This window comes from Centroberyx gerrardi, chromosome 15, assembly GCF_048128805.1.
Source record: "Centroberyx gerrardi isolate f3 chromosome 15, fCenGer3.hap1.cur.20231027, whole genome shotgun sequence".
In the NCBI taxonomy this organism is placed as follows: Eukaryota; Metazoa; Chordata; class Actinopteri; order Beryciformes; family Berycidae; genus Centroberyx; species Centroberyx gerrardi.
Genome location: NC_136011.1, coordinates 7,686,602 through 7,739,794, shown reverse-complemented (window position 1 = coordinate 7,739,794; position 53,193 = coordinate 7,686,602). Strand labels below are relative to the sequence as shown.

General features: G+C 42.9%; 3 protein-coding genes across 4 annotated transcripts; 2 read left to right on the top strand and 1 right to left on the bottom strand.

Moving 5' to 3' along the window:
• Positions 1-6,322: 6,322 nt before the first annotated feature.
• On the bottom strand, positions 6,323-11,965 carry mocos (molybdenum cofactor sulfurase). The gene is made up of 15 exons (XM_071913313.2): positions 11,679-11,965; positions 11,502-11,591; positions 10,983-11,049; positions 10,211-10,855; positions 10,002-10,078; positions 9,676-9,875; positions 9,450-9,566; positions 8,967-9,359; positions 8,714-8,876; positions 8,502-8,589; positions 7,946-8,070; positions 7,368-7,464; positions 7,093-7,234; positions 6,889-6,993; positions 6,323-6,755 (listed from the first exon to the last, which is right to left on the bottom strand). Exons 1-15 carry the CDS (start codon positions 11,788-11,790, stop codon positions 6,651-6,653), a joined length of 2,526 nt encoding a protein of 841 aa, XP_071769414.2. The 5' UTR covers positions 11,791-11,965; the 3' UTR covers positions 6,323-6,650.
• Positions 11,966-14,633: 2,668 nt separating this feature from the next.
• Positions 14,634-25,417, top strand: LOC139922679 (poly(rC)-binding protein 3). Of its 2 annotated transcripts, none has more exons than XM_071913226.2 (13): positions 14,634-14,664; positions 17,740-17,847; positions 18,150-18,173; positions 18,293-18,325; positions 18,431-18,547; positions 18,733-18,864; positions 19,302-19,430; positions 20,097-20,186; positions 20,914-20,955; positions 21,384-21,459; positions 22,368-22,420; positions 23,633-23,802; positions 25,128-25,417. In XM_071913226.2, exons 2-13 carry the CDS (start codon positions 17,770-17,772, stop codon positions 25,162-25,164), a joined length of 981 nt encoding a protein of 326 aa, XP_071769327.1. In that variant the 5' UTR covers positions 14,634-14,664; positions 17,740-17,769; the 3' UTR covers positions 25,165-25,417. The 2 variants fall into 2 exon arrangements, with proteins under 2 accessions (XP_071769327.1, XP_071769326.1); XM_071913225.2 differs by having other exon boundaries at positions 24,166-25,417.
• Positions 25,418-35,361: 9,944 nt separating this feature from the next.
• On the top strand, positions 35,362-48,665 carry vwc2 (von Willebrand factor C domain containing 2). Its single transcript, XM_071913321.2, has 3 exons — positions 35,362-36,030; positions 37,586-37,715; positions 47,723-48,665. Exons 1-3 carry the CDS (start codon positions 35,362-35,364, stop codon positions 47,872-47,874), a joined length of 951 nt encoding a protein of 316 aa, XP_071769422.1. The 3' UTR covers positions 47,875-48,665.
• Positions 48,666-53,193: the final 4,528 nt, after the last annotated feature.

The following is a 53,193-nucleotide window of genomic DNA, read 5'->3' as shown; positions in this document are numbered from 1 at the left end:
TTTATGTACCCTATAGAAACATAGCGCTGTTATTTCAGAACTATGGATGGTTTGTTGTGCGTTGGTTGTCAAGAGATTTATTTATTAGATTTGAACCTCACGGCACACTGTACGCGATGTGATAAAAAAGAAAAAGAAAACCGCTAGTATGCTTGCTAAATAGTTCAACTTTCGCACCATCGCGTTACGTAGCTTGTTTGCTTAGCCAAAAAGCAGAATAAGGATGGATATCAGAACGTGGCTTTGTAAGAAAAAAACCCACCGTAGAGACCCCAGCCGAGTCCAGTAGCCCCAGCAGCAGCAATGATATCGAGGCCGAGCCCGAACTTAATCTGCTAGCTCCACCAGCCGCAGAAGATGTTACCTCGGCGGCAAGCAAGGTCAGAATGGGCCCACAGCCCCCCGCAGCTCTGACTGCTCCTGCTGATCTTGGGACAGAGGAGCCAGCCCAGGTGCACCTACAACCCTACCCTACTCGGATATTTAATAATACCCAAAAACGCTCGTTTAGCAGAAGCTGGTTTAATGGAAGGGAGTGACTGGAATATTCAGTAGTTGCTGATGCTGCCTTTTTCTTTCCATGTCGGAAGTTTAGTATTGGGTCTAGTGCTAATGCCGACAAAGCCTTCACCGAAACCGGCTTCTCTAACTGGAAATCTGCGACGGAAAGCACCAAAGGTTTTGCAAGACATGCATCCAGCAAGGAACATTTGAAATGCAGTGCTCTCTGGAAGGAATACTATGCTCGTAGTGCCACAGGAGCTGAGGTCTCCACACTTGTCAATGAGGGGCAACTGGTAAGGAATCGCTTATATCTGAGTGCGATCGTGGATGTCATTGAGTTCCTTGTGTCACACCAGCAACCGCTGAGGGGGCGTTGGACGCTTTGGAGTCAAGAGAGAGGGGGGAAGTGGACTATTTTTGTCTATGATGGAATACACGCTGAGGAAAGACAACGCCCTAGCCCAGGTATTTAGCACCATCCCCAAAAATGTCACCTACACGTCACACGAAATTCAGAACAAAATAATAGCGCTCATGAGTGAAATAGTGACCAGTGAAATAGTTGAAGAAATAGGGGATAGCTGGTACACGTTGAAGGTGGACGGGACAAAGGATCCAACTGGTTGCGAGAATGTGTCAATTGTGCTCCGTTATCTAGACATGGATAATGAGAATCAATGAATTTCATTAAACCTACCACCAGACCAATTTTAGGTGGTGACCTGGCAATCTGCCCCAAATATTCCTATTTCATATTATGGCCATGATGCACAAACACATGGAAAAGGTAAGGTAGGGAATTGTTCGCATCTAGTCAAAACGCCACTATACTGCCACCCGCAGGATGAAAAAAATGCAGAAATAGGCATAGCAGGACGATAACCTACTGTTTTACTATATAAAAAGATTTGCCCCCTCGCCATTTTTAAGTGTCCCCTCAGTCGCTTCATCCTGGCGCCGGCCGGGCCTGATCCATGGTTCTGCCTCCCCAGCAGGTGCTCCCTTCAAAACAGTCCCACCGTCTGCGTTGCACTGCTTATCAGAATGGCGATGACGTGGCAAAAAGGCCAATAAATCGACATTTTCAGTGGTTGCTTTTTCTGTGTTCCAATAATTTTTGTGAAATGTATATGGTGTAAATAATTTGACGTTACCTTTTCATGACTGTCAAACAACAGCAAGATCATTAAAATGTTTTTCTTGAAGTCTCAAAATGCTAGTATGAACCCTCTCTTGAACGGAAGTTTGCACGGAAGTTTGCTAGCTTGTTAGCATTTTGTGACTTCCAGAAAATAAACATTTTAATGATGATGCAGGTCTTTGATAACCGTGAAAAGGTAACGACTGTCACGGCTCCAGCCTTGTGTTTCCCTGTGTTCCCTTCCTCCCTTGTGTCTCCACCTCCCCGGTCTGTCTCTCTGTGTAAGTCTGTGTCTGTTAGTGTGTGTGTGTGGCGTGGGTGTGGCTCCCTCTCTCCCCTAGCTCCTGCTTCACCTACACACCTGTACCTCATCACTCATCACCACCAGTATATCAACCCCGGCTCTCCATCCACTCACCGCCAGATTGTTCCGCCTTGCTCGTGGTAGTCACTCTCTCGGTCGCGCAGTATCAAGTATACCTGAGTTAATTCCTGTGTTTCCTCGTGCCTGGTTGCTAACAGTGTTCCTCCTGTGTTCAGGATTCCTTGTGCCCTCTCCTCAGTGTATCAACTTGCCTGCCCGCGCCATTCCAACCAGCCAGTCTGTTTGTCTGCCTGCCTGCCAGCTCAGCCCCGCTGCCTTCTGCCTTAACCCATCTCTCCGTTCCATTCCCAAATCAACCATCAGCCTTACAATAAACCTTTTTTCCATCTCCATCCATCGTTGTCTGTGTCTGCATTTGGGTCCAAGAAACTAACCGTAACAACGACACATTATTTACACTGTATACATTTCACATAAATTATCAGAATACAGAAAAAGCAGCCACAGAAAATGTCGATGTTGTACCGCACGTTGTGGGCGTGGCCTGTTTGAAACATCACGGGGCAGATAGACCTACTTGGGCGCTGGGTGAGCAACTTTGATTGAAATGAATGGGCCGCCATCTTTGAATGCCTCATCCATAGTTTAATACATCCATGGCGGGCCCGTCCCGAACACATTTTTGGGGGGCTTGGCCGTGGATCATCGGCTACATTCCATTCCAAATCCCGTCAATCTGCCGTACAAAGTGTGTGAACATTTCTGCTTCCTGAAATTCCCAGGTATCTAAACTGAGAGCTGGGGCACGGGAGTAAACTGACCTGGAAATGTCCGTATACCCACAATGGAATAATTGGAAGTATCTGGGACCTGAAATCCCTGGGTATTTTAAGTGGACGGGCGTGTGCTGGGATATGCAGCTGTTGACACGCTGAAGTAGAATATTTCCGTAAATTAGAAATTTCACGGCAATACACTGTCACGTGTGTGGAGAAACTCAGGGACTGGACCCAAATGCAATGACCGACAGAGAGAGAACTTGGTAGAAGCAAGAGCTTTAATGAAAAACTAAGGCAGAGTCCAGAACTAAAACAGGCAATCCAAAAAGGCAGGTAACAGAAAACAGGACGAAAGGCAAGGAGAACAGAAAGTCCAAACCTGGCAGGATCGTGTCTTAGAAGACTAGGACAGGGTAACTGTCGGGTTCAAGCAACCTGAACATTATTAAAACACACACAAAGAGAGAAGACACAGAGTTAGAGTTTTCTTCCTTGCAAGGGAGAACGGACGGAAACGTGCTCAGTTACACTTTCCAACCCGCTCTGAACCCGTCCCGCCGTCTCCTCTCTTTTTATTTCCTTAAGGTGGTTCCTAGTTACAAAAGGACTGCAGCCCCTAAAGGGTGGGGGACACACGGGCTGAAATTCTCTACGTATCTTTTTCTAAACATGGTTACAAAGAAGTCCTCGTTTGTAGCAGGTGTCTTCATTCAGATCAAAGGCATAGTTGCGGCCTCCGCCTTCTTGTAGGAGTGTTTCTTATCGGCCTCCTCAATGCGGTCACCTCGTCCTTGAGCCTGCCCATGAGGCTTCGTGATATCTCTGAAAAACAGTTAACACATCCTCTCGCACAGACACACACACACACACACACACACACACACACACACACACACACACACACACACACACACACACACACACACACACACACACACACACCCACACACACACACATAGCTCTCAAACAGTATAAGCAAATGTAGGAGTAACACACGCATGAACACTGAACAACAAACAAAGGAAACAAGACTAGATATACACACACAGACAGATTACAAATGAGGGACAGCTGGCTGGCAGGGGAGAGTCCGGGAGGTGATAGGCAGAGGCAGGCAGGAGAAGAGGGAACAAGGTAACTTGGCTAATAGGTGATGGAGTACAGGTGTGTGGGAGCAGGAGGGGGGAACAGCTGATGAGGGGAAGTCAGAGGACATCTGGTGGTTGGCAGAAGGAAGGCAGGACTGGGGAGTGAAAGGAAGTGATGGACCGGACAACAGGAGCAGACAGGGGCAGACAATGACAGGACACAAGGGCTAGGGCTGAGATCGTGACATATACAGAATGTGATTTTTCCCAGAAATGTGTATTTTCATCCAGTGTCAAGAGCCGGGGGTAGTACCCGATTATTACAGTTACATGTAGTTTGATGAAAGACATGCACGAATCGTGTTTCCCACGACCCCACCTTAAAGATTGAGGGTTTGAGTTGCAACATAGGCTAGGCAATTACACAGTACACTAGAACCAGTTACATTGTCAGTTACAAATCTGTGTGCTTGTGTCCGTTTTCAGAATTCATTAGTTTAAATGTCTTCAATGTTATTTGGAGCTTAAGCAATTTATCTGTTAGCCAAAAGTTCTGTAGTTATCAATACACTGAACAATAGGTAATAATGTTTTAAAAAGTAGTAGTAGTATTTTGACTAACAGTAGGGGAGACCGGGGATGATTGTAACTCATTTTGTCTCAGTCCCTATAACTCAAGAATTTTGGTGTTAGATCTCTCAAATGTTGACACAAAGTGCCCACATTTGTTTGCTACAAATAACAATCACTTTAACCTCTATTATAATATCACAGACTTATTGAATTGAAGTCAAATACAAGGAGTTCCATTGTGTCAACCTACCCCAATACCGCTGTAAGTTGTAACACTAGCTGTAAGTTGTAACAACAAGAGGAAAGAAGCAAAATTGAGCCCACACTATGCAATTTCCATTAGGACAGCTCTAATGAAGAATGTATGACATTAAAGAACAACATGACTGTCAGTCACTGTGTGTGTGTGTGTGTGTGTGTGTGTGTGTGTCTTTGACTACACTGATCCTTTTGAACATTTTAACATCTCTTAACTGTGCATGCATGTATGGGTTGTCTTTTTAACAAAATTAACAAATCTCAAACTTAAACTTAAATCTCAACTCAATTAAAACTTAATTGACTTGAAATGTGGTGTTCCATCACATATCTGTTTAATAAATTAGTCACAGTAACACTTTTTTCGATAGTGTTACAACCCACCCCTGTCAGCCATTATATTTCTAGCTGTTGTAGAGCGGTGGTTTGAGATTAGCATGGATGGACTACTGTTTAATCTAATACAAGTTCTATCATTTTAACTTCAACAATATCAGTGCTAATCAAAATATAAACTTGATTCAAAAAATGACTTTCTTGCCTCAAAATCAGTTTTTTGGCTACAAAATCTGCAGCTTTGCTTCCACAGCCATGAAACTGCACATGTAAGATGAGGAAGGAAGTGTGTGCAGTAGTGATCATATGACTCATCCCTGATTGCTGGAAATGGTGCTGTTACAACTAACCCCATGTTACAACCATCCGCGGTCTCCCCTATTAGTAATAATAGAAGTAGGATGGTAGTAGTAGTAGCAGTAGTAGTAGGTGTAAAACCAGCACCGGCAGCAGCAGTAGTGCAGTAGGCTACCAGCAGTAGTAGGCCTAGTAGTAGTAGCAGTAGTTGTAGTAGTAGTAAGTGTATAACACTAGTAGCAGTAGCAGTATTAGTAACAATAGCAGTAATAGCACAGGTAGCACTTTAGTAGTAGGTAGGTGTAGTCATAGTGTGATATACAGTGGTTGCTAGGGTGTACTAGGTGGTTGCTAGGGTGTAATAGGTGGTTGCTAGGGTGTAATAGGTGGTTGCTAGGGTGTTTCAAGAAGGTTGGGTTAGGGTTAGTTAGTAGTAGCAGTATAAAGAGTAAATGATTGAAAGCCAGTGCAAGTCTATGAAACAGCTAGAGTGGTGTAGAGACTGTTCAAACTGCTAGAATGACATCACCCACTGCAGAGCTAGTGCAAAGTAGTTATAACTTTTGAACCATTTAAGCTAACAACATTTTTCAAACTTTAAAATGTTCAGCATATTCAGGAATGGTGTGCTTATATTCATCTAAGAGATCCAATATTTATAGTTTTTGTAGCTTTTGCACAATTTAAGTTTAAACAATTTTTGGCCTTTACAGATGAATGACAAAATGTTCAGCTCTGCAGAGAGTGATGTCACAATTCATTAGGCCTATACATTTTGTTTATATTATTTGCATTATGTTCAAAGCCCAACAAAACAAACATTAAAACTAATATTTTATTCTGTTTTATTATTTTATTTTATGAAATGCAGTAAACATTTACATTAAATGATGAAACAATCTACTGATTTAAATTAGATACATTCGATTATGTTTAATGAAAAAAAAAAACTGTGCCTCAGTTCTCCTTTCAGACAATAATGCACATATACTGCAATTTAAATAAATTAAAATTAGACCTTAGATAACAGATAATTGATATAACACTACAGTGATTCAACCTATAGCCAGTTCATGAAAGCTTTTACATTTGTTTTACATTTCTGGCAGCAGCAATAGCATGTAATAGCATAGCATAGATTGTTTGTCTGGAATAAATAGAAGAAAACTGGGTAGTTAGCATGAGCAGTGATGGCTGAACAGACAAAGAAAAGAAACTCAAACTTCATCAACAGAAAATCAGAGGAAAAAGACGTCACAGTACTGGACACACTGTTTGATTGGCAGGTGATCTCTGGGAAGTGCAGTGCAGAAACACCACAGCATGGAGGATTTTGCAGATTACCACTTCAAGAAATATGTGGCTCTGGCAGTATCAGGGAACCAGCAGACAGGGTCTTGGCTGTAGATGAGTCGTCTGGTAGCTGCCGGCTCAGGTACACACCGAAAGTCACCTAGAAATTCACAAAATAACAGGCAAAGTGATTGTTCTTTTCAGACATCCACTTCACCCGCCCACCACTACCACTGCACACACTGCACACACACAGCGCGTAACTGGGCACAGCAGTAATTGTTTTGACTGACCTTCCCAGCGTGGCAGGCGGAGAGAGACAGTAGCGGCTCTTTTGTTTTGGTCCCTGTGTCCTGCTCAACACCAATCATCTGGCATCTTGCACATCGACCTGCAACCTTTGGGTTAATCACACAGGGAACACATTCCCTTTTTTTTTTAATCCACTTTGTAATGCATTCGGAGTTGTCATCATTTATCTCAAAGTGTCAGCTCACCAGGAATCGAGTGTTGCCAATAATCAGGTGTGACCAATTATCCTCCTCAAATGGCTCCACTCCAGCGATGACTAAATTGGCTCGAAAGCGACTAATGAGATTCTGCGTGTCAAGAAGCGGATGGTCCTCAGAATACCCCCGTCTGAGAAAGAGGATGTGGACAGTGCATGTTGTTTGGCTGTGCTATGTAAATTACCCCCTGTAATGCTTATGTACAGGCAATTACTGCGTCCTGATGTTTTCACATCTTGAGTAACGTCATTATGTGCTCAAACCTGCCGCTCATATGCTTCTGAATGAGCTCCACACTGGCGCGGTTGATCATGAGGTACTGCGCTTCGTTCACCAGGGAGAGGGAAGTGGAGGTGGCCACTAGTAGGGAGAGAGTTTATATTATCCCAGTTTTTTAAATGTTTCACCATACTGAACAACCTGCATCCTCAAAGACTCTGAATAAGTGAGGCTCTTACCGTAATACAGAAGGTGGAAATATCACCATCATATATATATATATATATATATATGTGCAAATTTAATATGTCTGTGAACATTAAATAAAATGTGCAATCACCTGCAACAAACAAAGAAAAAATAGAAGAAAGTCTGAATTTCACATTTGCTTTTTGGGTCATGAGCTGATGCTTCTTATGCAGAGTGACTTGCAAAAGCAGAAAAAGCTGAAATTCCTAGATCGCCAGCATTGCAAGCATGCAACACTAGGGAGTGCAAGGGTCAAAGCCACAGCACCCAAACAGTAACTACACCAAATATGTATTCCTGCGATCCTACAGACAAGTCCCATAAGTAAAGAAATAAGAGCCAGGGAGAAAAGGTAAAATAAATGTTCATATACCTCCGTCAGGCCTCTTTTTCATGTCTCGGGTAAAATCAGGACTTTGTCTTATCAGGCGGCATGGCTGTCCGAGGAAGTCTGAAAGCCATGACGCGGCTTCATCCCCGCAGTCGACAGTCTCCACCCTGGGGAAGGAAGAGGAATGTATTCGGGGAGCCCCAGGGAAATCTATGGGCTTTGATACAACTTTCTTGGTTTGCTATTTGGTCCTACATCTAATCCCAGAACCACTGGATGAATAGCTTTTTTTAACTTGTGACTCGTCATGCGGGTATCTGTCAGGGGAGATTAATATCATCTCTTGCTCATTGTTTGTTGTTCCACAAAATGGTAAATAATATGGATTTTATGTGAATTTGAGAGAGAGAGAGAGAGAGAGAGAGAGAGAGAGGCCTTATAATGCCGCACACTGTAGCGAAGGAAAGTTTCCAGCGATGGAACAATTCAGAATACATCGATACAAGTAAAAATAAATATGTTACAAATTATATCTGCCACGGTGTATCCCGCAGTGTTTCAGCTGTTCCTTTGAGATTTTTTGAAAATGCCAACTCACCTGTCACCACAAACTTTACTTTGACACACCCGCTGGCTGCTGTGTAGTTCAGTCTTGTTTTTCAGGGGAACAGAAATGGTATCCATCCCTGTAGGGAGATATAAAAAAAATATACATCCAAGATTATTTATGGCAGAAAATCCATATGATTGAAAATTCCTTTGCTTATGGAATGCATTTATTTCCAATGAAATATTAACACAGTTTCTGACCCGATGCCTGCAGAAGCAATTTGTCGGATGGCAGGTGGACTTGTGGGCGAATGAGGCATAAGCGTGGCTCTCTCTTCTGAGTCAGACTCACGCCGTTTCCATTCACCACCATCCAGCCTCTGTCATAGAGCAAACCCAGAGCTCCCACTGGCCAGTCATGGACCTGCATGAACAATAGCACAGAGTAATATAAAAACACAGAGAGAGGTAAAGAAGCAGACAGAGAGAGAAAGAGAGAGAGGGATGCTCAAACCTCATACGCTCCACATGATTTGATGGGATATATGTAGATGTTGGTCAGAGTGTAAGCCTCCCCATGGCTGTTTGCATCTGTACTGATTTCTCTGCCTCCACATCCGTTCATTGGTGGTTCTGCAGGGTTATGTCTCCCATCTGCTTGATGAATTGTGCCATTAGTCATTTGGATTGGAACATCTTGATTCGAGCCTTGGGAGGCTGCGGCTGTTTTGAGTTTCTCTAGTCTAGCTTCGTCCACTCTCGCTGGTTTCTCCACAAAGCAGTCAACGACAAAGTTCAGGAAGTTCTGACAGTCTTCAAAGGTTGACATGTAGCCAAAGGACACCCGAACAGACCCCGTCGGCTGGCCTTCCACCAGGTCTATGCTGTCTCCGCACACGTGGCCAGCCTCGAAGAGAACAGACATTACATTCATACCCAAACTCTCCTTTATCACACTTAGAATACTGCATATTTTTCCTATTCCTCCTTTTCTCACCTGTAGATTGCGCTTCACTTCCTGATTGCTGATCCCAAGGAAGAGCTGGCAGGCCCCGGTGTTGCAGAAGCAACCTGTGCGCACATGAATATTATAAAGACTAGCCAGCCTGTCCACCTGAGGAGAATAGAATAATTGAGTTGTTGCAATATTCACCGGTGCTGCAGATAAATGCAGTAATTACACTGTATTGAAACAGAATATGAATCCTGTTTGCTGAATGTACCTGAGAGTAGCCAATCATCTGTCCAAGACAATCCATCAGGTTGAAGTTAAGGATTGCGCCCTGTGTGCTTGGACTCTCAAACTGGCCTTCGGTGTATATCTGAGCCACTGGTCGCCCGTTGCCATGGCAAAGACTTGACAGCAGCATGTAAGTGTAGCGTGCTAAGCCAAACGTGTGCAGCTGGATGTTGTCTATGCCCCCTGAAGCCAAAAAGGGGATAAAGACAGGGCTGCTGTTGATGCATCCTTGAAGCTGATTGTCAGGACACTGCAAGTAAATGAGGTTTTCTGTGTTTCCCTATAAACCATCATCCTCTTTCACCGTACCTGTGATCTTGTGCAGAGCGTCGAAACTGTGATTTAGAGCGATGATGTCCAAGAAAGAAACGGTGCCATCTTCAAATCTTTATCGGGAAAAAGAAATATGTTATTACCAAAGGAAGCGAGCGCTATGAATCAACTGTGAACTTATTACTTATTACTTGACGACTCCCAGAAAAATATTTTGGCTCGTGTAAGCTCGTGCAGTATTTCACCTGTCAGAAATGTTTGCTGTTTGCACGTAATAATCTTCTCCGGAAAGGTAAGCCGCCGCTGTGCCCCCTCCAAAATAAGTCTTTTTTAGTATGCCTGCTGTGTCGTTGCGGACAAGAAGGGCCCCTAGACCTGTAGGGAAGCCAAACATCTTGTAAAAGGAGATGGGAATGAAATCAGCAGGGCACTCCTGTAGGTTTAGAGGGGAGCAGCTGACATGAGAGGCTGCATCTAGCAGCACAAACCAGCGGCCCTGGTGGTCACACGCTGGGTAGAGGCGTCTCGCCTGGATGCCTTTCACATGGCTCAGGGGATACTTTCTTCCAGAGAAGTTGCTCTGCGCCGGGTAGCAGAAGAGGTGTGGCGTCTGGCAGGTTCTGTCTTCACCCGGAGCCGCATCCTTTGCCCTGTTTTCCACCTCATGCGGGGAGAGCGGCAGGGTAACGACCCCCTGCCCGCGCGTCAGTCCTCTGATGCCGACCGCTGAGGTATGGCTGTCAGTGAGGTAGCAGAAGTGACTCCCAGCTTCGGTTGAAGTGCGCGGCCTCCAAGGAAAGCTCTCAGCCACTAATTTGAGCGCCGCAGTACAACCAGATATGAAAATCACGGAGTACTCCTCAGGGGTGGTGTTGAAATGCTGCAATACCCTGTAAGAAAAGGTTCCTTTTTTTTTTTTTTCACTCCTCACTCATTTGATCCAGCAAACTACCATTGAAAGCATAAAGTCACATGGGCTGATTACTGCTTGCTTCTGATGGAAGAGAAAGGCTTTACCTATATCTGACCCGCTCCACGGTGTCATGGGTCAATCGGCTGCTGGGGTTATGGCTGTGGGGGTTTCCTATGGGTTAAACATAACACTAGGGATTTGAATAAAGAACATGCAAAACTCAAAGGCTATACAGTTTGTTGTTGAATTAAATTAGGAGTGAAAGGCCCAGGTCAGGGATTTCCTCCTACTCCTCCTCCCCCACATATATAATAGTAGTTATAGTTATAGTAGCTTTTGTATGTATATATATATATATATATATATATACATATATATACATATATTTGTAATTCTGTGTTCTGACTTCTACCTACCTCATTGTGTGTGTTTTTATAAGTTATGTGTGTTTTTTGTCATTTATGTAAATTGCTGCTGCAACACTGGAATTTCCCTTCGGGGATAAATAAAGTACTCTATCTATCTATCTATCTATCTATCTATCTATCTATCTATCTATCTATCTAAAAAATGAAAGTTATACAAATAAATCTTGGTATAAGATAATATATGACTTCTCTCACCATACACATTCCTTGAAATGTCCTGGCAGAAGTCTCTCACCAGTGACTCCGGGTACAGAGTTGCTGCTGCATGATCCAGATAGGTTATGCCTGTTTACAACAGAAGTGCAGCCTTGTAAACAGTCCGCCGGCGGCGACTACAGCCAGCTATTCACATCTCACGGACAACACAGTTACCTTTAATCCTCGCGAACTCCTGGTCAATCACGTCCCGTAAGTTTCTCCCATAACCATAGTGACCCCAAACTTGCTGGAAAGTTTCAAAGGTGCAAAGTTTTTGGAAATCCATCGATCGCTTTTCCGCCGAAGAGAGAGAGAGAGAGCTACAGAGCAAAGCGCAGTGTTTTGTCAGACATTTCAGCACAGAGACTCCGTCTTTCTCATTGACATTTAAGGTCTAAAGTCCACGATCACAAGCCGACTCTCTTGGTCCTCATTCTAGAGTTCATATCGGGTCGAAACGATTTCCTTCGCATTCCTCTTCTGATCAGACACAGGAAGTCTGGACAGCACTTGTAAGAACACTTGTAAAAAGTTGAATTCATGTCGACGGACGAGGAAAAAACACCATAGAGCAGACTGGAGTTCCGCATTTTTTATTCCCTCACCTATAAATGAATCTCAGCTATTTTCAGTTAGTTTTTTGCGTTTTTCCCTCAGGAACAGGCGGCCATGGCGAACAAACAACAGCCAGCATGGAAGCAGGAAAATTGAATTGAAGTTATTTTCAAATTATGAACCATTACAGATGATTGATTAGTTCAGATTATTCTCCTGTAGTATTGATTACTTTGTGTCAGACTGCTATTAGGCCTAGGCTACTTCCTCCAAAAATCTGTGGCCATTTTATTCCAACAGTCACTTGAATAGTGTTATCGGCTTTGATGATGATGGTTATAATATAGTAATAATAATATTAATAATGATAATAATAAGGTAAAAGGACGTTTGCAGCTATAATCTCACAATACAAATGGCCTTTACATTTTTTCCAAGTGACCCACCTCTATTCTCAAATGTATTTTAAATCTGATTGCTACTGTGCTTTCAGTAACTGTAACAGATTACAATTACAAGTCTTTGTCATCAATTTACAGTAATCCCATTACATGTAATCCCTGACTCCCCAATCTGGTTTATACACATGGTACATGGAGGATGAAGGATGAAAAGAGGAAATTAGTCACAGGCAATTGCCATGAAATGATAATATGCAGCCTAAATCATTTCACAGCCTACGTCTGGATAGAAATAAGTTACTGTCAAATATTTTGTTAGATGTCATGGATGACAAAAGCCCTTGATAGCTTTGTTCTGGTTTGTCATTCTGATTGCAGTTTCAGTATTGGCTCTAGCGTGGATGCACGCACACACACACACACACACACACACACACACGCGCTACTATACAATTATTACTATACTTGTGAGGACCTTCATTGATTACATTCATTCTGTAAACCCTAACCTTAACCCTCAACACTACATGCCTAACCTTAACCTAAACCCAAGTCCTAGTCTTAAACTAAAGGCCCATTCACATCTATGATGGTAACTACTTTATAAAGTTAACTATAAAAATATTTAAATTGCTCTAAGTAAGTAAAATGTCTGTGTTCCCACTACAACGATAACTATAAAAACATCCAAAACGATAACTATAACTATATTCTTGGTTTGATTTTTTGGATGCAAATCAACAAATGGATGCAATCAACAATAAAACATTTCCAACCAATCAAATTATAGCTCCAAGTAAGAAGGTCGCTCACCGCTGTGACGGCTTCATTTGCTATGGAACTGATCACAAGACAGCTCCCATAAATGAGCATTTCATGCTCCAGGCTGCTCTTGCCTTTGCAGCAATTCATGAACCCAAATCCTACTTAACCCTAAACCCGAGTCCTAACCCTAGACTAACCCTTTAAAGGAGTGAGTAACGGAAAAATGTCCTCACTTTGGAGGATCGTCCTCATCTTTCTATCCTTGTGAGGACATTTGGTCCCCATAATTACAAATATAAGAACACAAACACACACACACACAGGATTTTTTGCAACTTTTTAACTCTATCAAGTGTATCATGCACTGAATATAGGAACACTCCGTAGTAGAGAAGTGGCTGTTTGCGGCCTGCTGTTTTTAGATGCGGAGAGACCAGTACTGCTCTGACTGTCGGCCATGAGGCTCACAGCAGCCATCATTGTCTCCGTGCGACGCAGTGAAAAGTAATTAAATATGCCACTTATGCTTCGCTGATTCATTTCCCTCACAATTTCGAAGCTCAGCTGAATACATTTTTCTGCGCAGAAGGGCCGTATTGTATCCACTATGGCCTCATTACGAGGGCAGAAGGGCTTTGGCGTGGGGGGAGGGGCAGAGGCTGAGAGAGAGAGAGAGAGACAGAGACGGGGGGGGGGGGGGAGAGGGGGGGGATGGGGGGGGGATGGGGGGGTGAAGCGCCCCGCGAAGACATTGTGCTTAACATTACTGAACACCTCAAACGCCACATTGTCCTTCCCCGTCCTCAATTAGTCGGGCGTTATGTGGCGCGGCTGCCTCGCACAAAGCACCGATTTCATACAGAGGAGATTTATTTTTAGAGAAAATCCGGCCTTGTGCAAGCAGGAAGCTCTCTGAGAGTCTAATGATGAACACAGCAGTCATGCCGAGTTGTTAGTCACAGAGCTACATCAGTTAACAAAGCTTCTCTTTTTTTTGGTCCTCCCCGCTCAAAGCTGTGCCTCCGCGTTGGACCCAGACCTTCCCAGTTCTGTTGTGGTGTCTGTAACTGTAACCCCGCTCTATCTGCGCTGGACAGCGTCCAGCCGGAGAGCCTCTTTGCCCTGCCCTCAGGCCTCCTCGGCGAGCGGATCTCGGCGCTGAGGAACGCCTCTTTCGTGGCTCTGACAGGGAGAATTAGGCGAGAGATGCGGGCTCACTTGCCCTGCATAGGGGCTTATCTTGGGCTAAGCTGAGGGACTAATAGCAAAGCCAGCCTCCACTCCAGCCGGTCTGAGGGCACGGGGAGCCATCTGTCCACTCTCTGTGCAATAACTGACAACAAAGGGGGCAAACATTTAACACGGAGTGGAAACCAAAGGGCCATTCATTCAGAAGATACCAGGGGTAAAGAAGAGGAGCGAGCATTCTGAAATACAAGGTCAGTGCTTTATACTAGTCAGTCTTGTTGGCCTCGCAGGCCTCTTGGCCACAGAGAGAACTGAAAGGGTCAGGCTCTTTAAGTTTCCATTGGTAATAATGTTACAGAGTGGAATAATATCGGGGTCTACCAAGCCAGGCGCATGGTTGGACTTTTCAGTATTGTTTTTGCTGCTGTACTTTTAATGGGAGCTGAAGAATGCGTAGCTTCATCTTGAGGTAATGTACAAAACTGACTTCCATCCGGTTGAGTTGAAGATCTGAACTGGTTGTTTTTCTGTAGGCTGCAATATTGTTTATCGTTGTTGAAATGCTTGTAGTTGAACACTTGAATATACAGCAGAGAGAGAGTATTCAGCCTGAATACATTCAATCAAATGTTGTAGATTTGAAGTAAATTCAATGCCACAGGAATCCAGACATGTGATGAATCTCCAATCTTGAGTGGTGTAACCTCTATGCTGTGGGTAGAATGCCCTGCTGTAAGGCCCCGTGCTTAGGCTGAAGTGTGTAGGCTCACAAATAGTTATAAATAGAATATTAATGCAGATATCTAAGAAGCAGTTACTAATGGGTTAATAAAAATGCCTCATGTTATAAACAAAGATGCATAATTTGACACATTCTTACAAATTTGATTGAATATTGTTCAAATCATTGGCTATCTGAAGACCTTTGTGCGCATTGTTGAGGATGTAATCATCTTTATTTTCAATTCCTTTCTTGGTCCGTGCTCCAAATGGAAATATATTTTCAATTGAAACCCTTCAAGTAATCCTCTTTCATATTGTTCTCCATAATAAACCTAAGGAAGTGTTCTTTCGCACAAGGATTAATGCCCGGTTTATTGTCTGCTGCACATTTCTGCCTGTCAGTGTTGGAGTTGAGGTAGTTTATCTGTATATCATGTATGCTTTGTGGGTGCCGCTCTGCACGAGCGTTTTGTTCTGAAGTCTTGAGTGGGCGCTGACATGCTAGAGGTGACAGAAATAGGTCAAAAGGGTCTTAGCATTAACTAAACAAATCCTGGCCTATAGGATTAGACTGTGATGTTGCTGTTTATTTGATGCGTTTACTGTAACTTTATAATGACACACTGAAAGGGGAATAGCTGAGACTCTTGTTAGCAGCCCATACCCTCCTCTTCAGCATGATATCGCCCCGATTAAGTGGTTTAGCTCAGTCTGCTATTATCAACACAGAAATGTACTAGGACAATGTTTTGCTGTTTGCTGCTAAGCTAATCATTTGCCCGTTTACGCATCAAAATCCTCTCTTTTTATTGGATCACGACATAGATTTGTTGACCATTGTAAGGATAATGTATTCCATGATAAATCTCATTGTGTTATTAGCAAGTCTAATTTAATCACCATGCTTGAGTCACAACCACACTCATTTCTGGTCTTTTTTTAGGTGTGGAATGGCGGCAGAGCGTTCTTTATTTATTGGTTTGTGTGAGTATCTGGGGAGAGGGGGGGGAGGGGTTAAAGGTCATGTATTACAAATGCCATTGTACATACTGTAAAACCCTGCAGCGGGATTGAATTGTATGCTGGATTAACTGGGAACACCTCATGCGCATTCACCAATAGAGAGCGAGGTCCCTCCCCTTTTTACATCACCGAGGCCTCAGCGAGTAAATTCCCCGTTTGCGTTTGGCCTACAGATTTTCGGTGGGTTTCACGTGTTTCCGCACACTTAGTATGCCCAAAATCCCAATAGCCCAGAATATCACACAGTGTGCAACTGTTGTAAAAAGGAAATATCAGTCTCCCTGGACCCTAACGTCTCTTTTCATCTTTTCTTGAATTCTTCCTCCTCTCAGCTCCAGCCCAGTGTTGAAAATAAATGGTTAAAAACACTTCCTGGAAGCATGGTGATCTAATAAGTGACGCGGCCTCTGTCCTCCATAGACTTGAAGGCTCCTCTCTGTGTGTCATGGTGCCCGCTGCGCTCCCTGCACTACATCCAGACATTCTTTTATCGCTCCTCAAATATGACGAATTGGATATGCGGCCAGAACAGAACGGAACAGAACGGACATTGTGTTTGTGTCAGTGCGATGTAAGGAGACGGTCACACAGACGTCACTTGATCCTCGGGCCCGTCCAACACAAGCGGCTTCCTTTGTGTCTTATCTAATCAAAGGGAGTCACACTAGTTGTATTTAGCCGGAACTAAAGGCACGGGTCCCATGTGAAGATCACACCTAGAGATAGGCTTATCTTCCTCCAGTCACAACTGCAGGATCACAACACAAACACCAGTGGTCTGCTACTCATCAGAGAGCTTTATTGTAGAGAAGTGAATGAATGTAGTCTCAATCCGTTCATGCTGACACAAGTAACTGTATTGTAACTGTAACCTTTTAAGTGGTCATGTATAGAATAGATATAGTAAAACTCAAATGCAAAGGCACTCACTGCTGGGAAAACCCCATCTTCAAATGAATAGTTTACTCCCTGATAAATTCTTCAATCCTTATCTAAGAGAACTCAATTGCCTGACTTTTACTGTCAAAATTAATAAGCGCTTATCTCATCTTGGGATGATTTTTCTGCTACATTTCCCATAGTTAAAGTAAAATCTGCAACATTTTCATATAAATAAATGTCCGTTTTGCTACTCTCTATCGCCGACTGATAACACAACAGTGATTCAACCTATATCCAGTTCATGAAAGCTTTTACATTTGCTGTTCTAAACACTCTGTGTCTGGTAAAGTCCTCTGCCGCACAGGAAGTGACACGTTTTATGTTCCCAATTTGTTTGGAATCATTAGAAGAAGAACTGGGTAGTTAGCATGAGCAGTGATAGCCACCATGGCTGAAAAGACAAAGAAAATAGAAACTCAAACTGCATCAACAGAAAACCCAAGGAGAAGCCACAGTACTGGACACACTGTTTGATTGATAGGTGATCTCTGGGAAGTGCAGTGCAGAAACACAACTAAAGATGTCACCAAATTAAAAAAACAACACTTTAATTTCACAGAATAATTCACTGAACCACCTGGAATACTTGTTATATTTACTGCAGATGTCACAATCCATTTTTTCTTCTGTTTGCAGAGTGTTTACTTTGAAGCTCGGAAACATTGAAAATGTCTGACAGGGAGGAAATGGCTTCAGATGGCGGTCTGAATGTTACTCTCACACTAAGGCTGCTGATGCATGGAAAGGTAACCAGCTACAACCAGACCTGGGCCAAAACATATGTGGAAATAGTTTATATGGTTTTGTTTTAGCCTACTTAGGTTCCAGATGGGTGGGGTTTGCTATGTAAGATGCTATTTGACTATAGATTTCCCTAAAAATACCATGGATTTTAATATCATTTTTGCTTTTAAGGCAAACATTTAGTAATAGCATCTCACTGCCATTACGATTTCCAGATCCTATTCTGAATGTGATATGTGAGCAGAAAAGCTTTTTACAATACAATGTGCATTGCCATTAAGCTTTGTCATCTCTTTATTCACAGGAGGTGGGCAGTATCATTGGGAAGGTACATTTATTTTTCAATCCATCAGCATTTATTGTTTTCCTATCTGCTTTCTTTCTGGTTTCCTTCCATCTGTAACACTCATCATGTCTTCTATTTGAAATCTTCTTACATGATTCTAGAAAGGGGAAACAGTAAAGAAGATGAGAGAGGAGGTGAGTATCGGCTCTGACAACCGTTAATGGGAAAACGCTTTTATTTGTTTTCTGGTAGATCAGTTACGACAAATCAAAGCTGGGAATTTCAATGTGTGTTTCCAGAGTGGCGCTCGCATCAACATATCAGAGGGATCGTCTCCTGAGAGAATAGTCACCATCACAGGACCCACAGAGGGCATCTTCAGAGCTTTCTCTATGATCGCGGAGAAGTTTGAGGAGGTACATGGCAAAAACAAATGTGAAGCAAACTCCACTGTAACTTTAAACACAAATCTTCCATGAATTTAAACAGATTTTGTCTTTATTTCAGTCTGGATGCAGCTTTTTGTCAATCAAAAAGACTCAAATAAAGCTGGAGTTCTTACAGTCTAAAAAATACAGCGTATTATTGATCTCTCCCCCAGGATATCACTGCAGCGATGACAAACAGCAACGTGACAAGCAAGCCACCTGTGACACTTCGCCTGGTTTTCCCAGGGAGCCAGTGCGGCTCACTGATTGGCAAAGGAGGCTCTAAGATCAAAGAGATCAGAGAGGTAGGAGTCCTCTCTCTTCTATCATCTAGAAAGTTGCTTTCTGCGCCCAAATGGGGGCATCACAACAGAAACTTCCCCCTCTGGTGCTTCGACACCTCGAGTATCAAACATCCCAGTCAAATTTCCTTGTTTTTCAGATGCATTTTCTTCAGTTGCTGCACTGAAATAACCCATAGGAAACTCACTGATTATGCCTGTAAAGAAGATCGGAGGAGGCTGAATACTCGTAGTGAATGGACAATATTTGTATATGCCTCTTCAGATATTGGAGCAGACATTGCTATTTGGCATGCAGCTGCTGCCTGCATGTCGAAACTTGTTCAGAGTAATTTGGGGACGCTTGAGAACAGCAGTTGAATTTGGGCGATGATGGGATCTTTTCAGCAATAAATAGCCTTTTGTCCCCCCCCCCACCCCTGCGGTTCGCCGATGCGAAGACCACAGGCGCCCAGGTTCAGGTGGCGGGAGACATGCTGCCGGACTCTACGGAGAGAGCTGTCACCATCTCCGGCACTCCACAGGCGATCACTCAGTGTGTGAGGCACATCTGCTCTGTCATGCTGGAGGTAAGCACTGTCAGAGAGGCGGACGCGTCGTCGCATTCGAGAGCTCCGTCGAGGCGTCAAGGGTGTCACATTTGTTTAAGACGCGGCGGGAGGTGTTTAGTGGCACATTCAGAACATTTCCAGTGAGGTTAAGGCCTCGTGTCCAGTGATGTAGTGGCAGGGAAAGAGGCGGGAAGTGATAACCTCCAGTCGGTGCAAACTACCAACAATATGAATAAAAAAAACATTTGTGATTCCAGGAAAGTATCAATTTAGGTTTTTGGCCCTTTAAATGACCCTATCCTCATGTAACTTAGATCATTTTGGTCCTGCTTACTATCATGCATATGATGATTTTACATCATAAAGATTTATATCAGCTTAAACATTTGGGTAAACTATTCTGCAAATAAAAAGTGAGTTTAGATCGGTTCTTGTAACTTCAAAAACTCAACTCAACTTTTCAGGAATTTAGAAAACTAGCCTTATCTTCCAGTTTTATCGACCATACATTCTTGAAATTGTATCAAAGGTTTCTTGGGTCCTAACTTTCATTAATCTTGCTCAACCGATGAATAAAACAAAAACATAAAGCATCAGCTCTAGTAACAACTAAAGAGATTTTTCCTCAGTTGCAGCATCACATAACATTTTCTTCTTCTTTGGTATGCATGATTGTGTCTCCAGTCACCGCCAAAAGGAGCAACTATTCCCTACCGTCCCAAGGCCATACCTGGAGGAGCCCATTCAGTATTAGCACCACAGCACCCTGCACAAGTAAGTTGCCCTATGAGGTCATCTGGGCTGTACTTTTAGCCATTTTGTGAAAACATCAACAAGTCATTGGATTTATGAGTTGCCTGGTGTTTCCATTAACTTCATAAAGGTAAAAAAATGGGTTCTTTGGGATTTCAAACATACAGTGGGTCCATCATTAACCATATTTCCACCACTAGAGGGACACATCTGTGTAATTATGCAGCAATAAGCTCTTCATACTGTAAGGTGGCAAGGTGAAAATATGTCTTCAGCCCAAGCTCTACTTTCACAGATATGATCCACAACCATTTTACATAAAAATGAATATTCCCCACTGTGAAACGCTGATAGTCATCGAAGTTACAAAAGACAAATACAGTGACTGAACCTCTTGTTTTACACGGGCTGGTTCCCCTCTCCTGAATTTGGCACAATCCGTCACGGCCTATCGCACATCTGTTTATGCTATTGGATTTCTAGGCACGGTCAAAGAGGAGAAGGAAAAAACTCAGATGACATTTAGATTAAATTCCATCACATACATAGGCATTAGAGCTGTGGAAGAAGGGAAGGGCATTACCGAAAGGATTTTCAGGATGCAATGCACTGGTGAGGATTACGGAAGCTGCACCGGGTTCATTCTTCATGCATTTCTGACAAATTGAAATTTTGAACAACACGATAGACCGAGCATGTCCGCAGCTGCCAGTGACATAACCGCACCTCCTCTCTTGTTCGTTTGCAGGCCTTTGCCATCCCGGGGCAGTACGCTTTTGCACATCAAGATGTAAGTGTGTCCGTCTGAGCCCCCGATCACCTACTCCTGCCCACTCCTTCCAAGCCACCACTACGCCCTCTGTACCCCACTTCAGCACAGACAACAACTTCGACAAACCCCACCCCGATCTGTCGACGTTACTAACACTAACACACAGTAGCAGCATGCTTTGTCTTGAAATGAAACAGCGGAGATCATAAGAGTCACCCTTAATGATCAGCTTGTAGCTAGAGATACCACTGTACGGTTAACTGAGACGAGAAGCCAGCATGCTTTTCTCTTTTGTTTTTTTTTGTTTTTTGGAACAAATCTCTCCACACTGACACACTGATCTGTGATGTTTGTGAACTTCAGATTTGGCTCTGTATTGTAGTTGTCAGCTCCTCTGAAATAATCCGGTTTGATTGGTTAGTTCTAACTTCCTTCCTACCCTGCAGTTGACCAAGCTTCACCAGTTGGCTATGCAGCATATCCCCCTCCCCTCCCTTGGGCAGAGCAACCCTACCTTCCCTGGTACGTACCCAAGGCTCCCCGGGGAAGTCCATCTCTCCCTCTGTCTGTTCGCTCCTCTTCCAATCACACCATCAGAACACCCCTGTCGCCTCACAGAGGATCAAGTCTGTCTCCATTTCCTCAGTTAAAACTGTTGTCTCTATAGAGATATACATATATTAAGTTATTTCTCACATTGGTATTCTCATCTTTTTTTCCCCCTACCAGAAATAAGATTGGGGTAAAAAAGAAAGAATAGCTGCAGGTTATCCTCATCCGCTATCTTTAAATTTACTCCCTGAAATATTTATCATCCAAGAGAATAGTATGTGACAGATTTTAAGCACAAAAGAAAAAAGCAAAGTACAGTTCTTTGAGAGGGAAATGTGAAAAATGACAGAAATATTTACAGTGTAGTAAATATTGGACCATTTCTCACCATTTCTCACCGCCTCCCCCCGAAAATTTCAGTTCCATTCGCCCCCGTTTCCCTCTCCAAAAACATTTATCCTAATCTCTCAACCCCCGTCCTTGACCTCTTCAACATTTCTCCTCCAATTCTAACATCGTCTTGGCCAGACCATTCCCGACCTCAACCATCCCATGCACTCATGTATTCTACCACCACTAACTGAGGAGAAATTACAGTATAACATGATGGATATTGTAGGCAGGACTGATGTGATGCAGCCTTTAGTGTATGAAAAACACTCATTTTCACTAAGATAAGCTTTGATATACAGTCATTTTCATAGTGATGTAAAATATACGTCTATCTATATTATGTATGTGTGCATGTATCTATTTGCTGTTCTTAATTTAGCAGTCTAACAGTGACAAACTAGGCAAAGTAGGAAAACTTGTCACAGCATGAAAGTGGAAGCCATTAGCGCCATATTGTTGTTACCGTTGCTTGTCCTACTTTGCAGGATTGGATGCGTCTGCCCCCACAAGTTCACAAGAGCTGGCAATACCTAATGATGTAAGTGTCACTTTGTTTGTGCTCAACTCTCGCTGACAACCTCGCGCTACTTACTTTGCCAACACTTCCCATGAAGACGGCAGCTATAATCAGGGGTGTAGTGGAGGGTGAACCCACCTTTTTATTTGCAGAATAGAGTTTATCCAGCTTTTTCAGGCTGGCAGAAATCTTTATGATAGAAGCTCACAGTGCACATCATTGTAAGCCTCATCAAACTGATGAATTTTATATGAGGTTAAGGGGAAAAAGCATAAATTCATGCATTTCTGAAGTATAATTTACTTTTTTTCTTAGTGGTTGTTTGCCTTATGATGACTACAGGTTATTGTTTATCCACCTTTTTATTTACCACTACATCCCTGTCTATAATGCATTGTTAGGGCCATTTACAAAGCCTGACTTATACTGCATTCATAAGGTATAATGCATACAAGTGTATGTATTTCATAATGGTTAATGAATATGGTAATAGACACAAATAACATTTCATGAGGTATTACACCTTACAAATTATTGTTTCTATAATGTGCTATGATAGCTCATAATATTACAAAAAAATGCTTTATAGTAGTGTATTAGCAATGCTGCTTTAGCCTTTGCTAATTTAGTTTGGGCTACTGAATCATTTAAGGATTACATGTACAGCTGTAGGATGTAATAATATTCCTTTTTAAATTTTCATAATCTTAGTAAGGTTAATGAAAGTAATGAAACATTAATATTTTCTGACAAGCTTAATCATGATATAATATATTTACGGGCTCTAGAGGGTTAGGATATTATCAAAGCAGAGTGGAAAACATTGTTTTAGTGAACATGTGCTTTATGATTCTAGAGAATTATACACAGTATAGTATAACCTTTACAGTGCCACTAATGTAAGATAATAAAGCGTTAGAAGCATCGCTCTCAGTGAAAACGAATGCAGTATTCTGACCTATCATCTCACATGACCTTATAATTACAGTATAATGTGTTAGGAATATGGATACAATGCATTTTAACATACTATTTGCTTCAGAAGCAATTGTGCCAGCATCATATCCATTTATAGCAGCTGGAAGAGCGATTCTCTTCTATAGAAAACTGTAGGGAACCTGCGGTGTTGCTGTTGCCATGGTGTTGCCTCCACATGTTTTGTGTTCAAATTTATGAAAAGTGGGGAAACATGAGCTGTTTTGTTATTTACATGTTTTCCCTCTCCCCTTCAAGTTCATTGGCTGCATAATTGGAAGACAAGGCAGCAAGATCAATGAGATCCGCCAGGTCTCTGGAGCTCACATCAAAATTGCCAGCGCCACTGATGGCTCAGCCATGCGGCAAGTCACGATCACGGGCTCGCCGGCCAGCATCAGCGTGGCCCACTACCTCATCAACGCCAGGTGAGACATTACAGAGGGGTAGCCATGTCCGGCGCAGCTTCACATCACAGACTGTTGATAAGACAGCCAAGCGCCATGCTATTGTATAAGGGCAGGCTTGTTGTGCTCAGGGTGTGAGGTCGGATTTGTTCCGACTCACTGCTCCATTCTCTTGACAGCATTAAAATCCTTATTGTCTCTGCTTTTTAACACATTCCTTCTTTGATTCTTATGTTTTTTCCTTTCTCTCACCTCCCCTTCTCCTTTGTCTCGCCCATTCTCCCCCCCCCCCCCTTCTTTTTCTCCATGACATATCTTAACCCCTCACCATCTCCCCTCCTCCCCCTCTGCCTACCGTGCCCCCCTCCACCGTCCCGTCTGCAGCTTAGAGATGGCTAAATACACCATGCAGGCTGCTTCCTCCGCGACCCCCGTTGACCTCAACATGAGCTTCTCTCAGTCCGCTCCCACTGTCTCCACTCCTACCTCTATGGCTATGCTGGCGGCCACCGCCCAAGCCCCCGCCACCATTAGCGTCCACTCTCCCTCCACCTTATCAACCATCCAAAACCCGCACTACACTGTTCCCGTTTCCAGTCTGCTTGGCATGAAAACTCTCCCTGTCCTGGCTGTCCACCCCGCGGCCGCTTCCGGCCTAGCACAAGGTCTAGCTCCTTATGCCGCTAAAATGCCAACTGTCGGCATGAAAAAATCAGAGCGACAGAAGTTTGCTCCTTATTGATATCTGACACAAGTCTAGTCGGTACGGCAGGCTGGTTTGACATGATTAGATAACAGTAAATTATTTATATTTGGGATTTACGAGTACGCTGTTGCACGTACAGTGCCAGTGCAGCACTTGTTTTACACAAATCAGGACAGCGTTAGGAACAGGCTTTCAGGTTAATTAGCATAATGATGGAGGAAGATAATATCAACAATGTCCTCATTAACTGTAGATAATTGCATCAGGAAGCAGAGGTGAATATTACCTCGGTATCACCTTACAGACATGCATAACAATTCACGTGGGTATCTCAGGCTTGTATTAGAATATCTTAGAAAAAGTTATTTTTTCAGGTGGATTCATGTGATAATTTACTCCAAAATGCATTTTCCATAATGTAAAAATGGACTTAGTTTTGTATTTGTGTAAATAGTTTACAGGCAGGGTTTTTTTTGTTAGAAAATGCAAACCAGTATCATATGGTGTGGTGCTTTGTTGGCAGCAGGCTGTTGGAAGGGTTGTCTTTGTAAAGTAGAGGTAAAAATGTGTTAAGTATCTTTTAACAAGGATTGCTCCACTCTTCTGTTCCCCTGTCATATTCCCTTCTTTCCTTCACTAGGCTCTCATCAGTGGTAACAGGCTTGGGTGTTCTGTAGTAGCGCTGCACTGTTGCAGTTCTGATGGGATTATCCTAAAGCCACATTGGATTCTAGTGGATTTCACTCTACACAGTAATCCTGTAGAGCGGGACTGGCCTAACTAACTCATTTATTGTTTCTTTATGCTAGCTGTTTTTGTTTATTCTGAAACCTAAATGAGTGGAATTCTTCAACTTTCAGTGTCTGCAATTGATGCTGAGCAATTATTGTAATAAATGTATGTTTTATTCATGTGCTCCTGGTGTGGATCCCCCCCCCCCCAAACAATGCAGATTTGTAATATTTGTTGATGGAATGACTTTGAAATAAATAGAACTTTTTATGAATACAAATTGGTTGTTTTCTTACAATTGTGCTGGAATGGGAAATCATTTACATTTCTGCAGATTACTCTGACCTCTAAATGCAAAATTTGTTTTTATCTTAGGATTTATGCATTGTTTACACTTAAGTGGCCTCGAGCTTTAATTGTAAATAAATTAGTTCTGGGTTTCGATGAGGGACCGCAAATTTCCACTCGCCTAGATTTACTGGCAATAACTCACAGGGCATTGAAGTCTGGGTTATTTTGGTTAAAATAACCTTGCTCCAGGAATGAATTCCTATTTTCAACTAGCTCCTGCAGGGATTTCTTGTAGATACACAATATTCATGCTGTTGTATGACTTTATATGTCAGTTGCAGTCGGCAAGAAAAATATGTGCACCTGTAATGTGATGTTGGTCCACCTCTATTTCCACTAATAATACTCTTGGTTTTTGAATCTGTCTTGGGGCAAATGCTTGGCAAATAAGAGGATAAACACAGCAATTTCCAACGTCAATTTCACATTTCAATTTAAATTCATAAATATTTCAATTTCAATTATTGTTTTTCTCTATAGTTTTGTCTGATCTTGCAATGGAAGAACAAAGACAAGACATGCAGCATAATGCATGAGTTGGAGCAAAATTACCATCCGTTGTGAAGTCTGTGTCACAAAACTAGAAATACTTTATAGATAGATACTTTATTGTTCTCCAAAGAGGAAATTTGTTTTCACATCCCTTACAAAAAAAGTCTGTCAAAACCTACATGTGAATTTGAAGCACATGTGCTTTTTGGACACATGTTGGTTTTCATATGTGAACAGTTTTTTCACATTGTGTTCTGACATCACGTGACAGTTTTTCCTTCAAATGTGAAAATTTCAATCCATAGGTGAAGTGTTTTTTGCACGTGAACATTTATTCACGTTTTCACCTGCCATATGACAATATTTGTTTCACATGTGAAAACTTAATTTCACATGCAAAGAGACAAGTCACAGGTGAGAATGCCATGTTCACATGGGAAATGCAAGATTTCCCATGTTCACATATAAAAAAACAAAATGTGTCCAAAAAGCACATGTGCTTTGAATTCACATGTGGGTTTTCACATGTGACTTTTGTGAGTCCTGCATATGAAAACATTAAAGAACAGTAATACAGGAATATAGAAAACTGTAACACCAGACATAAACACTTCACAGCACACAGACATATAGACATGTTGGCACTATATACTGTATATAAGAAGACAGTTTTGAAGTTTGTTGAGGGTGCAAAGCTCCTGCCAAAACAAACTTTTCACTTACACTTTCTTGAGAAAAGTGAGTCGAACTTGGACTAACCTTATGGTAAATATTCAGCACACGCTGAGGCCAAATCCTCACAGGTGCTGCAGGAACAACTTCACCTCCAGTTGTCCACTCAAGCATACTCTGTGCTAATGGCCAGGCAGAGAGTAGCCAGTCCCTGCTGCCCTCTTGCCCTGCTGTTAGACTGCCCTCTCTCCCCGTTTCACAGTGTAAAACCAGGAGTTGGGGACTCTGATCCACCCAGTATGGGTAGTAAGCCACGCGGACCATTTCCACATCAGGGTTTGAAATGCCGAAGTGGAGATAATCAATAGTTAATGGGGATGGAAATGTAGTGACAGTGAAGGATGACATTTCAACCTCGGGGAAGGCGTAGCAGCAGTGAACAGTGCTGCATGTGTGCTGATGTGTGCCCAGGGCAGTTATGAGTTCACAGCCAGCCTCTAATGCTATATTAATGATTTCCTCTTTCAACCTGACACAGCCAGGAGTGAGGGGACGGTTTTTTTTGCAGCGTGCTCCCATCAAAAAAAAAAAAAAAAAAGCAATTTGGAGGTAAAAAATTTGGAGTTTTTTTTTTTAGGTGCATAATCACTTGAAACTTTGTGGCAATTTGTAGGCAGTGCTGTCAGTCAATCCCTGATGAAGAATCACCGCAATATTCCTAAATAATTCCTCCAGGGACTTGTAGTGTGTCTGCGTGCTCAACAGTGACTAGGCTACTTTATGGTGTTTATTTTATTTTTAGCTCCTTTGGTATTCCTATAATATTCCTTTAGTGACTTAAAGTGTGTCTGTGATACTCTACAGTGAGTTTATGGTGACGTTATTGCATTGTATGATATTTGTTTTTTTATCACCTATGGTATTCCTTTAATATTCCTATAAGGGACTTATAATGTGTCTGTGGTAGTCAATAGAGTTTATACTTACCTTATAGTACTTTGTGGTATTTTTTGATATGGTATTCCTATAATATTCCTATAGTAAATTATAGTGTCTCTATGACAGTCGATAGTGACTTTATGTTGACCTTGTCATACTTTATGGTATTTTTATTTCCTGTGTATTCCTACAATATTCCTACAACATTCCTATAGGAACTTAGAATGTTCCTATGGAACTCAATAGTGAGTTTATGGTGACACATACATATGATCTCCTATGGTATTTTTATAGGATTTTCTGTGGCTCATATTTGACCATTTGATATTTTTATGTTTTGCTGTTATATTTGTCTAGTATCCCTATAAACGTTTATTAAAGGATTAGTATATAATTCCTTTTCATAATGGGCTTTACCCTTGTCTCAATCGACACGGAATTACACAATTAGAGATGACCAAAGTGTGTCATGGTAACAACTTCCCTATTCAAGACCATTAATTAAGCTCTTTAATCACAGCGGGGAATGAACCTCATGAACCCACCTATGAAACGTCCATTTAGGCCACTAATTGAGCGTGTGTGTTTGGTGTTTAGAAGGAGCTCAATTACTTCACACCGCACCACCTAGCGGCCGCCCGCCGAACAGGACTCCCTCTTACATTACGTGACGTCGGAGCGCTACTGCTTTTCTGTTTTTTGTCCCCCCTTAGAAATAAAGTGGCAATGTAGAGCGGGAGACATCAGTAGCTGCACGGCACTTGCAACAGCGCGAGATCGCCGAGGACAGACCGCTTTCACTCACTGTAGCGATTAAAGTTGAGTGCGACACACTGATGACCTGCGAGCATCCTCCGGGGGAACTGTGCATTTGACTGGCTTAACGAGCGTCAGTTTCCATCTCTTCACTACAGATCATTTGTTGCTGTCTGGGCTCCGCTGTCCACAGTCCATAGGCTCTGCTTCAGCCCGGCGGTCAACTGACGGATACGGACACACACCCGAGGATTACAGGTAAATTATAGCAACGTGACAGCAAAGGGGTGCAACCTTTTATTTCTTCATTTTGAGCCAGAATTGCTCCATTGCTCAGGTAGCCTATCACATCAACTTAGTTTATTGGGGATGAAGTGTCTGGTGTAATATGGGGGAAACGGTGTTGGTGTGCAATTCATGAGGATTTTACTCACCCAGGGTGAGTAAAGCCACTGTGCCTGCCAGGATTTGAAATTGAATATATCACAATGGCCTATACATGTCAATGCTCTCCAAAGGGAAAACTAATGAAGATTGTTGGGGGGGAAAGGCTGTTGTGTCTGTACAGTGGAGGCTGTGCAAGGTGTCAGTGGAGGTGAGCTGTAATGCCATTTTGATGTAAATAGGTCTGATGGGTTTAGGCTGATTCAAAGAAGCATCCGAGGGGTTTCAGCACCCGCAATAAAGGCTGTCTGTGGTTACACACTTCAAGATGCAATATTCAGTCAACACAGCCTCACACATCAGAATATATGAGCATATGAGGGATATGAGTTTACCAGTCACCTTTTTATATGTGGAATAGAGTTTAGCCACCTTTTTAGACTGACGTTCGACCTAAATTCATGGTAGTAAGTAGTAGTAATCTGGTGTAAATGATATGAGGATAGGGTCTTGTAAGGACAAAAAAGCATATTTTTCTGATAATATAGTTGATTTTTGTTTCTATTGGTGTTTGCCTTGTTATGATCACTGAATGGAGGTCATAGTGTATTCACCTGTTTATTTACCACTAACATCACTGGATATGAGCGAGCATAAGCTTGAGCCAAGTCAAAAATGTGACCAAAATAGGCCACTTGCCTTCATCATCATCATCACCATCATCATCATCATACATCTTCCTCTTCTTCTTCCTGTCCTTCTTGATCATGATGACCCTCATTATCAACACAGCTACTTCCACTCATACACTGAGTAATATGGAAAACCAGCCTGTTTTGCATTCTGCGATGTGTTTCCTGGTCCAGATTTTGCTTGGCAGGCTTTGTGTATTGTGTATTGTGTATTAGCAAATTCTTACCTATTTCCACTCCACTTAATCCTAAAATCATATGACATGTTTTGCAGGGACCGTTGGTTTTGCATTGGTTGTTTGAGGAAACTTTCTGTGGATTTGGGTCACTAGTAAGACTTACAGTCAAAGGATAAAATTCAATTAGACAGCCCTGCAGCAATCTTTATTCACTGGCAGATGGCTTAATACTCTTGGATTCTGCCTTACCGTCCCTTATTGCTCTAATTGGATTTCATCATTTCACACGGTTTATCCATATAAATAATGAGATTTATTTTTTTCCCCCCCAAGTTTGGTATCATTAATTCAATGCTTTCTCGGCCCTGTCAAATCCAAGCCCACTAGCCACCACTGTCGAAACACTTCACATTTCATCTCCCCTGATCTGCCTTGTCATAAATTGAAGTAGACCTCAAAGTAAATTGTTGCATTTCGCATTTGCCATTGACGGTATGTTGGGATGTTGAAATAGCGTAAATAGTGGAATCTGTTATGTGCAATAAATGAATTGTACACAGTGCAGAGGGCATATTGTCAGTGTGAGTTAATTCAAGCCCTGAGGAGATCACTGGCTTTCCTCTAAATGACATCCAATCTGACTTCACAGAGGAACATAACTGGATTTTTTCCATCTCTAAGACAATGTGAATGTGATCTTTGTGAACTGCTTGTTTTGTCAGTGGGAAGATAAACATATAAAAACATATTCTGTATAATACCTGCCTATCCAAACAGGAAGGATGCTGTCAGCTTCATCTCAGCTGTATCATTCTGTCTGTACAATGCTGCTATGATTTTCTGTCACACTATGTTACTATGATGTTACTCTGTCAGATTAGAGCGAATTTACCAGTTTATTTCCTTCTAAATTCTATTTATTATTTAGGCCACTCCCACACCACACAGAAAACAAGCCTAAATGAGAATTAGACATAAACAATCGGACACAAAACATCTCAGACCGTCTGAGGAAATTCCTGGAGATGAGAGCTCCGCTTCACCAGATTTGCCCCTATTTATAGCAGTATTGTGTGAGTGAAACAGCTATCAACCACGGTGGAAGAAACCTTTTGAGTGACATCAAAGAAGAAGCGGGGAGGCGGGTTAACCTTAACTGCCACGCTTTGTGCTATTGAAACCCTGCCAATTCAATCTATATGAAAAATAGTATCGTATTAGTCAGGGCGAAGCTGAAATTTTGCGGTGAGCTCAAAAATTCTTGTTTTTTGAGTTATGGGCTATATCCGCTCCGTTGGCTAATGAAAACGACAATAATTTCTGAGTCATAAATCGATGAAATGGTGAGCGCCGTTGAACCATGAACCAGCAGGCAGGTTGAATCACTGCCTGATTAATCACTGTCGCTGCACCTCACTGGTCAAACCGGCTATCTTCAATAGCACCGGGATGCAAGCACAACTTTGGCCTTTGACAGAGTGATTTACATCTACATTGACGATAATAACTGAACCCACTCCTCTTGCCAAACACTGAGGGTAATGTTGAGTTCATTCTCTCTAGTGCAGGAAGCCACTGCACCACTTAAATGTCAGTGGAAACAATGTCAGTCCTCTGCAAGACTGTGGGGACTGGCAGCACTACAATATAAAATGTTTATGGTACAGCAGAATAACAAAGTGCTACTTTTCTGCCAACTTTATTATGATTAGATTACCAGCGTATAGCAAACAATTACAATTTCCCACTGCTGCTTGGGCCTTATTCCCAGGAAATATCTATATGTGACACTCGCTGCTTACTGCTGAAAACTAGAATATACAGCTTGCTGAAGCCAAACACAAGTTCCAGCACAGCACAGATTCACAGTTAAGGATAAGGGGAGCACAACTTTAATGCAGGGAAATGGCAGTTACTGTTCATATTACAATTGGACTCATGGGTTTTTGAAAGACGATGCTCATACAGATGTTTCTGTATTGAAGCCGCTGATAGCTGACTTTTTGTGCATTCAGTATCTTTAATTTTGACCATTTTCATGCCAAATTATGACAAGTACTCAGTGTTTATCCCAGACATTTTAGCCTCTGAAACAGAATTTGACACTCCATTGAAACCCAGACAAATGAAAGTCTTTTAGGGTTAGCAGCTCTTTAAGGCAGGGTGACCCAACCCAACCATAGTTCATATCTTGCTCATAGAAGGATAGTTTTCTTCAGTCATATTGAATCTTGACTCTAATGGTGTAGTATTGAATTTCATGGAAATCAGCTTTCTCTGTTCAGTTGGCAGCTCAGGCTTCATGCTGTTCCACCTGTCAGGCCTCAGGTTTGAACTGACGACTTTTCCATCCTCGGTCTGTGTGCTGACCTTAGCTGGCAGGCTCATTGCTGGAGGCGTTATAAAACAAATCTCAGTTTCTAACACTTCATTTCAAGTTGTTCTACAACGTCATTATCAACAATGTTATTATATGGGTAGAGATGGTTTAGAAATGTATATTTAAGACATGTTTTACTCCAGGTTCTGTGACTCGATGCCATACAGCAGACTGTGCTACTGTATTTTGTTGTCCCATTTAGGCTTTCATTAGTTCTCACAGCATCTGCTTGCATCATTATTTACTAATCAACAATAGGTATGGCTTGAGAATGAGAAACAATATTACATTACCCACAATTCAACAGAGCAATGAGGCCAATTAGGGGTTTTGGTTGTGTAAGACTAATGACCACTAATTTATAATGGACTTCACCATAGACGGCGTTCTGTCTGGCTCCACAAACTGTTTTGGTCCAACCCACTACCAAGCAAGAATAATAGCCATATAGTGTGTTATTGCATCTTGAAATAACAAAAAATCTTCGAGACTTTTGAAAGAATTGTTCGTTCGTTCTCATAATTTTAAAATGCTACCATTTTTGATTGGACTAATTTGAATGTTTAGAACCACAAATAATAAGACTTTTCAGTGATAATTATTTGGAGTTGACAAGAGTTGATTGAGAGTTGTTTGTCCACTTATTGAACTGATATGGCTGTTCAAAACTATCTAAAGTGTTAAATTAACTCTGATGGGTGAAGACTTGCATATTTTTTACCCTCTCACAGTTAAATTAACCCTGATGATTTTGCTGTGTAATCGTCCATAACAGTAATGTCTAACTACGTCATGGCGATGTGTTCAGATATTGTATTGTGTTCCTCCTATCGGTGTGAAGGTGTGTCTTTTCATGTGTGCATCCAGCCAAGATGTCAACTATTCAAGATAGAGCAGTGAAGCAAAAACCTGAATACTCTGCGGGGCCGTGGGGCAAAGATAAATCCATGACCTTTCACCAAATGGCTTATATGGGACACTATAACTGTGTGGCCTATAACAGAATTGGCCATTACTCCATGACAATTTGTCCAGTCATTATGAAACTTGGCACTCACTGTATGTTGCGTAATGGGAAGAAACAGTACCTGCAAAGGCGCTTTAAAAATGACAAACAGCAGGCGCTGCAAACGACAAACTCGTATTTTTTTAAACTAGACATTCAAATTTAATGAACTATGGCACACATTTTGCTATATGGCTAAGAATTACTCAAATATCTTAAGTTTTGTTGTGAGCGGGAGATGTGGGCATGCCCTGTCAATACAAGTCTAGGAAGTATGAGATCAAAGGCTGGCACGTCTTCTCCCTGCCTTGTGCTCTTTCAGTTAAACAAGATGTGTTCTGTATTAAACATTAAGATGCCAAGACGGTATATGGGTGCAGTGGATGTAAACAACGTGAAATCCAGAAGCCCCACATTGATGCTGCATTGGAAGTATGTTGTGGTTTAGGATGGGGGTAAGTACAGATCAATATTAAGACAGTGTGGCTCTGTGGCCAGTTTGGCCCAGTTGACAACTAGCCTGAGGGCCACACAGCGCTCCGTCCTGCAGGAGAGGAGATACAGGCAGCAGCAGTGTCAGTGTGACAGCTAGTAACAGCTGTTAAGGTGGAGAGGTGAGGCTGAGAAAAGCCAAATGAGGTCCTTTTACTAATGAGGCTTTGGCTCTGTCTCCCTCTCTCTCTCTCTCTCTCTCAGCTGCAACATTATCGGTATGCACCTCATTCTGCTTCCTCCCGGTTCCACCGCAGCTCCAAGGATTCTGCCTCAAACATAGCAATTCAGCTAAAACACAGCTCAAATACCACTGGTGTGCCAGCAGTAAATTCCAGCCTTTTTTCCCCTCTCTGAGTGGATCAGAATTCATGAATATCAAAATGCATGACTTAAAACATATGGAGAGGCTTTCACTTCATACTTAGGGTTGGAAGGAATTAATGTGGATTTTCTTATTTTCTGGTTGCATATTTGTGGTGTAATTTGTCCAAAAAATTGACAAATTTTTGACATTTCCCAACATTATTTCTGCTCTTTCTGTGAGCATCTACTTACTCTCACACATCTAAACTTATTTGCTTACTGTCAGTTTTAAGCAATGGCATAGCTTTTGTTAGAGTAGCTCTTCATTTCCCGTTTACGGCTCCCATACTGTCTGCTGGAAATTAGTTGTGTTCATTGAGGTTGACAAATTAATCAATACTGTGTGGACTATTCTTAAATAAGTTCAGACAAGGCTTTACAGCTAATTGTTGAGCCAGTCAATACAGAGTAATCTCACCTTCATTGAAAAGAAGCTATAAATGTCAACATCACTGCAGCCTGTTAAATGGAGCTCAGCGAAGACAGTGAACATTCGGCGTAAAGAAAATGAATGGAAGTAGGCCACAGAACGCAGCAAAGCATCATAGCAGGCATTTGAATTTCAAGATGCCGCAGCAAATCAAGTTAAGCAGAAGACGAAAACAAAAACATTGACTGCAGCTTTCAAAAGTGCACAATCTCACATGTCTGCAGCTGATTCTGGGATTTTACTTGACTGGAGCTGCTGAGAAGGGCCACCATATTGACTCCTCACAGTGCTGAAGACTGAAAAGAAAGTTCCCTACTGTTAATTTGAATTAAAACAAAAACCACGAGCTCCTCTATCTCCAATGCACTTATTTCAGAATAGGTTTTTGACTCACCTATGGCTCTCTGTAAAACTACAGCAGGTCTGCCTTTATTGTGAAATTGATACGGCTATTTCTTTTGGCTGTAGTAAATTCATCTTTCCAGACTAGAATTATGTTCCATTTTCAAATCAATTTCTCCTTTTTTTACAGTTCACTGCGCTTCATTTAAAAAAAGCAGACATTGATCTTTATTCTTTGTTCCATGAGAGGAGCAGGAGCGTAAGAGTGTTAGATTCAGGTCCTTCTTTGGCCATTTTCCTCTCACTCTGTCACTGCTGGAAGCGATTGATGCAAGGAAGTGTTACAGTACGAAGCTGTATTGATTTCCTGACACGGCCCTATGAATACTCCCTATTCTGACAATCCAATTCACTGATCTTACAGGCTTGCGTCAGGCTCTGTGGGGTGTTTGTTTGACAGGATAGAGCGGTTTCTGAAGTCACCCGAGTTTCCTGCACTGTTCTTGAGGCCAACTGAGACGAGCCGCTCGGCCTGTGACAGAATACTGAGGACATAACCCCGGTTTAATTTTCTCTTTCCAGATGGACTGGCTCACACCTGAGATGTGAAGTGTGTTATGTGAGCCAAGGTGTTTTCCCACCTCGCTGGTGGTGGGGAGAGATGCTGCACTCCGTTGCCATGACAGCGGAAGTTCTCTTTGTTCTTGGGTTCCTGATGAGTGGCGCTCGGTGCAATCCCGTGGTGCCCTTACCGGCGAGCCGTGAGCGTCTGGAAAGGGTGCTGACCCAGGCCAGGGAGGATAAACATCAGGACCGGCAGGCCTCCGAGGAGCCGCCGGCCTACGGTGGTCAGCAGCGTCCGGAGGAAATAAATTCCCTGGGCGCCGAGGGCAGCCGAGAGGCCAACAGGACTGGCGCGAGCCGGGCCCGGACGAACTCCGGCTCCCAGAAACGAGGACCTAAGGGCGGGAAATCCCAGGAGCTGTGGGGCGAACAGTACAGCCCCAACCAAACGGACGAGGGCCCCACCAGCGAAGTCAACCTCTCCCTGGACGCCATCGACGAGTACGCCTACCCGGACTACAGGGGTAAAGGCTGCATGGACGAGAGCGGCTTCGTGTTTGCCATCGGCGAGCAGTTCACCCCGGGCCCTTCGACGTGCCCTTGCCTCTGCACCGACGAGGGCCCCCTGTGCACCAAGCCGGAATGTCCCAAAGTTCACCCGCGCTGCGTTAAGGTGGACACCAGCCAGTGCTGCCCGCAGTGCAAGGAGAAAAAGAACTACTGCGAGTTCCGGGGCAAGATCTACGCCTCCCTGGAAGAGTTTAAGGTGAGCCCATTAACTGCATTCACTCATTTCTGACATGCTCAAACTTTCAAGAACTGCTGACAGAACGTTCCCCTGCCGAACGTTCAATGGAGTTTATCACAGGCACTACACAGGCGCTAGTTACCTTGCCTCGCAGCAAGCAAGCAAGCAGGCAGGCAGATTTATAATGGCAAAGGTCAGCACTTGTCTTTTCTCACACAACGCTCGAATATTACCGGAGGCTGTGTTTAGTAATGCAACTTCAGCAGTGTTTCCATATTCAGTTTGTTGATACATATGATAGAGCTACACAGTTATAACAATATCGGAACTCTGTAAAGATTTAGATGTGTGTAGGTGTGTGGATCCTCTTGACGTCCTCCCAATGTGTATATGTTTCCATGTGTGTGAGAAAAGAGAGAGAGAGAGAGGGAGAGAGAGAGAGATCTTTCATGTTTTATCTTCTGACGCTTCTTTGAGAGGCTCTTAAGGATTGCAGCCCGAGCTCGGTGTTACGTCTCTTACGAGGAATTACATTTATCAGCGCCTAATGCTTCTCTTTATGTTGGCGAGGCTCTCACCAGGAGGTTATAGCTAATATGGGATTTTCTTTTGCTAACTCGCGGTGTTACCGACAGCTCTGTGTCAGGGCTTAGCTTGTCCTGAGGGAAATCTACAGAAAGCTCTACTTTCACAGGAGTGAAACGGACGTCATCCTTTGTGCGGTGGAGTCGGGGGGGGGGTGAGTGGAGTTGGGGAGGGGAGTGGCTGCTTCGAAACTAAGCAACAGGCAGGTTTTTATGGTTGATTGCTATGTTCTGGGGTGTTACACTAAGTGCCGCCTCGCTCCATTTTTCACAGTGGAGTGCCATGCGGAGACCTCTGCAATCTACAGCCGCGCTGTCAGAATTAACCTTTGCACTCTCGTTAAGACTAAAGGTGCACAGCTTGATACAAGTGGCGGGCGAAGTGCGGCCGTCGACGGGAAGTATAGTAGCTGGCCGCCGAATCCAAACTGTATAATGATCAGCCCCAGCCTTTGTCCCACATTTGTTCTATTCCTAGACATACAGTAAAGCTTGGCTAACCAACCCATTTTGCACTCCGTTCACGCTCCGCAGAAATTGGAAGCATCTGTCTTTTGTTTCCCATTCCTATTGATTTCCCCATATCCCTTGATTGTATAGTGAAGTTCATTTCTTGACTCGGCTCTCCCTAAAATGAAGCATTCATTTCCAATGAAGTCGACTAGGATGGGACTTCCCTGTGGATGCAGCTCTCACGTTGAATGCCTAGTGTCTTAAACTAGCCAGACAGGCAGACAGGGGGTTTTTGTGTATGTGAGTGCATGTCTGTGCTTGTGTGTGTGTTTGAGAGAGAGGGAGATAGCAAGAGAGAGACAGAAAAAGGAAGCGAGAAACAGAGACAGAGTTTGAGGGAAACAAAGAGCCAGAGAGAGAGATAGGAAGAAATTAATTAAGAAGAAGAGAAAGACGCTTTATGTTGTGTGTGTGTGTGTGTGTGTGTGTGTGCTGTTTATAGGGGTGTTAATTACCATTTGTTTCCTGCTGTCCAGGTGTCTCCATGTGAGAAGTGCCGGTGTGAGCCAAGTGGAGAGGTTTTGTGCTCGGTGGCAGCCTGCCCTCAGACAGAGTGTGTGGACCCGGAGTATGAGCCTGATCAATGCTGTCCTATCTGCAAGAGTGGTGAGTGGAGACGACTCTCTTCAATTCTTTCATTATCATTATGCTTGTTTACCTTTATTTACCCGGGGAAAGCCAACTGAGCGTGCATGGTTTTTTTCCAGCAACGCTCTACTTCACATTCACACAGTTACACACATCCACACCTGGGAGCTGCCCAGTACAGCCACAGTCTGCTACTGGGAGCTGCACTGGAGCAACTGGGGTTTAAATGTTTTGCTCAAGGGCATCTCAATGGTAGTTGTTGAAGGAAAAGCACACATTTTCCCAGCTGGACCGGTGGCCTTTCGGTCACAAGCCCACTTCTGTAGCGCCAGTGGTGATGCAGCAATACTTTGGACTATTAGGAACGGTTGCATCTGATCGGATGCTGATGGGTAATGTCACCCAAAAGTTCAGCTGCCGACCAAATTTTTCCACGCCAACAAACAATGAAACCAGGTGACCGTGGTTAATATCGACCAACGTTTCTCTGGTCACGGAAAGTAAACAGACTCCAGTCGACTGGTTTCCCAAGTTGCTTGCAGTGTGAATGGAGGGTTACAGCACAGAGACACAAAACACACAGCATGCTGCACCACAGTGTTTGCAGTCACTTGGCATGAATGTAAGTCTATGTCAATGTACATATTTGAAGTAATCAAATCTATTTTGATGCATTCTCCAGTCATGCCCAAAAAGTGGTAAATCAGTAAATCAGAGTCATGCCCTATTATTTTCTAAACTGATGTATTTTTCATGCATAATTTTCATTGGTAATGTCATTTTCAAACCACTCTATTATCAGATTATTCAGCCCATCTGATGTAGCTGGAGCATATGTTCCAAATCCATCACTGCTGTCTGATAGGCTGCCATGAGTCGCGGTAGGCTTACATTTTGTGCTCCTAGGGGTTGTGAGTAAGATCCCATTGGTTTGAAAGCATTGCCCCGTCTGAGGAGGAATTCTGCGGCTCAGAGTCGATTATCTAAAGTTGTTTCGGATGATTTCAGACAGCATGTCCTAGATTATGTCCCCTTGTTTTCTTGGTGTGACTCTAATGCAACGTGGCAATGTCAGCAACATTGCCTCCTTCAGCAAAAAGAATGATGACTTGCGATATGTATCTCTGACTTGGAATCTTAAAGTGGCACGGGCTGTTTACTATAAACAAGGGGAAGCAATCTGCATGAAAAAGACATCCTTGTGATAGAGACAAGATATACCTTTCCCCAAAAATGTGTGTATTAGCCACTTTGTGTGTTGTTTGTTGACTCTGAGCTTTTAGAGTTTCTTTATTTGCACATATTAAAACAATGAACATAAAGAAATTAGGGAAGGATAACAGATTGTACAAGTGAGATAAAAAAAAACAGGCTAAAACATTTAATCTCAAAAGAAACAAGTAAACAAATAAAGAAATCAAGATGATAATTGCATTGGGTAAAATAAACTAAAAACAGAAAAACAGTGGTTACACTTTCTATGACCACATCTGCAGTGCATTAAAAGGATAATGAATTATAATGTACTCCTAATGCCTTATGGCCATTCTTTTAAGAACACGTAATGGTTATCCATGTATTATATCAGCACTCATAAAACATTATCGATCTAACATAACAAACTGTAGTAAGTACAAGCATCTAATGAATGTTTATGACTGGTTAGCAATCAGAGCTCGCCCCATTGAGATTAACAGCCTGTCTGACAACCTCTGAGAGATAACTAGTCCTAAACATTGACAAAGATATGGTTGTCATAGAGCGCGTTACCCGCTCTATTAATATTTCCCCGCAATAATCTTAGGGGATGCATGTGGTCCTTTGTTCCCATTTTTTGCTGCTCACCCACATTTTATTATGCACATATTGATCGTGCTGCGAGAGCTTTGTGCAGAGTTTGGGCAGTGCTCCATATTTTCCCCTGTGAAATGCCCAGTGGATTTGCCGGGTTGCATTCGCAGGCACATCAGTCTGGGAGACAGATGTAGATATGTGCAGACATCGATGTGCACAAGCAGAGATGTGCCAGACTGAAGGGAGTGTGCATGTATATTCAAACGTCCCAACAAATCCATGTGCTCGTTCAGGCAATAAGGATTTGTGGTTTTAAGATGGCATCAGTCCCTATTACCATAAGATTACCACACATTACCATTCAATGAACAGGGCTCGCAGTGTCGGAGATGCCATGTTACCTGACCATACATCTAACATCTGTCACAGCCTGAGAAAGAAACGCTAGGATTGGATTTTTGTAGTGAATGTTTCTATAATTAACCTAGTTGTGTTATTGCCTTTTACATATGCACCTGTAATTTGCTAAAGTGAGGAATATGTTCCTACTTCATCATTGCAGCCACTGTCAGCTCATTCAATATCCATGTTTAGGCTTTCACTCTAATTCATTTCTAGTGATGTACAGGAGCACAGCGGTATTTACCCAGGTGTAGAAATAGCCTTTGGCAACATGTACACCTCAGTTTCCCTGTGTAGTGTTCAGGCTACAGTGCTTTTAAATGGAAAAATGGGACTGCAATAAAGAGCACCATCCCCCCCTAATTGAGACCCTGCAGATTTGCCCAATTTGTCTAAATTCAGGTTGTCTGATATGGACACTTCTCTCCATCCAAACTGTCTCCTAAACAGCAGTGAGCAGTGGTTTGTCCAGAGAGAGCTGGACTCACCAACAATCGTCTAGGTCTCCCCTCTCTTTACATTATTCCTGTTGGTGTCTGCACACAGTCAGTGTAGTTGGAGATATCAGGGCTCGTTTTGCTGCCATTCATTATTGTACAGTATGAAAAACAACTTCCACAGACTTGAAAAAAGCCCAAGCTAGATAATCCATCACAGTAAACATGAAGCCTTAATAAGTTTCATTGTTCCCAAGTTGAGTGTTTTCATATCAGCGTGTGCATTCAGTGACCTCTCATTGGACCAGAGAGTATTTCTGGCTCTTTGATTGGATGAGCGAGGCTGGAGGGCGGGCCTGTCACAGTGTAAACGTAGGATGTAGACAAAACTGGCAACCGCAGACATCCTTTGTGATTACGCTATGCTCTGCTTACTGTCAATCACCTGGAAGACACCTAGAGAAAGAATTGGAAGTCTCTGCTAGGAAATAATCCCTCAAAAACATGTCATTTTACCAACTTTACTGTCACACCCATGTCTTCTTATTTGGGGCGTCTTTGGTAGATGGGACAGGAGTTAATTTCAAGCTAGGTTTGACACGTGAAGTTCGCATTTTAAGACGACAAACGACAAAAGAGAAAAAAATAAAATAAAAATCTGAGCACATACAGCATGAATTGCAGAATGATTGGGGGGAAACGTAAACTAGACATAGACAGAAGTAAACAGGCTGTAACTGTAAATGACACCGGCGTTCTCCTTTCAGGCCTTTAGTCTTTTATTCATGATGCCCCTTTGCCAACTGGTGCAGAGGTCGCGCTTTAATTCACCACCGAGTGTCAAAACCCATCGCACCGCTGTTGATCACGCCGCTCTCAATATTAGACAGCGCAGCAGCGGCCACTCCGTGATGAAATAAGGTTATCGGAGGTTGTCGCGGCGTTCCTGCGGCGTTCCTGCTGTAATGTTGTTATTTGTCTGGCGTGCAGATGTTGTTTGAAGGGGAGACAGATGCCGAGACCTCCTGAGAACTTTGATGCATCTGAAGTGTGACATCAAAGCTCAGCCCGCCGCTTCGTTAATGGCCACCACGGTCGGGGAAGGACTAACACACTCCTCCAGATGTGTGCTACCAGGATACGGAAAGAAAACTGTGACGTAAAGTGTATTTATTTGCGCATATATAAAATGATCAAACACAGAAAGGGAAAAAAAATCTGATTGAAAAAGATGAGATTGAAAAACAACAAGGGACTTATTGATGCATCTCACTTTAAAAGGAATAAAGAAACCAAAAATTTTAAAAAAGCAGAAATTTAGACATATTTATTCCAAAAAGGGAGCGGTTCGGTTTGGCATTCAACAAGTCCTCCTTGCTGTCAGGGTCTCTTACCATCATTCCCCCCCCCCTCCTCTTTACCGTTTCCCTGAATATTGATATAAATCACGCTACAATATTTCAGCGTTATGAAGTTTGATATGTTCATCAATTATGCACAGACATTATCTTGGCCTTTTCAGGCATGCAAAACCACTGCTTATGGCAGAGCACCCTGTCTCAGATGTGTTGTTCAGCCTGTATGCAAGGAGACACTTGAGGAAGAGCCAGGGGAGGGAGATGAAAGTGAGAGGTATCGCTAACATCCACCCCAGACAGTTGTTCATGAATATCAAAGAACAGCTGTGAATGGAGGCACGGTGAAATGAAAACAGGTTCCCATCATTTTTTACTCATTATCTTAAACCACTGTAACACATTGCAATTAAACGCTTTCATACCCTCTAAAGTTGGCCACTGCCGTTTGCTCGCCGCCATAAAGTTTAATTAAACAATATTGATTCATGCAAAGAATGCCCCGTCAATATAAGTCAGACAAGAAAAACATGTTCTCGATACTCTTTTAAAGTATTTTTTTTCCCTGCTGTCGATATTGCCAAATGTTATTTTCTTCTCTCTGACAAAGGACAGGAAAGGATTTAATTATGTTGGTGTCAAAGACGTGGAAGTGTTTGGAATAAATCTGAAGTTTTCTCTTGCAGCATCTGCTTTTGACGATGCTCGGAGCAAAAAAAAATAAAAAAATTTAAAAATCAATGCAGGAGAAGACTCTTTCCTCGGCACCTCGGCGGCTCCCCCCCCCCCCTCCCTCTTGACCTTTGCTCTCGCAGGCTATCGCCTTGGCAACGCACGAGGAAACAAGTGGTGCTCTTGAAGACTCAGACATTAGGGTCAACACTAATCTTGGGGTGGGGGGTGGGGGATGTGATAAACAGCCTGAACCGGAGCCAAAATCACTTCAAATGGGAGCAACACAAGACATGGGAGCCTGGTTGCCAAGAGGGATGGAGACTCATTCAAATTAAGGGAGGCATGATTCATAGAGGGCCTTCTGAGATGTGGCAGTGTTTTTTTAAGAACGCATCGAAAAACACACGAGTGGGAAAGGGAAGTTGTCTAGATGGATGGTGAAATGGCTTGATTTGTCCTTGGGAAGCAGCCTTCAACTCATCCTGACAACAGAGACAATGAACAGTGTGACAAACCGCACTATTTTCACTCATTAAATGCAAAAGCCAGATGTCCAAATGCATTTAACTGTACAACAATTCCCTCTTTTTAAAATTTGATGTCAACTTGCTATGCAGCAGATGTCATAAAAGACGAGCGGTTATGATTGAAATGTGTCGTGCCGGTTCTTATGGGTTACACACCGACTGTTGCTCATGATGTCATCAGTTCGGGAATGACACTTCTAATCTACACACCGATAGCTTTTACTTTTAGATAAACTGGAAAGGCAAAGCACGACATTGTGCATTGAATACCATCTAATAAATCCACTCAAGGTTACAGTTATATTAGCCTTCACACTTTGTTCACTTTTTTCATCACACCTCTGTATTGTATTACTTAAAAGCCAGCTCCCATTACTGGGCTTTGGGTTCTAATTGGTCCAAAGGTCACTTTAATGAAAGGTTATGTAATGCTCAGTCACATGAAGTCGTAAAAATTAGGGTTGTGCCGGATAGCTGAGTGGTTTTCAGTTTTTGGCTGGCTTATTAAGTGTTTTTTCTCTTTATTTCTTGGAAATAAAAGCTGAAGTTAATGCGACTTTCAATTACACATCCCACAATACGCAGTACGCATTGAACAACAGTCGATGAGGGTGTAAAGTAGCAGAGAAATGGCAGAGATGAGCAAATATAACCCTCAATAATACCTTTCTTAGAATGATGCCAAAGCAGTTTAGGACATTTATGCGTTGAGTAAGTAAATTAAACTCTTCCATTTAAAATCGGGCATCTGAACGCTGCCTTGGAGAGCTGTTGCTGTCTGAGGTCTTGAACATGCTGCTGGAGGGTTTGCGGCTGTGTCCCTGTAAAGGACATTGGTTATGACGGTCATGCTCCTCATGTGCAGCCGGGTTGTTCAGCCACAAGATGATGGGTAGGTAGCTATCAACAAAGCTGGAGACAACGTTCGCAAACAAACACTCACATGAGGTGGCACCTCCCTAAAACCTCGCTGTGTGCAGCTTTGCCTTGTATTTAGAAGTCCAAACTCGTCTGGCGCAACATCTCCAAAAGAAATTATTCATACTGTTGGAAAATCACTGCTGCCATTGTCTCTCCTCCCAAAGTACTCCCACTTACTGTCTTCACAAAGCAAGGTCATTTTTTCCTGCATTTATAATGCAAATTGTACTAAAGAAGTGCATTAAGACGAGTGATTTCCGCTATTCTTCTGCTTCCATTACCTTAGAATGGAGCTCTCCGGGTTTTTAACATTTCAGAATTAGGGGGTGTGATGGTCAGGATGTGTCCTCGTTTCCCTGTCAGTTCTGTAGCGCTGCCACTGAGCCAAAAGCCACAGGTGCTAATGGCTATCTTTTTCACACTCTGCCCGTGCCAGCTACTCACACACTCTAGTGACAGTTTGGGTCCAACTGTTCATGCACATGGACAATCCATTTGTCTCCTCTGCCTCGTAGGGTTACGCTGAAAAGCTCTTGGAAAGCTTGATGCGCGTGTAAAAAAAAAGACTCTCACTGCCAGAGAAAGACTGAGAGCGATGGAGAGAGGTGGATATATTATATTAATGAAGCAGGGACAAAAAGGTGGGTGCGATATGATAGGCAGAATAATAGGGCGACAGCAGTGAATGAGCACGGCAGCGCTGAATCCATGCATTAATTAACAGAAATGAGTGTCATGCAACTGTGAATGACTGCTTGACAGGCTTTGGTTTAATCCCAGCTCCAGGAGGAAGCGCTCTTGATTTATTTTGTAAAGCATATGATTATTTACCCATTTTGCTCTCCTCGCGCATCCTCGACATATGTGTCTTTCATCCGGGGCTGTGTGTTTCTAAATGCCGCTAATGATGATGAATCAATAGCGACAGCAGCCTGGGCCATGGGATGAGTTGTTATTCAGATAGGGTGTGTGCGTGTTCATCTGAAGACTTATAAATGTGTTAGGGCTGACATTTTGACAGGCCTCGGCAAACTGTTCACATTGATTGATGTGCCGGCGTGCTCCTCCTGGGCGCCGCCGTCCAATGAAACGTCGAGGCTGCGGCTGAAAGACTCCCCATTTATCAGCATCTTAATTATACAACAGAGTGGCTCAAGACCTTGTTAGTCTAAGGAAACTAGCCATTGTTATGCTATACCTGATGTTGTGGAAGCGGCTCCCGCGGTGTTTATATTTTGCCGTGCCGCTCGAGAGATAATAGATGATTTATGAGGGGCCCTTTCTCGCCAGTGGCCGAGGACAGATGCACTCTCGGCAGACAAAAGCCTTCCCGTCACACCGAGAGCCGAAAGAAGCCGGTGCTGCGGCGAGACAAGGAGGACGTTTATGTTCTATATTATGGATTTGCCAAGTTCATTTCGGTACACGCGGCGTTGGCAGAGCGAAGCGGACGGCGACAGAAGCCGGGCTCCAGTGCGGGGGTTCATTTTCTCGCATGTCTCGGGGCCACTCAGAGGGCTCCGTTCTAACAACTACTAACTTCAACATCAAAATTTCCATTAGTGAGAGCCAATTTCCTCCAAAATAAAAAATGAACAGTCCCTTGGGGCGCAATTCAGAACTGTATTAAAGCACTGCGTAACGGCGCTTAATTTGGTTTTTATGCACAAGTCCCTCTCTGCGCATTCCAACCTTGAAGTTACATATGGGGAGAAACCGCCTTGAGCGAGATTTGTGCTTGTGGTGTAGATCCGATCCAAGGAGGGTCCAACAACATATTGTTGAGTAAACCTTCTGATGTGCACACCCAAAATCCTCAGTAATCGCATCAAATGTGCCAGGTCTAAACAGAAGAAGCTCAAACTTGAACATTTCAATCGCAGAACAAGACAGTGGAGGAGACAGACATAACTGTCTGAATTGGGTCCTTAACAATTCTGTGTGATCACTATAATCCCATCATGCATTTCTTTCCTGATGGGAGCTCTGACTTCCAGACTGAAAATGCTCCTCTACGTAAAGCGTGAGCGGTCAGTCAGTGGCCTGAAGAGCATGGTAATGATGGCTAATGCCAAAGCAATTTTGATAAACAGATGCAAACCCAATTGAGGATTCATGGGATATTGAGCGTAACTGCCTGAAACTGCATTTTCCACCCCCATCATAGAGACAGACGACCCCGATGATAACTCAGAATCGTTATATTAAAAGCCATCAAGCGCTGGCCTCCTCCTATACGAGATGATTAAAGTCAAATCATGCCTGAAGTGGCCACCAGCACCATTACAGCCACCTTTACTGAGCAGCATCCTGATGCTCGTGGAGCCATTATGTGTTCTTGTGCCTTGTATAGCCTATTCCCTTTACCAAAACACTATTTTGGGTATGTCCGCATGTGAGAGCCCATTTTCCGCTGAGAGAAATGAAATGAAGGGCCGTGCATGTGGGCTGTCTCCTCCGTTCATGCTCTTCTTCGACTGACTGCATTCAAGTTCACCAGGATGTCACCAAACTATCTTAAGGAAAATAAGATAAGAAGGAACATTATTGATCCCCAAAGGGGGATTTGGTCATTGCAGCAGCGGAAGTAATAGGATACAAAAAAAAAAGAATATAAAATAAGCAATAAAAGCAATAAAAACAGTGAAGCAATAAAAGGGCAGAGGGCGGAGCCAAAGAACAGAAGCACAGTTTTTCAGAGCGCAAGTTAGCTAACAGGCAAACTTGGGCGGTCAGCTAAGCTAACTAGCTAACCGTGCTAACTTTTATGGCTGTATTGCATTTTTTCAGTTAGTAGCAAGAACAGTAGGCTTCATAATATTAGCTTCGTCCTCTCTTACCTCTTGTCTTTTTCACTGGGCTTCAGTTTAACTTTACTCCGCCAGTAAAACTGTGGTTCTCTGGCTCCGCCCACTTAGGTTTAACTCAACCAATCAGATTATTTCTGCCTCCAGAGTAGCTCTGCCTCTGAGAAATGTTTGTATAACTAAAGTTCCAATCTGAATACGGATAATTCATATATTTTGAAAGGCCAGATGTTGGTCGTGTAAGTATTCTCCACAGCACCACTCTGTGTCGTGTGTGTGCAATGAAAGTTTACCGCTGTCAATTCCAATACAAACTATATTACTCTGGGTCAGTGCATTGATTCACATGCTACTTAAAGTTAATGTCAGTTACCAGAGTTGTTGCCTGAAAGGAAAAAGGAAAATAGTTTTTTCTCCTAACAGAAGTGACATTGCAGAGTTTATAGTGATGGATTACATAATTCACATGGGTCCAGACTGACAAGGATGTCTGTATGTCGGCAATTTGATGGACTTTCAAACTGATTGGGATCTTTTGAGCAACATAAAGTGATGTGACTTTGAGTCGCGCGTTCAATCCGTAAAACACGGCGCACGCACTGAACGATGATGACCTTGCTGGGTCTGAAGTAGCAGAAAGATGGCAAATATGAGCACAAACTCACTAGTGCAGGTATTTCATCTTTAGAACTAACCCAACATCAGAGCTATTATTTCTGCTCTCTTTTGTTTTTGTTGTGCAGTCTAGTTATCTGTACACAGGCTAGAATTTTGAACCAACAAAAACTCATCTATCGTGGTACAAGTGTCAATTCTTTCTACTTTGACCAGATAACAGTTTCCACAACATATTAAACCGGCTGTACCTTGGTTTCAACAGAACAAGGGCAAAGTAAATCATGCGTTTCAATGTTTGTGAGGGTGACCTAGATAATCTGGCTCGCCACCCAAAAAAACACAAAAGAAAAAATATTAGAGGAGCAGGATCAATGCCGTATTTTTATTTTTATTTTTCAATGAAACCCCATTTTGAAACAGACAAGGCCTATTTACCATTGGGCTTGTACTTTTCCTTATAACCCCCCGCTCTCCTCTTGCCACCCGTAGGGCCGAACTGCTACGCGGACACGGCAGTGATACCCGCCGGGCGCGAGGTGAAGATCGACGAGTGCACAATCTGCTACTGCACATACGAGGAGGGGACGTGGCAGATCGAGCGCCAGGCCACCTGCAGCAAGAACGAGTGCCAGCAGAGCTAGAGACTGGCGGCGGCGGCGGCGGGGCGGCGGCCGATCAGCATGTCAAACTCTCGGCCTTTCACCCCCCCCCCCAGTCTACCAGACATCAGGGTCGGACCCCCCCCAGCCCCACGAACCGTTTCAGCATTTATAGTCACTCCTGTATTACCGAATAAAAGCTTTTATGACGATTTGTAATCCACATACAGAATATCTATTTATCTATGTATGAAATTATTTATGAATATATACAAATATAGGAGCTATTAACGCTGAACTAGTGGAAATATTTTTTATAGGCACTGTATTTTAATAAACAATGTATCGGAGCAGAGGCCAGTTGAACATAACAGAATGTATAGAACACCTACAGCCGTCTTCGGAGGTGTGAAGCCTCTGCGTCTCGACATGTGGTGTCATCCGCCCCTCTACCACCAAAGTGCAGACTAGACTTGTGCTATATCCATTTTAAAAAAGCAATGGGTAAGGATTTGCTGTGTAGAAATGATCAAGTACAGAATTAACAAAGACCTTGTCAAGGAAGAAGAGAATCCATGAGGTGACTTGACTGTTTTTCTGACTCTTTTTTTTTTTTGGATGTTCCGACGTGTTTTGATTTGAAAGTGCTTTTTTTGTATGTGCAATTCTCTTGGTACCGTGTGTTCATGTTTCAAATAAATGCCGATCTGTGCTCTGTAAATGCTCAAACGGAACTTTTCAACTTCGTGTTCAGTTTTTACCGGCTGACAAGCGAGAGAGCACTTGATGTTGTCTTTGAAACTGGTGCTTTAAATTTACTGACTACCAACCGAATAAAATGTTGACAATTCCACTCAAAGCATCATGATATGGAATGATATTGAGGTGTTTGGATGAACTCAGGTATGCTTCCTTTTGTGTTTTGAGTTTGCATTTCAGACATCAAAGGGCAACCTTTGAATGTACCTGACTTTAACAAATCCACTGAGTCGCAGTCGGAGAGCTTTCTTGTTTGCAGCTCCTGGATGAGAACAGTTAGCTTATTATACTTGGTGTGAAAGCTACTGGTAAATATTTCATGGGTTGTCATGAGTATATGAAGATATTTAGTAATGCTGCAGTTTAATATGCAGTAGATATGCATCACAATAGAAACTAGTTGGAAAGTGAGAGAAGTGAATTTCCATAGTCGCCTCAGGACACAGGCTGAAACTCTGCTATTTCCAACTGCATTAATAAGGGACAGACCGGACGCTCCAATTACATTGATCCCAATTTCCCCTCTCCAAGATTTGGAGTCTGCAAAGGTCATCAGACTTGAAGATGCCAGTGTGGATTAATACCGAATTAACGTCCAGCCGGCTTATCTTTCTTGTCTTCATCTCCCATCTGAGGATGAGGAGGAGTCTGTGGCGGAGGTGCAGCCAGGTGCTTCCTCGACCAGCAGATCAAAATGATGATTAATAATTCAAATCCCGGTTATGAGCAGTGAAGGGCAGTCTCTGATAAATGGATGCAGATGTTGTGTTTCTATTTTTTCTTTTTTTTTTTTTTTTCCCCCTCCTGTTTTCTGTTTCATTAGCAGCCTGGCAGTCCCTGTGCCACACGTTGCACTGTGCCGGCCACACAGCAACACTCTTTGATCAAGGGGGGTTGCCAGACAACGCCGCCGCACCTCCAGCAGTGAGACGTGCCTGTCAGCCAGCCGGCAGGATCGAGGTAAATAAGCCTAAATGCATGTACGTACTAGGTGACAGGCTTCTCTCAGAGCAACGGGGGAGCGGCGCCACACATCTATTAACGCCTCCGGTTCACCCTTAACTCCCCTGTTCCTATGACTGTAAAGGTCCTCTCCCTTCCAGACCAATCTCCAGCCATTCGAAAATCAAGAAATGTGCGTGCGCATACGAGTGGTAAATGATTGCAGAATTTCTCTCTTTTATCCACATGCTTACTGGTAATATGAGGCGCTCACTTGTATGCGAGGTGTTCTTCCCCTTCAGTATGCTACTAGTAAGAGGAATTAGGTCCCTGTCCTGTCTCTCTGTCCTCTCATCTACAAGATAATACTGCCTCCAGTCTAATTTCCCACGCAGCATATCTGCTGCGTATCACCCAGTAAAGCAAAGTAATGAGTCTGACCAGGGATCTTATCTATGACCCCTAACTGTTCTAGATAGGCCATTAACATTCACAATTGGCTTTGTATCAGTTCATATTTTCAGCATTTAACAAAATCAGGTAGGTGTGTAGTATCGGAGAGAAGAATGCCATGATTAAGTCTACCCACTGGAAAGGAGCCTAGTCTTTTACTTTGAAATGAAATTCCCAGAGTAGCACGCATCTAAACTGGTCTTCCTTCAAAGACATCCCATTAATTGGACACATCTGTTGGAGAAACCCATAAGAGATTAGTCCGGTCTCTCCAACGCTGTAACCACGTAATGAGGCTCCTGCCCCGTTCTGGACAATGCACACTGCTGCACCGAGGCTGGATGTGTTCGTATTAGGTGATGAAATTCATTATTCATCTGTGGCAATCAGCCAGCTCTGTCATTTGAAATGAGAGCCTTTTGGGTTTTGAAAAACCCATAACTCTGGTCAAGTGCTCATAAAAAGAGACATGAAAGCGTCATCAGCATACCAGTATCACAGCAACACTGTTTTTTTCTCTAAAACATGAAAACAAAAAGACTAAATGAAATGCCCTCCAGAGTTATTGACATCCTTGGTAAAGATGAGCCAAACATGCTGTGAATAACAAACAACACAAATAATGAGCAATATTCTATGCTCTTATTAATTAACTCAAAAACACATCAGAAAAATACTTCCAGTGTAGTAACTTATTCTAAATACAATGGCAGTTTCAATGCAGCAACTGAATTCCTCCTAATTTTGATATTCAGTAAAATTCCACTTACGGCTATTTATAACTTCTTGAGACTCGCAGTATATTTTTCCCAAAGCTTCAAGCCTCAACAACCTCTTGCATGTGAATGCATCACTGTTGTTGTTTACTCTGGTTTGCTGTAGTGTGGTTTGCTGAGTATTGACTGAATAATGTCAAGGTATTGAGAAATTGTGCGAGTTAATATTAATTTAGAAAACTAAAAGCGCTCCGCCACTCTATTTTCACTGCTTATTTATTTTTCACCAAATGTAAGATGATGCATTTCTCACATTCCCACTTTTTGACGTCTTTGATGGCATGTTCCTCAGCCAACTAATCAATTATTGAAAACCACATGATTAGTTCGGTATACTCACTTGAGGGAGAAAAATCAGCTGGATATTTCCAACTTCTCTAACATGAGGGCCAAAATTAGCTGGTTGAGCTGCTTTATAAAGGCTTAATGTACTGTATGAAATTTGCAAAGCCTCATTGGGTCTTGTGAAAGGATAATGAATGTCCACTTATTGTTTTGCTCAACTATTATGCCACATTGCAATACAAAATATAACACCAGGAACAGGGTTTACATAAACAAACCACTCATATATCTAAAGCTCTGACATGAAGCTGTATTTTGCAGCTTGCTTATGCTCCTCTGTAAGGTTAAAAATAAAATGGCATTTGATTGAGGGCTTGGATCAAAGCACTTCACTGTTGACGTCAATCAAAAGTTTTGAAAGCGCGGGCCATGGAAGTTCACTTTGAGGATTTCCCATACACAGGTAGAAACCCAAGTCAGTGGCCCTATCTGTCTGCACTCTTATGAAATGCATTAAAAGCTTCTCTGGAAAAAATGACTCGACGCAGGTGGAAATGTTCCCCGCACCCTAAGACAGGGAAATAAGCAAAGGTTCACGGTAGGTCTTCAAATCATACAGACGGTGCACATAGCTCTGCCTGCCTATATGCCAGGAAATGTTAGGGCACTTCGCTAAATAATATCTTAAGAAAGCATCTGTCAGATCTCTGAATATCATATATAACACTGCTGCATTAAGAATTCGCTTGAAGCCCCATAATGCCTTCCAGTGCTATAATGAACTACCTCCACAGACTTTCCACTTAATAGAAGTGAATAACTCCGCAAGATGTTGTTTTCTGTCGGACACGAGGCATTTTCCTCTTCAAAGAGCCAAGCCACATGACAGCTCAAGGTTATGAATTTTTAAACGTCATACTTGCAGCATTTATTTCAATTTCCGAGGGAGCGCTGAGCTTTTAACGGGAATCAGTTCAAATAAAGGCGGCTTGTTATCTGTAAGTGCATTTAGGCCCTCTGCTTAATATGGGACTGTTATCAACGGCGCGGTTCATTAGTAGATTTCCGATGCGGCTTTCACAGAGAGCCGGGGATGCTGAACTCTGCTGCGAGAATACAGAGTGGATTCCTGCCTCTGTCTCTCCGATAGTGACTTTATTCCCCCCAAATTCCACTGTTGTGAACATTAATTTCACTGGACAGCTGCTGAATGCTTTGAGAATTCTATTTGCACCTTCTGAAATGATTTCTAAGCACATCACCTCAAATCCATTAAATCCCGCTTTGAGTCCCCTGACAGTCCTGCGAATCATCCTCCCGGCCATATGTAACGTTCCCATGTGATTACGACGCCCCTTGATCAATCTAAGTGAATCGCTTCATGATTGAGCGCCCGGCTCTCCAGAGTCTGGGGCCCTGAAATTGTCCTTTATAGATTTGGCATTATATCTCCAGCGCTCCTCCTCTGCTATTAGCAAGACATTCACATTTTCAATTTCACCTTTTCTGCCTAGTCTTTGCCTCCAGATGGGGGTGACAGTCGAAGCGGCGGCGGTGAATTGTCTTTCCCTCCATCCATCTCTGAAGCACACCAGTGAGAGAGCCATATGCTTCGATTAGGTTTGGCTGAACTGTGACCGGGTCTCAGAAGGACAGGGTGTTGGAGGCAAACATCCAACTCGCTCTCGCGTTAGCGTCAAGAACTAATAAACACAGGATCTGAGCCCAGGAAAGAAAAAAAAAAAAAGGAAATATCCTATTTCCTCTAAATGACATGGGTTGGTTAGGCCAGCGCAGGTACAATCCGGCCCTATCCATCACAGGCTGTTTTAGGCCAGCTAGGTGAGTGATAGGCGCGGAGCATGTGGGAGGACAGCGTTTCAGCATTTCATCCATAACAGGCAGCCAAAGCCAATGTGACCTGCTTGCTGAATGCTTTTGAAGGGGGGGGGTTCCAATTCGAGAGAGCATTGTTGTTGATGCACACATCTGCATAACTTGCTGTCAGGCCCGGCGATGCTGTTGTGGATTGTTGGGTTATCGTAAAGGAAGCAGCTTTTGTCTTCGCCCCGCGGAATACCAAGTGTTTGTATTTGCAACACAACATTCATCTTGGGAGATTTTTCATTTTCTACGGCCCCTGTAT

What these genes read in the sequence shown, in the direction of transcription:
- mocos (XM_071913313.2), bottom strand. Translation starts at nt 11,790, where the DNA reads ATGGATTTCCAAAAACTTTGCACCTTTGAAACTTTCCAGCAAGTTTGG. An exon ending in GTGGAGCGGGTCAGATATAG is followed by an intron (nt 10,856 to 10,982) that starts GTAAAGCCTTTC and finishes CTTTTCTTACAG; the next exon opens with GGTATTGCAGCATTTCAACA. An exon ending in ACAGCAAACATTTCTGACAG is followed by an intron (nt 10,079 to 10,210) that starts GTGAAATACTGC and finishes TTCCCGATAAAG; the next exon opens with ATTTGAAGATGGCACCGTTT.
- LOC139922679 (XM_071913225.2), top strand. Translation starts at nt 17,770, where the DNA reads ATGTCTGACAGGGAGGAAATGGCTTCAGATGGCGGTCTGAATGTTACT. An exon ending in TCTGCTCTGTCATGCTGGAG is followed by an intron (nt 19,431 to 20,096) that starts GTAAGCACTGTC and finishes TTGTGTCTCCAG; the next exon opens with TCACCGCCAAAAGGAGCAAC. An exon ending in AGCTGGCAATACCTAATGAT is followed by an intron (nt 22,421 to 23,632) that starts GTAAGTGTCACT and finishes CTCCCCTTCAAG; the next exon opens with TTCATTGGCTGCATAATTGG.
- vwc2 (XM_071913321.2), top strand. Translation starts at nt 35,362, where the DNA reads ATGCTGCACTCCGTTGCCATGACAGCGGAAGTTCTCTTTGTTCTTGGG. An exon ending in CCTCCCTGGAAGAGTTTAAG is followed by an intron (nt 36,031 to 37,585) that starts GTGAGCCCATTA and finishes CCTGCTGTCCAG; the next exon opens with GTGTCTCCATGTGAGAAGTG. An exon ending in CTGTCCTATCTGCAAGAGTG is followed by an intron (nt 37,716 to 47,722) that starts GTGAGTGGAGAC and finishes TGCCACCCGTAG; the next exon opens with GGCCGAACTGCTACGCGGAC.